Source organism: Labrus mixtus, chromosome 15 (genome assembly GCF_963584025.1).
Source record: "Labrus mixtus chromosome 15, fLabMix1.1, whole genome shotgun sequence".
Classification (NCBI taxonomy): Eukaryota; Metazoa; Chordata; class Actinopteri; order Labriformes; family Labridae; genus Labrus; species Labrus mixtus.
The window spans coordinates 1,974,217-2,027,806 of NC_083626.1; the positions used below are offsets into that span (position 1 = coordinate 1,974,217).

The 53,590-nt window shown below is 39.1% G+C and overlaps 1 protein-coding gene and 1 long non-coding RNA gene across 3 annotated transcripts; both read left to right on the forward strand.

Moving 5' to 3' along the window:
• The first annotated feature begins 2,814 nt into the window (after positions 1-2,814).
• Positions 2,815-4,895, forward strand: LOC132989707 (uncharacterized). Its single transcript, XR_009675936.1, has 3 exons — positions 2,815-3,147; positions 3,724-3,942; positions 4,587-4,895. It is a non-coding gene; the product is annotated as an uncharacterized LOC132989707 (long non-coding RNA).
• A 4,987-nt stretch (positions 4,896-9,882) lies between these two features.
• espn (espin) lies at positions 9,883-52,753 on the forward strand. 2 transcript variants are annotated; one of them, XM_061058603.1, is made up of 14 exons: positions 9,883-10,745; positions 13,476-13,669; positions 22,224-22,410; positions 22,813-22,995; positions 24,615-24,746; positions 25,856-26,111; positions 26,661-26,941; positions 31,221-31,382; positions 33,966-34,200; positions 38,633-38,778; positions 39,357-39,734; positions 48,492-48,570; positions 50,179-50,200; positions 51,795-52,753. In XM_061058603.1, the coding sequence occupies exons 1-14, from the start codon at positions 10,446-10,448 to the stop codon at positions 51,940-51,942; spliced, it is 2,703 nt and encodes a 900-aa protein (XP_060914586.1). In that variant the 5' UTR covers positions 9,883-10,445; the 3' UTR covers positions 51,943-52,753. The 2 variants fall into 2 exon arrangements, with proteins under 2 accessions (XP_060914586.1, XP_060914587.1); XM_061058604.1 differs by having other exon boundaries at positions 9,884-10,745; positions 31,224-31,382.
• Positions 52,754-53,590: the final 837 nt, after the last annotated feature.

The window sequence follows — 53,590 nt, forward strand, 5'->3', positions numbered from 1 at the left end:
AGCAATTTGGGGTTAAGTGTCTTGCCCAAGTACACATCGGACATGTGGCTGCAGGAACTGGGGATCGAACCCCTCGACCTTCCAGTTGAGAGATGACGACTCTACCAACTGAGCCACAGCCGCTTGAGATGGGTGTTAATTGTTTGTGTTCGGCCCATTCTTCATCTCAAAATACTATGTTACTGATGGGCAGTAATGAAATGTGTCATGAAGACTTATACTTCCTTATTTCCCAAATCCTCAAGATAAGATGAAAGAATATAAAAAAATCTAAGCAAAGGAAACAAAGGCTTATTCCTTATACTAACACAAATGATCTCTGGTCTGCGCTTGTTTCTCATTACTGTCTGTGTTTGGAGACATACACAAAGAGATGTACAGTGTAACTGGTTCTTAAAGGAAAGAGGACTTGAGTACACAATCATCCATTCAGGCTATTCTCTTGTTGGTTTTGTGCTGAAACTATAATGCAACATTTTGAGGTTTTCTTTCCTGTAAAATTTCTTCTCCAGCTGCACATTAATTACAGATCCACAGACAAACTAATTTTACAGCAAATTTCTAAAAAAAAAACAAACATGTAACTAAGTCTTCATGTGCACCCAGCTGAAAAAGCTCAGCCATGTTCAACCCATTTCCAAAACCATTTTGTTGCAGTTTTGCTTGAATTTGACACAAGCAACACAGACAATGAAGGGAACTCATATAATAATAATAATACATTTTATTTAAAGGCGCCTTTCAAAACTCTCAAGGTCACCTTACAAAGCAGAGATAAAAACAACAAAGTAACAACACAACGATAAAATGAACGTTAAAAACTTAAAAAAAAAACCTTTACAATACTATGAGGATACACTCATTTATCTGACAGCTTTTCTAAAGCCTCCTCCTTGACTTTTCATTCCTTTGATCATTAAGAAGTCTGATGCAGGTGACTGATTCCTATGTTTGATCCATGTGTTTTGGCAGGTGATCACTGTCCATGGTGCTGAAGAGGTATAGATATTCTGAAAGCCATTTAAGGTGTTAGACTTTGGCTTCAGAGTGATCTTGCCTAAAGAACCATGCAGGGTGAAATGATAGTTTTCTACCACAAAAAGAGGCTAAAGATGAAAAAACATCAGGTGCATACTTGCATTTTATTTTGTTTAGACACCAAAAAGACACAACAAAATAGCTGTGAGATGTGTTTATGAAAAGGAGAGCAGAAAGACAGATATGTCTTCATTAAAATGACTGTAGTCATGAGCTAGTTATCTGTTCTTTGGTTATATGCAGCAAGGGCAACAGAGTGCTCATGAATGTTTTAACATGCATTCACATACTGGCTGAGGTACAGCTGCACAGTCTAATGCTGGCTTGTACAAACGCTTTGCATGAGTGTTACCTCTAAGAACAGAGATAATTGTTTTTATTTTCATTCTTATGGTAAACGTTGGTTGTATTGTTGTGATGTGTAGTTTCCAAAGTTGTTTCTGCATTTTGGCACTGTTAAGTCTGTAAACTTTTTTTTTAAAAAAGCATCTTCCAGTAGAGCTCCCAGCAGGGCAGATGAACTGGTTTGCATTAGAGTGTACAGGTTTACCCAACAAAGTATACAGGGAGGGAATATTCCTAATTAGTCTAGAGTGTCTGCACTTTTATGATGCTGAGATATTTTATGTTTTGATTGAGTATCCTGATATCTTCAGCTATAAACAATGAAATACACAACAAGTTACAAGTATAAATGATCTTTGTTTGCCTTGACGGGTCTAGGGAAATCAGAAGGGTGACTTCATAGACAGAAATTGGTCATTTAAACATGTAAATAAATTGAAAAATAGTTAAATGCTTTAGCTTAATATAAAGCTATGTTTTTGCAGAGCGTTGTTTGTTACTATTTTATTCTGTAATAGCACTGATGTGACGTTGTCACTCCCCTCTGGGGAAGCAAAACGAAGACCTATCAACATTTGCCTAGAAGCTTCCCACGCCTAAAACAACGCTGTTTTCAAAAAGCATCTGCCACCAGTGACCAGAATACAAACTTTTTTTTTTCCTCAAGCACGAAGTCCATTTGACGTCACTGATTTTATCCCCGAGTCTGCAGCATCATCTCTATTGCCCACGTGATAAATGAGACGCTACCACAAGAGATTTCTAGAGGGTTATATTCTATTCTCTTAATGAAACACCACTAATCAAAAATCCTTCATAATGCATAAATGTTACACTTTAATATAAATCCAAGCCTCTGTCTTAAAATGAAACTTGATCTCCCTGCAGGTTATTTGTTTCTTTTGATCAAACTCCATTGGTGGCTTTTGAAATAAGCAATCGGTAAAAGAACGAAGTATATATCATTGCTCAACATGTTTATGGTTTTATATATATAAAAAGCATTAGATTAAGCCAGGGTTGTGGAGTTTTCATGCAAACATTATAAATGTTTTTAAGTCTTAGACAGTTTTCAGCATTGTCACTGTTCCCCTTTGTGAATGAAATCCATAACAGTGCAAAGCATCGAGTCAGGCGTCGTTTTCTGAGTCAGAAAAACCTTTTTGCGTAATTGTACACTGCATAAATCAGAGGCGAGATGGCTCAGACAGGATTTGAATATCGTAACCAAGCCAAAAGCCAAGCTATACGACAGAGAACACATCTGGTGGTGCTATTTGTTTTGCTCTTTAAAGTTGACAAAGGTAAACTTATAGCGTCGCATGGGCGTCTCCACCAATAGCTGCTCTGACAGACTCCACGGTCATGCTCTTCAAAGAACTCCTCAAAAAGCAAGACTCTAACTCTCAATGGTTGTTTATGAGACGATAAGTGGGTTATATAATAGAAAAAAATGCTCTGAACTTTAAACTCAAATTCTTTTTATTTCTTAATATTTTTCTAACCGATATTATAGTGGGGATTGGAGCTGCCCTGGCTGCACGAGCGCAATTGGACAGCCGATGACAGGAGGCTTGTTGGCGGCGTTTTCGAATATTGGATTTCTGATTGAGGGGGATCCATTGTGCTGCCATATCAGGGGCACGAGAACAGCACGAGCCGGCCGAACAAAGGCAGCAGATGGCTTTCCTGCTCCTCGATGAATTATGTTGAAGTTACAGAGACACAGGGACCATTAAGAGTTCTCCGGGGGGGAATTAAAAGGTGGGGGGTGGTTTATTTAATCATGAAAATACTTTTAAGTCTAAATATTGTTTATTTCAGCAATGTCCATAAGAAAGAAACAGAGGCTATTTCCAACGTAGTCTACACCTTATAAGGTAGTATTTTTATGTTCCAAAATATCACACATTTTATTATTTTAATTTCTAATAACGATGGAAGAGAATAAGAATAAAGGGTTTTGCCCAAACATAATCGTGACTCAAGTTGTAGGCCAATTCATTGTTGCTATTTATAAGTCAATCATGGATATGCCTTTCTGTCTGAACTTTTTTTGGAACATTCTCCCTTGAAAAGGGTATATTTAAAATCATTTTGAATGGTACATTGGACTTTTAACAACACTCATATAACATAACAATGCATCTAATTGTCCTTCGATTGGTTTAATTGTCCTTATCAGAGAGACAGCGCTTGTGTTTACCTGGAAAAGTATAGGGAGTGAAAAAAACGATTTCCTTACAGAATTTTAAATCATTGTACTTTAATATGTTTAAGCCTATATACATATATAATACTATATAATATTTATTTTACTTTTTTCTTGCTGTGGCATAGTCCTGCACAGTCCTGCACAGGAGAGCAGAACCAGTCAATTGGGGGCGTGGCCTAAACGAGGTGTCCGCCCACAATGAGAACGCGTCTCTGTCATTGAGCACTACACCTCGTGTTGGAAAAGGGCGCTTAATACAACTGCAGTCATCAACCAGCAACCACTTAAGAGTACTGCAGCATGGGCTTTAAAGACGGGCACAGTGGCCACAAAGTCGGATCCTGGTATGTAAATGTTTTTCCTTAAAAAAACTGTTATTTTAATACCTGCTTCAGAAAGTGCCTCATAGCTGTAGTTTATAATCTAATCGTTAAACGTGATTCCTGCAATCAGAGCTACTTATCTAAACCTAGACCAATGTTCTGTTTTTATATAATAATGTTAAACACTTTATACGTGAGATATGTCAGCATGCTATGTCTTTGCTTAAGAATATTCATATTTATTAAACAACTTTGTAATGACATTGCAATATCTGTTGTAACTGTAACACGTGACCTGTCAGTGTTTTGATTATTTCAGATTTAATGATAGGCCTACCTAGAAGTAACCTAGTGTAAATCTATAATCTAATTTATTGTAATGGGCACAGCTCTAATGTCTCCTCCATATGATGTAGCCTTAAGTTATTTGGTGAAGGTTAAAAAATACCCTTATTGTAAATGACATTTTAAGAAAAAACATGGAGAAACATCACTCCGACATACTTACCATGAATAAATAACATCAGAGTGTTGAATCGTTTAGCCTTGTCACTGCTTCAACTCTGTAGTTATAACGCTGTCATGTCAGATTAGTTGTCCTGTGTCTGTCTGTCGCTAATGAGCCTGAGTGTGAGAAAGTCTGACCGCAGAAATTCTCACTGCAGATCACGCGTGATTGTGTCGCTGTGGGAGAGTCAACACTCCAGCATGGTGAGTTCACGGGGACAGAAGACATCGAACTGAAGTCTTAAAAGATGTAAGCAAGGAAGGAATAAGATGAAGCTGAGAATAAGATATGTATCTCCTCATTTATTATAATGTTGTATTGTAATGGCAATAATTTTTTAACAATGCCCATTTTTAGGTCCAGATGTTGATGTGGGCTCCTTACTTCAGTAAAGAAACATGTGCAAACATTATTGATGATATTGTAAGTACAGTATATACAGTATACGGCCTTTAGTGGCCTCTTACATAAAAAATATGACTGTTTATTGATGTTGTGATTTTAAAGGTTTGGGTTTTTTTTTAATGGAGGAAGGGTCTAAATCAGGTCAGAATTCAGCTACTGTAAATAATATCATTGTAAATCAAATTTAATAGAAATCAGTTACAGGAGGTTATATGCCTTCAGTAAAGGCAGTGCATTTAATTATATAGGCCTAGTTTGATATATTAAAAAAATATATTTTGCATCATAGGCTGCTGGATACCTATAGACACATTTCAACACTTTGTAATAGGTTTATGTAACAGAAAAATACTAATATGTTCAAACAAGTGCAAAATTATGAACGACCATACATCCAAATCCAAAATGAAACAACTCTCTCACACATAGACAAAGGGCATTTTATTCTTAAGCATTAGGGGATTAAGCATGAGAGACCACGGGGATGTAAGTTCATAGTTAAAGGCCTGATAAATTCTTCACTTAGTTCATGAATGGGTCCCGGGTTATATGGAATCTGTTAATAGATCCATTGAGGGTGCATCTGAATTGCAGCTTGATATTCTGCATCATATCTTTTATCCATTGTGTGATGGAGGGGTTACATCCTTCCATTTGAATAGAATTGAACTGACTAGCTATTAGAAAGGAAAACACAGAGACCTTCTCAAAGTAAGGAAAACATTGTAAGGCTAGGGCTGAGAATACACTAAAGGTACCATAACCACCTGAAAGCTACAATGTTCCTGTAATGTAAAGACCCTTCATGAGGATTCAAATTTGATATATATAAAAAACATCTTTATCATTTCAAATGTTTAAATAGGAAACGATCACATTCAGGATAGTAACATACAACATAAAATAACATAAAATAACATACAGTACATTTATGGATATCTATCAATTCTCATGTCTCCTTTAGTGGGCGATTCACGTGATGTTTTCATTTCATATTTTAATTCTACAGATAAATGAGAGATTTTACCAATTCAAAAGTCTACATGCAGGAGGACAAAGAAAGAAAGAAAGAAAGAAAGAAAGAGAGAAAGAAAGAAAGAAAGAAAGAAAGAAAGAAAGAAAATAAATGAATGAATAAAACTCTTAAATCGGAGGATGGGGACGGATAAATAAAGTCACTTGCTCTCTTTGTGTGTTCTGGTCTTCTTTCAGCTGCCTAATAAAATTAATTTTGTCTGGGCTCTTTTTAAATTGTTGTTTGATTTTTTCTTATTATTTTGATATAAAACGTGTGTATGTATTTCAGTCTTTATATGATAACATATAGGCTACTACACATTGTAGCTGATTAATCACGGTTAATAATAAAGTTGTATTTTAGATCAGAAAGGTAAAATAAGCTGGTTTAGGTGTGTCTATAGTCACTATAGAGGCATCCTCTTTGCACGCGCCCTGGCCAGCGAAGCGAAAGTAATTAGTTAATGGCACGCGCCAACCAGTTGGACCGTTGCAGATGTACAAGCTGTTCTGGTCTGATCCTATAAGTATAGGTCTATGCTTTAAATTTGTCATAACCTGGTTTTAAATGTGTTTCTTTCTAAAATGGAATGTCTGACTTGGTAAAATTAGATTTTAAAAAAGGGAATGCGTATTATGTATTTTTAAATTATTATAATTAAAGCCCACTAGAAAATAAAACGGAACATTTGCAAACCCATACAATTTTCAAGTGATCCTTACCAACACCCATGCAGCTCACTGAGCTATTTAAAGCTTCTGGTTTAGCCATTAAATGATAAATGGATCATCTGTGTCCAATATTGGACATGGACCAGAGTGAACAGTATTAATACTTAAATGCTTTAAATGCTTTTATTGTTCAAATTTGTCAAGCCATTTTTTTTCATAACATGTCTCTGGATTCGACTGGTTTTATGTGTTTCTGGGCTTTCTAACGATGCAAACAGACTGTGTGTTTGGCTATAAACAGCTTGAACTTGAGCAGAAATTGTCCCTGTTTGAATGTTCCCGCGCATCAGCAGATGTGACCGCACAATAGAAGGGGCCGATGCCTGAATAATTGAGTCTAATTTGAATAACTGTCGCACGCCTGACGCGTGCAAGAAATATCCCAGCTTTCCCAGGCTCTGTAGGAAAACCGTTGGCAGCCCCTTTCCACTTGGGTGGGGATTTAGCTTCTAATTGCTTGAAGTTGTGGGAACGTCTTTAAAGAAGCCTGGGAAAATACTCTACATCACCTACACATGATTAAATCCTGTGTTGGAAATTTAATTGAAGAGCCGCAGGGCTGCAGCTGCAACAAAGACATGTTCTTTATATGTCTGCACCACACTCACCAAACATCGTTAACTAATAAATAAATGAATGAATAAAATACTTACAAAATGAAGATGGGTCTCCACTCCACAATTCCCATTTAAATACAAAAACGTGCAATCAAAATGCCACCTGTTGTGTCTTTAAGGTCTAATGTTATATGAACAAGCTCACAATATGAATTACCTCAAAAATAATATAGGCCTATTGATTGTTGACTCAGTTGAATGCTGCAGGGAGTTTGTCCGTTCGCACAATATTACAATTTCCTATATAAATAATTATCAAACTTAATATATCTGGGATTCGGAATAATTATTATAATTTATATATTTCTTTTTGGCCTACCTGCTGGTAGACCCATGATAATTGTCGTGTAAGTTACATTATGGGCCTATGTGTTCACGTCAAGCTATAATAACAATGATGAGGTAGGCTACCCCCCTAAGTTGTCTGGGGAGTTATTATTGTCCATTTCCTTTGGGGAATTAGGCCATTAGTCAGGCCGCTCATGGGAATTCCCCCCTCTCCTTGGCGCGTGCAGTGTCTATGACAGTTGGACCAGTGCAACAGATGGTCCGGAGAGGCACGCGCCGAGCACGAGACATGCCCATATCACGATCCATCCACCTAAGCCCCCAACCCCACCTCCTCCAACATCCCACTCGTCGAAACAACCCCCCCATCTGACAGAGGCCACTGAAGGGGAAAGTCCGTCAACTTAATCTGACAGTGAAGAATCAGAGAGCGCAGCTGTAAATGTTCTTATTATGAAGTTAGCTTAAAGTAATATATTACACAATGTCAAACATATATTTAGTTATAAACAAGACATTACTCGATATGGCTTCAATATAAGTTGCCCTACAGTTCCAATGAATCAGCCTTCTAATCAGTTAAATTGCTTTGTAACAAGGTATTGCCTTAACCTTTTTTTAAACCACAAAATATTCGTTTTACGATATGTTTCATGTTCTAAAGTGCTGGAGTCAGCTGTCGTGATTTAGATAAATCAACGTGCTGCCAATTGATGACTTGACACCTTTGCAGGTGGAGCTTCCTTGATGAATGTGGAGCTTTCCTGCCACCGTTTGGTGATTTCAAGTATTACAGTTAATCCCAATGGCAACTTCATCAAAACATCTGCTCTTCTTGTGTGTGTGTGTGTGTGTGTGTGTGTGTGGTGATTTACACAGCATGAATTTTAAATGTAGACCTGATAATGGAAATACAATCTGCAGTCAAACGTCAAATAATGAGACTTGCAGGCTTTTGTTGATACCTACCTAATCACTGATGTGTATGCTTGCACTTTCATGTTATTTAAACCTCTATTGGTGTGTGGACATCGTTTATAATTACATATCAACAACACAGTGCATTCCTTTGTTACCACCTTCATTCAGAATTTTACTCAAGTAAAAAAAAACTTTGAAAAGAAGAAGTCATCATTAGGTCCATTAAATGTGTCCCATTCAGCGTAGTATCATTTAGAGTCTTTATCACAATATTTTCATGGATATAAGTGTAAACACTAGCTTAATTTTGATGTTGCTTTTTGAGGTGGAACTATTTTAAAGAGCCTATCATGTTTTGAGTCTACAGCACATCATCACATACTGGGCCCTCTACTTTTACAATGTGTCTTATGTACTACTACTACTACTACCATTAACAACTGGTTAGAACGATAACTTCTGTCTCAGGAGTGGTATGGAAGTGTAAAGTGATATTACTTCAAAAAGAATACTCAATTGTGGAAATTAAGTAACTGCAGGATAGGCTACTGAAGAATGCATTTAAAGTAATTACCCATGAGTAATTTGTTCTCTCTCACTCTCTTGGCGGGATTTAAGAAATTTGCTCTCTTCTATTGCAAACACAATTTCACAATTTCACCTTATCTTTTACAAAAAAGTAAACTCAAGATCACTTCAAGGTCCTGTGAGGAAATACCAGGTTGTGTTGGTTCGGGCAACCCCAGCAGTCCATCTTATCACTGTACTGATTTTTGTTCTTTACATTAGGTGAATAGTGTTTTTAGAAAAAAATCTATTTTCTTTTTGACAATCAAATAAATCCCAACTCTATATTATTGCTGGGGAAAACGTAACATGCTGCTTCTGTGACCTACGATTTAATAACGTATCTGAAACCTACACCCTAGCAATGGGTCCAAATATTTAAACTCATTACAAACAAATAATACAATCTTGTCAGTTAGCCTATGTTAGGTCTCGTTTGCTCCTACATATAAATGCATCAGCATTAAATTCCGTGCGTTTATAACCAGCTACAGGAGCTCTAGGATAAAAGCATACTACCTACTGCATCATGGCGCTGTGGAAACATTTAAGAATTGACCATGAAGTTGAATTATCATTACAATGACATATGCAGACAGTAGTATGGCTTCCAAAAGGCCACCAGATGGACCTCTTCTGTGTGCAAAGTGTGGGTGTCCGTTGATGTTGGTTTCACTGCAGTTATGTAAAATTAATGGCGCTCAGGCTGCATGCAAAACCAGACTGGGCGTGTGTTCAAAAAGTCCATATCTGAATTACAATTGGGCTATCATGACCGACAATCATCAAGCACGTTTCATTACTTTCTCTTCAGAAGAGTTTTAAGTAACCACTTCGTACTGTCCCTTTAACTTCTGAGCCGATTTCCAGAGAGAAACAACCTGTAGCCTAAGCTCAGCGATCCTCCCCCTGCTGGATTATTTAACAGGCGCTGAGTCCCATGTCGCCATCTGCTATAGGTAGAAAACACTGCGCATTATTCTCCCAGGCACATGATACGCGTTAGCAAACGAGATAAACACAGAATTAAAACAAAATAAGTTTTCTAGGCCACAAAATCAATCCCAAACTTGTGCAACAGGTGCTGAGCATCCTGTGGGCGCCAGAGAGAGAAGAAACTGATAGGTTTACTGGGACAGATCGTCGAAAGATAAGACTGCAGCAGGTTAGTTATCGATCACAGATATGATAATGGGCTAATTATACGACTTATGAGACGTATGATAATGGAGTATTAGTTCAACCTGTAAAAGGGTGTCATATAGGCATAGTAAAATGAATGTGTTTGGAAACGGGTGGTGCTTTTGACCATTCGGCTGTGTTGGGAAGATGTGGAGCGATAACTGAGCTGTCCGATAACATTACCCGGGTGACTGAGATGATTTACAATGCTGAGCTTGTCCGCTCGGTGAAGTGATCGGGCTCTACTCAGTCAACCGAAGGCAGGGCTGGTCCAATCTGCAGCAGTGATGGTGGTGGAGGGGGACAGGACGCTGCTCGCGGCGAGGCAAGGGGACGTGCAAACTCTCAGAGTGCAACTAACGGCGAACGCGCTAACCATCGACATTAAAGACGTGCTGGGGGCTTCCCCGGTCCACCACGCAGCCCGGGCTGGGAAACTTGCATGTTTGCGTTTCCTGGTGGAAGAGGCAGGACTGCCGGGAAACTGCCTGGCGAACAACGGGGCAAGCCCGGCGCATGACGCAGCCGCCACCGGCAACCTGGCTTGCCTGCAGTGGCTGCTGACCCAGGGCGGATGTCGGCCAGAGGTGAGTTACCTGGGCTATTGTTAGCTTCGTTTAAGTGATGCAGACAGCAGCAGCCTAATTCTCTGCTTCCTCTGACCTGGATGTCATCGCTCTTCCTTGTAGCATGCTTCAGTAGGCTTTGTTTTTTAATTATTTATTTTTTGCATTAAAGTGACAACTTCACATGTCTCAAATAACCTATTCTACACGGTTTAAAGAGTGTTAAAGAGGGCAGTTCAAATCAATATAGCCTGGTCCCCAGAGTTCCAAAACTGTGAAAGCAGAATCACCCTGTCTTGTTCTGAAAAGTGAAAAGTAAATGGTTTGGTGTTACAACAGAGGTAACTTAATCTGGCTGCTACATGTCAAAATAAAAGCTCCTTTGAGCATTTTTTTTTGTTGGTGTCTGTGGACAGAGCAGTAGTCTCCTCACCTTGCTGCACTGAAATAAAGGAATAGTCTTCTCTCTGATCATCTCACATAGTTCTGTGGGATGCCAGAAAGAGGCATCCTAATTTTTGAAACTGTTTCATAACCAGTTTAAAACTCAAATCAATAACAGATTTAGCATCGAGTCATTGAGATGTCAGAACATGGGGTATCTAGATATCGCTCAAAAACACAATGTCCCCCTACCTCGCACTCAGAGCCTGAATGCTTTATTTGTCACCGCAAAATGTTGGCCCTGTGGCAATGAAGTATGCAAAACTGGATTTGCAAATGTAATTTTCTTTATACACCCCATAAAGTTATTCATGAAGGACACAGAAATAGTGACATACACAGGGACAAACTAAGTGACAAACACAGGGACAAACTAAGTGACAAACACAGGGACAAACTAAGTGACTTTGCGCTTGAATATTGTTATTATGAGAGAAGATATTTGCCAAAATGCATGTGGACATCACGTTATGGAACTGAAAGGAATTTTTTCCCATTTCAGTGTTTCTGATATGCAACCTGGATTTTAAAGGAGTCTTAGAGTGAAAACTGCATTAGATCCAGGGTGTTCTCTTAAGAATAAACAAAGTATACATGCATGCACAGTATTGAAAAAGCACTGTAGCTGATCTGTGATTCTAGTGTTTTTCTATGATATTCAGTTTTCTATACAGTACATGCTTAAACTAGTAAGAAAGATGGTACACTACAAAGACAACAAATAATCCTGGTTGTGTTTGCCGTCTTTGAAGGTCTCTTTTTAAATGTTATTTAAAGAGATGACAGACACAGCTCACAGAACTTGAGCTCAGAAACCCATGCAGACATGTGGACACCTTTCACAATCAGGCCCAAGTGGGCCACTTCACATTGATTCCCAAGACCTTCTCGTTTCAAGGCCACAGCGCTTGTTGTTTAGCAGCCATGTTAAGGTTTCATGACTTCACCTTCCCAGAAATGATTCAGACTAACAAAACACAAACAGATGAAGGCTGCTTAATCTGAGTTAATAAGGCACTCGATCTAACCTCGGTAATCTGTGATTCTAAATCTGAAACGTAGTATTAAAAGCTCTGTCATCTACTGTCACCATGTCGCCTTACAGACTGCAGGAGACAAACAAAGGGTATCTGAATGTTGATATCAATTATCCTGATCGCTGGTTCATGCTTGCTTCAACTTTTTTTACAAGATGTTTTAAAAACTGTGGTAGCCAATGAGTAACCACTTAATTCATGACATGCATTTGTCTTTAATTTCAAGAAGCTTTCAGATTCACTTTATTTTCTCAAAGGATTATGTGTCTGTGCAACAGTGGGTTTAATACTGGTCAGAAACAAAGTGATTAGAAGCTCATGGAATACCTGTTCCTCCAATGATCAATGTGGACAGCGTCAGGAACAAAGTATGCATTTAAACTTGAGTTAAGTAAGGACTGTTTCAAAATGACTGACTCAAGCTTTTTTGAGTTTAAAGGAAATCCCAGCCTATGAGTTTTTAGCACATATTATTTTATCAAGTGCACTCAGAAACCAGTGAGCTCAGAGAACAGGATGTTCAGTGTTGAATTCCCTTCTCCTTAATTTCAACAAGGACACTAAAATAAAGTAGCAAATGTCAACAGGAAATCTCACTGATCTGTGATGTTGTTTCTAGAGCCTGACCGATTAATCAGCCAGACGATAATATCAACCGATATGAGCATGTCCAGTGACTATCGTATCGGCTAATTTTATCACAGATATGTGCCAATATTACCGGATTTATTCACCAGTCTAATAGCATTACATTTGAGTATCATTGTATTACACCGGCAGTTCTCTTTCTGGCTGTCAAAATGGAGTGTACTATATGGATAACAGCAAGCTTTATCACTCTCCAGAGTGAAAAGCGGTGATGCACGTACATGTGCTGTTACTTTCCAGTTGAGTGACCATCTTGTCTTCATTATACTGTATAACTTCTCCACAAGTGTTTGATGAATACATTTGGGGGAGGGGACGCAGTAAGGGTATCTATCTATATCTATCAATCTCTAGAGATTGAACATAAATTGAAGAATGGTACATATATAGTGGTATCAGATTTTTTGTCTCCCCAAAATCGATATACGTATCAGCCCCAAAAAACCCATATCGGTAGGGCAAGTTTCAATGCTTGTTTCAAAGTTTTATATTCAAATTACACATAATGAACATGGAACTTTTTCTGTTGGTAATTCAAGTTTAGAACCCCATATGTTGGGGTTATATTATAAATATCATATTTTATTTTGTTTTAAATCTTTTTTTCTTTGGCTGTCCACAGCATAGGGACAGTTCTGGCGCCAACATTCTCCACCTGGCGTCTCGCTTCAGTCACCATGAGATCACTGATTGGCTGCTGAGGAGTGGCGAGGTGGAACCTGGGCTCTCCACCGATACAGGCGCCCTACCTATTCACTACGCTGCTGCCAAGGGAGACCTGCCCTCTCTACGACTATTACTGGGGCACAGTCCAAAGTAAGAGCCAAATGGTTTCGTCTTTACAGCGGTTTGTAAGCTTCCTTTCAACATGTGGAAGATCTTAACTTACTGTGAGTTTAATAGGTTGTAGCTTTCTCCCTAGTGTTGTCTTGTAGCGACAAACTTGTGATCGAATCTGCAGTACGGTTAACGTCATTGTACCTTTCTTTACAGCAAGCTTGTCATTATAGATTTTGTGACTAAAATGTTTGGTCTTTAGTAATACAAAGTAAAATATTATCATCCCTTCATGAGTGGACATTAATTTAATCAATCACTGCTAAAATCTGTCGCAGTGAGTCCTGTTTGTTGTTTTCCTCCTATTCAAAGATATTAAAATCAGAATCAGAATCGGGTTTTATTGCCTAGTACATTTACACATACAAAGAATTTGTCTTGGTGTATTGGTGCAGAAACAGTTAACAAAGGAAAATAAAGCAAAAATAGCAAGAATAGTGCAATTTTTGGCGTTTTTTATTTGTTAAGACAGCTGAAGAGAGACAGGAAATGCTGGGAGGAGAGAGTGGGGGATGACATGCAGCAAAGGTCAGTTTCGAACCCACAGCCGCTGCCATGAGAACTATGACCTCTCTACATGGGGCGCTCCTCATAACCATCAGCGCCCCATGAAAGTGTTGATTATTGGTATTTATATTACATAAAAGGCTGCTTTCATTTTTCCCCCCACAACTCTCATCTTGCTTTTCTTGCTCTTTCTTTGACCTTGTCCCTTTCAGCCTCACCATGAAGACTGGTAAAAAAAAAGATCTTTGTAGAGCCTTTTAACCTGAATATTTTTATTTTTGATTTAGTGTGCTCTTGTCTCTTCTACTGTTTGTAAGTGAGAGTGGTGGCTGTAGATCGTCAGTTCAGATTCAGATTTCAGACTGTTGCCACTTTAGCACTCTGACATTGATAAATGATCAGCAGATTCCGAAGGTTAGCAAGTTAATGCTTACTTGTAGATGCTTGACAAACAAAGAAGAAGAGATATAGAGACACTTTTTATCTGTGTTATTTTGATGGTACTGCAGGTTTATTTATAGTATCAACAGGCAGTGTTGGGGAACAACCTGAACTTTGCTTTTTTGATACCTGTGCAGCAATCTTAATACTTTGTGCTCAAATCTCATTAAGAACAGATCCTGTTACTGGTTTCACAATCCCAAAACACTGTACACTACCCAACAATGACCATGTGCTGCTTATGTAATACATCTACAAGTATTTCCATATTGTTGCCAGAAGTCTGTAGTGCAGCATGAGAGCTATTTCATCAGGCATATAAGTTTGTGTAATCGAGTGTAAATTTAGATGTACTGTTGATGATAGAAGTAGGTTCAAAGTATGGCTGCAAAGGCTGCAATTCACAATCATTCTTATTTATTAATACAACAATTATGTTCCACATTAATAGATTTATTGTTTGCCTTTGAAAACACTAGAAGACAGGGATAAATGGCCATCACTTTATCACTGGAACACATAAAAAACAAAATCAATTTTTTTGTCTGCCAAGCAGTGTGAAACCCCTAAATATACAATTTAAGATAATAAAAGATCAAGAAACAGATAAAAACTTGTATTTTAGAACCTGAACCATCATATGTTTGGCATTTATGCTTCAAAATGGCTTCCTCTGATCATCAAAGTATAGTTGATAAATCAATTGATTACTGCTCTTTGAATCCATACATGTGTTTGTGTGTGGGCTTGTGATTGCCCCCTGGTGAATTTCATCCGTAATCAGTGCAGAGTCAGACCCACCAGTGCCCTGCAGAGATAACACTCCTCCTTAAGGACCACTAGATTGCAATGGGCACTTGTGATGCGTTTGAATGACTGGATTGTCCTTTCTCTGAGAAGGAACAAATGAGCACCAATCCAACACAAGATACCCTTTATTAGTAACCAGGGTCTTTGCAGGTTATGTCTGCTTAATAGGAAGGCAGGGTTAGGGTCACCATGCCCCCACATAAGTCAGCTACCGAGGTTTTTCTAAAGCGAACATCAGAGGGGTTAATTATGACTGCATAGAGTGATGATGACACAGCATTCAAGTGTAGATTTGCCAGGATAATAACCCCAGTCATCAGTTTTCCCTGACTTTGACTCAAAGGGGTGCACTATGTAGATTTGGTAGGTGAAACAATTCTTTGCTATATTTTCTGGACTAAATACACAAACTTTATTCAAATAAAAAAACGGCTTTACTGTTGCGAGCCCACCACCATAACTTTTTGCGTAGCATTTTATCTTCAAACAAATTACCCTGTGAGGACAGAGTTATGAACGTATAACACATTTCTCTACCAAAACTCCATAGTGCACCTTTAATGTGGGGAATTAAAATAATCATTTTTCAGAGTTGAGATTGTTTTGATATGCAAGGCAAATCAAACAGGCTTTTTATCTGTTAACTAGCCTTGGATTTGTTACTACAACAGTCATACTTACATTATGTTAACTGCACAAGAGAGAGCCCCAATAACAGAAGAAAACACTGTGAGAGAATTTGTTGGCTCCATGTCATGTTCATTCTTGTAATAGCCTTTTTTGTAATTGATTAATATGGCTAGATGACTTACTTGCGACACATTAAGGAAATTAACATGTAGGCTCCAGTCAGCTTCTCACCTCAGTAAGTATGGTAATGTATTCTGCCTCTGACAGTTGTAAACAATAAATGCTATTTAAACTATAAGTAACTCTTTTGATGTCAGTAATATTAATGTGAGTTCAGTAAATGAACAGATCCTACTGGGTTGAGTTAGTAGGCAAGACTAATTGGTTAGAAGGTTAGACTCGAGGCATTTTGGTATGTTTTTCAGTGTAGCTTTCTTGGTGACAACGCATTGGGTAATAAAGGAATAAAAAAGGGAAATACTGAGATAATCTGATCAATGCTCTCTGTGCTGGTGTCCATGTCAACTATCAATATGCTCACTTACTGCTGATATAGACGTAGAAATGTAATGAATTTACGACTTAGTTTAACAGCCTTGTCTGTTGAATTTCTTTGACTTTATTGACCTTAGCAGGGCGAGCGGCTTGTCCACACACTAATCTTGTGCTCCCCACCTCCAATATTGTCCGATTGCACCCCAGACAGGTGCATGGCTGCTGAAAGTTTAATGAGCCTCAGGGACATGGTAGCTCCCTGATAGCTGGGCCCCATTCACTATTCCCCACCACCACTGTTGCTGTTTACAACCATCACCACGGTGACGCACAGAAGCGGCAACCAGCGATAAGATAATGAGGAAAACAAATCCGTTTGAATGGACGGGCTGCTTTCTAGTCACCAGCCTCGAGCATTGTTAAGAATGGAACTAAGCAAACGAGAGATAGCATTTTGGTTTATTACAAGCTGCACATTTGTATCAGTGATTGTTTCTAGTTTGTTCTACTTGAAAAACCCAAGATCAACATATAACCCCCTCTGTTACATCATCTCTTTAGTAACTGACAGCCAATCGGCAGAACAACATAACTGAGAGTGTGGCTGACTCCAGGTAATTAGTACACAAGCAAGCCTTTTCCAGTATTTTCTGTTTGTGGCTTTAAACTAAACCAGTGGTATTTTTGGGGGGGAATAAACACAAGATACTTCTGCCCTGAGTATCTAGCGTATCATCATGCGATTCCCAGGGTATGCACATTATGATAAATGTAGTTTAACAGTACTTCCAGTATCAACCGAGATGATGCACTTGTACGATTTAACATTCCCCTCATGGAGGTGCATTTTTATGACTTCAGAAAACAAATGTGTGCTTTTAAATCACACGTTCATAGCTCAAAGGTCCTTATGTTGATGACAAAAATCCAAATCTTATCCCACAGTTTTTAACTGTCTGCAAAATCACTTAGTATTTTTTATTGTAACAGTTTATGGTTAAAGGCCTATTAAAAATAAATTGTTGGTTATATATTTACAAGATACATCTGCATAGCTCGCTCGTTCACCGAGCCATCCTAGTGAACCAAAACCAACAGGCTCATGTGCTGTCTCTCTGCTGATAGCCTCTGTACACAAAGAGGGAATGAGAGAGATCAAGAGAGGGAGAGAGAGAGAGAGAGAGAAAGAGAGGTTACAGACAGGTTATGCAATCACTTAGTACAGATTAAGATTTTTGGCCAAACCATAATTCCTGCACTTGAGAAGGAAAGAACTCTCTATTAGAGTATTCTAGAAGCCATGTGAACTTAAGTTTGAAAAGCAAGAAGGGCTGCTCAAAAACTATTTTACCTATTTGTATACATTTCTTCCTTCTATTGTAAGCATTATTAACACACAATCAACACTGTATGACTAAGATGGTTCATACTGTCCAGTTTTAAATGTAACTCTTCTGAGTATTTCCCCAGGACTTCCCAGCCCTCTCAGCTTCTCCTTTTCTGAACGTCATGTGTGTTCTCATGCTTAGATTGACGATAGCATGAGCCTCTCAAGTCAGCCTAAGGTTTATGTATAGAGCATGTATTTATAGCTCAGTCAGAGTTTTAAATAGTTTATTTTAGCATTGAGTTGATGTGTTGTTAAGTTAGCTGTTAGTCACCGTTAAGTATGGACATGTAGAGGAAGAGGGTAAATATGTGAGTATAGGGCTGTGTTTTTTCACACAGCCAATAGCCTAGCTGCACTTATTTCCTCAGCACTAATCTTCTTGGTGCAAGTTGGATCAAAAACCCTTTATGTTCTTTTTACGACAAGGGCTTTAAGCTGAGAAAATGTGGTGTGACGTCAGATGTGTTCTACTCATGTAGGAGCACAATGAATGTCCCTATCAGCAGGTTTGTTGTCTTTGTTATAACTTGTTGTCCTCTTGTAGTCTTCAGGTTCTGCTGTGAACAACTGAAACTTAAGTAACACTGTTAAATAAAGTGTGTATATTTCCCCACAACATTCTTCATTATTTAGAGAGGGAAGCCATTTAGAAGCCACAGGAACACGACTTTATCAGGCAAGAAGACCATTAGTCTGACATCAATTACTTTGCTTGTAATGAAGATAACCTCAGTCTTTGTTACCATGTACAGTGGGGGAGGGGATAGTGTACCACAAATTACTGAGGCAAATCACTAATTGGAGCTGAAATGTCTCAAATGTCTGAGTTATTTTCTCCTTCAAGTAGCATACAGATTGATAGCATAGCACATATTGTGCTTATTGCTAGCTCTGTGGTCACACAAGGCTTTTTTTTCTTTGGAATCTCAAAAAGCACATATTTAGAAGAGTGTTGGAGCCTTCGCATTTCAGAGTCGTGACAAATGCAGTCTGTGCGTTGTTCAGATTGTACCTGTCTTCCACCAGATGAACTCAACTTTGTCACTCTCACATAGTTTTGGGGTTAGGATTAATGACAAGTGTAAACTTCGTTCCTCCACAGACCCCGGTGAGCAGGTGAACTTAAGCCCACTTTGGTTACAAGCGTGAATAATTAAACTGTCAGTCTGCCTACATCCTGATGACAGAACCACACATTACTTATTACATATCTTATTTTGAAATATTTAAGATGTGCGTGTTTTACTTGTACCATAGTGATTTAGACTTCCATTGATTATTCAAACATTTTCCTGAAAGACAAGCCTGTGTGTCAAACATGGGTGTATGTCTGAGTACATTTGTAATATTTATAGTTTATACCTATAGCATACATTTTACATTGTATTTGTAGTTAGTACACTATAATTGCAGCCAAAGTCATTTTTAAGAATATGAATCAATTTTCTGGCTCAGGCTGGGACAAGCCTGATCATAAGTAGATACAGCCTTGTGTGATAAGATTTCATCCAGAACATGTTGTTGTCAACTTGTTGTTTTAATGCGGATATTGAGTCACCAGAGCAAGCCACGTTCTATTGAGGGAAAGTTTAGCTGGGTCATGTTTGAGTCTACATGATCTGCATGTCCACTTAAGCCCTGCCTCTCATTTGCCTCACCTTCCCTGCTCTTCTCCACCTACCAAGTGTGGCTCAGGCACTTGCAGCCATTCGTTAAGCACAAAGCAAGTCAGGCAAAGCCAACGGAGTGATAATCTTCTTAGAAGACTCATTGCTCATTTGTCAGTGTCCAAATAAAGCACAACCTGATGGGATTTAGTGGGGAAGCAGTTGTTCACTCTCTGACCTCCCTCCCTGTTGGAGAGGATCTGGGGATGGAGGGGTACAGGCATTGGATGAGCCTCTGTATGGGAGGCGGGGTTAAAGGGCCTTTGGAAATATAAGGCAGCGGGATTTGGCTCAGCTTCACTGCTGTCTGCTCTCAAAATAGATGTAAGTTGTCCATGACAAAGATATGATTTGCTGTAACAATTTATTGCCTTTAGACTGAAGCAAAAAATCCAACCAATGAAAAAAATAGTCATACAATAATTTAATGTTGGTGTGTCCAGATCACACCATTTATGAATTGGGCAATTTCATTGATATTTAATTAAATTCATGTTTAGAATTAACCTAGGCAAAAAGTAGATAAGCCATCATGAACGTGGTGACTTCTTGAGCACTGTAATATAAAGTCACAGAATATACTCCTTGCTAGTTTGACCCCATTTTGCCCTCAAAACTAACTTTTTCATCAATAGCACAGGAAGTTTCTGACTTAGGTCCATATTGACATGAATGCATCATGCAGTTAATTCAGATTGTTTTCTGCATATTACACCACATCCCAAAGGTGCTCAATTGGATTTAGAGGCCATTAAAGATCAGACAAGACATGTTCAAGAATCAAAGATTTAAGATGGTATAAGCTTTGTGATATAGTGCTTCATCCTGCAGGATATAGCTATTAAAAGCCGGTTGACTTACAGGGATAGACATGGTCAGCAAGAGTACTCAGAAATTGAGATTCATTAGGCAAGATGACGTCTTCCCATTCTTCTGTTGTCCAATTTAAGTCAGCATATCTAAATGTAAGCTTATGTCTTTGTTCTAAATTGACTCCACACCAGTTATGCAGTCTGCTGTATACCATCTGCTCTAAAGATCCTTTTGTTGTGTTTTTATAGACAGGATTTTTTATTCTCAACTTTACATATGAAACCACTTCTCATCTGACCTTTACAATCAACAAGGCGTTTGCACAGAGAACAACCTCCTCTTAAGTAGTTTCTCTGATCCGGACCATTCTCTCTAAACCCTAGAGACGATTGTGAATGTCAATCCCATTAGTTCATCAGTCTCTGAGATATCACCGCCCATCTGGCACCAACAATTATACCACATTCAAAGTCAATGAAAAGAAAGTTTTTGTGTTAAAGATTTCTAACTAAAATGTGATGTGTTTATGTTAAAAGGCCATCTTTCAGTTCAACTTTCCAGCAGATGTCGGACAACTGGATGCCTTATCTTGGCTGTGCTACTGTCCTTAATCTATGTAATCATTCATTCCTTATATTTTAATTGCCTTGGCATTTTGCCAACAGAAGATGAGCAAGAAACTGGCATAGTGATATGGTTCCACAGAGCAAATACTGACATAGCACGCAGAATTTCCTTTTGCTATCTTGTAACACCTTTAAATTACCCTTTGGAGGTTTTAATAAAGGAGTGTTTGTGATTTTTTACAGAGCCTGGATTAAAGTAAGTTTTAGTGTCAAATGTGGATACTGAATAACCTGAACCTAGACTACTTTCATCAGACTGACTAATGGCAAGGATTATGTTAAGGATCTGTGCTTTCACTGTTGGGGTAAATGTGGCTCGATAAAAAAGTGCAATAACGTCTTCAGCTGAAATGCAGTAGTACTTGAATTTTTGAAACCATCTTTTGTGTCAAGCAGTTTTGGATCTCAAAGTGCAATTTTTACCAGCAACAAAATCTGAAATGATAAATTAAGTTTGACAAGTTTGTGAATTGAAGACACAATGACTTTGTTTTCTGTGACGGGCTCTGTGTAATGGTTTTTCTTTCTGTGAATGGTTCATGTTCAGTTCTTCTATAAAAAAAAAAAAGGCAGCATGTTGTGACATTAATTGCAGTTAACCTCATCCTTTTACTTCTGTCATGTGTCGATTCAGTGAATTCACAATAGTTCAACCAATCTTGGCACGATTTTTTGCAACTTTGCATGTTGTGTGTTGTTCTAACAAGCTCCGGTGTGACTGTTTCTCTTCCAACACCTAATGTCTTTTTGGGATTATTTATCCATATTGAAAACTGTTAGCCTTCCACCTAGCCACATCCAGGTGCCTTGTTTTGAACTTACTGAGCAATCAGAGGCTTTATTCCAAACTTTTACCAACCAAAGGCTCTGTTTTAGATGTAAGCTAGAGCTGATCTCAAAAAGTGTTTGCACATTCGTCTTTGTGCATCAGGATAGCATTGAAATGAGCATGCACCAGTCTGGAGTCACTGGTTAGTATAAGGTCATCAATAAACTCATTTCACTTTCAAGTGGCAACATGCAACCTCCTTAAAGACATTCCTCAACACATGGCACTTGTTGTTTGTACATAAGACCTGTATGGTGTGGCACCTCACCAGATGAGCTACTGTTGTCCACCTCTTTACTTACCTTACTTTTTAATGTATTCCCAGTGTTGTAAACGCCCAAACCAAGAATGGTGCCACACCACTTTACCTGGCCTGCCAGGAGGGACATCTGGAGGTCATCCAATACCTGGTCAAGGATTGTGGGGCAGATCCGAGCATCAGAGCCAATGATGGGATGACCCCCCTGCATGCTGCTGCCCAGATGGGCCACAACACAGTCATTGTCTGGCTGGTATGTATGCAACAGATAGTGCCCAGTTATACCTACATCCACTTCCAAATCCTTATATAGTTGTCACTTGCTATATTTGAATTATGTTTTCAAAAACTCAATTAGATAACTAACTGTAACAATGAAGTTACAGCTTTCAATGATCTATCGTATATAAGTTTAAATTTAACCGAGTAATACCCTGACTTCTAATCTGCATCTACAACATGTTTTATATCTGGAATGACATCAGAGAAAATTGCTGCACCATGATTTAATTCCTTGATGTGAAAAATGACATCGGCTTGAAAACAGGTTTTTGGCACATCAAGGGAGAGTATTCTAGAATTTTTCCCCAATAGCAGTTTAAAATCTTTGTCCTTATGTTATATGTTACTAGTGTTGTCTTCTTCTCTATTTTAGATTAGTTTCACAGATATCAGCCTGACAGACAGGGATGGTGATGGGGCCATGGCCATGCACTTTGCAGCCAGTCGTGGACATGCAAAGGTGCTAAGCTGGCTTCTGCTGCACGGAGGAGAGATCGTCACTGACAACTGGGGAGGGACCCCTCTTCATGACGCTGCGGAGAACGGAGAACTGGAGGTTTGTGTTTGTATCTTTATTTTTTTTACCGTGTCATGAACAATGGGAAATGAACAATGAAATAGGATAAAGTTAAATGAATATCTTGCTGTAGGCATTGTGCTGATATAAACAATCAAATAAGCAGCATTCAAATGAGCAGAGAAGGAGCATGACGAGATAACACGATTCATAATACATAATTAAAGATTTATTATTGGATAGGGCAGTGGGTAGAGTAGGACACCAGGATGAGAGAGTTTGGAATGACATGCAGGAAAGGAGCCACATGTTGGACTTGCTGCTTGGAGAACTAAAGCCTACATGGGGCGCAACCTAACCGCTTCATCATCTGCGCCCCTTTTTGAATTATTTTAGAATAAATAACAATATGAACCAGGAGAGTTTTTTATAGAGTGTCATGGAAAAATTGCAATATGAAGTCTTCCTTAAAAAAAAGTTTGGTGCTGTCAGATTGGTTAACTTTTTATCAGACAGTGGGGTGACATTGCGAAACGTTGAGGTTGTGTGCGTCATTCTGTGGTCATGATAGCTTTTAAATCAATGGGATCAGTGTGGATCGGAGGTAAATATCCCATTCATTTTATCCATAGCGGATTTGATCATTAGCCATAGTGTCACAGTTAGACTTACCATGAGCTACCTGTGTTTGAAACAAATATGCTCCCGTAGGAGACACAAGTTCATATGATATTTACCTCGCTCTATGAAAAAACATGGTTAATTCACGATATCAGGGAAAATAACTACACTACCCACGATCGTAGAGTGTCCCAGCAACATCTCTGATTGGTGGAGCTCGCTGTTACCATGGCAATGTTTCCCGCCCCTCAGCGCAGAATGCGACACTGCTCTCTTTTAAATCCCCATATTCGTAAGCAGGGCATGCAGATGTTAATTCTTGGTGTTAGCTTGTCTAAACATATTTCACACTTAACCACCTGTTTTGAATGAATGAACAGTCCCTTGGTGAGTTTTACCACCACTCTAACCCGCTGCTTTGACTATCTTTATGTTGTATCTGGTCATTTCTGTTTTAGCACAGGCTTAATTATCAAACAGAGATCACTGAAATTAAAATGCAATAACTCCCTCAAAGTAATTTGCCCCAATCCGTGTTTTTCAGAGTGTTAGCCTAAGGTTTCTCCTGTAATAAGATGGTTAAGTGTGGAAAATGGCGGCACAAAGCTTGCTCAATCTGAGAACAACAAGCTTAGTCTGGCTTCCACCTGGTACTTGATGGAGAGTTTTCAAATCAAATGCTTTAAATTGTTGTTGTTTCTTGTAATCACTAAGAGCAATATACTTTTTTCCCTTCATTTCACCAGTCTGAAACCATTGAAGTAATCTTTATCTGCCCTAAGCTTAACATTCTGCTTTTGAACTGATATTCAATAAGCCTTAGAATAATGATTTATTAAGCAAGACAACATCAACAAGTCGACAAATGAGATGAAAAAAAGGAAATTGGCAGAGTATTACTTTCAACATATTTTCTTGGTTTCTGCAAAGAAAAAAAGTTGTTTTTCAACTTTAGTATTAAAGAGTTAAATATCCCTTTCTGAAGCATATTCATATCTGACTTCTCCACTTTCTGTGTCCTTGTTCTCGCTCACCAGTGCTGTCAGATTCTTGTGGTCAATGGTGTGGATCTGGGCATCAGGGATCAGGACGGTTTCACGGCAGCAGACCTGGCTGAATACAACGGCCACACCCAGTGTGCCAAGTATCTGCGCACTGTGGAAAACATGGTAAGAGACGTACTGTGACTAATGTGTCCTTCAATCAAGGTGCAAAAGTGTAAGTGAAATGATCTACAATACATCAGGCATACGATCAAGTTTGGGGACACATGTACAACATTTAACATTTTCATCATTAATAAGTCTAACAGGAGCTTCATTCCTATTTGACCATTTCACAAATCCGCCTTAAATGGAAAAGACGTCGTGCCCATTTAAACAAGCTGTTTGCCTGATTAAGTTCTAGTACCAAAATGTCATCAAGAAATGTTTGTGCGGGAGTTTACATTTAAGTTTTTGATGGTCACATCACACTCCTATGCATCTGTAAAAAGGACTTATGTATTGTAAGTCAACAGTTAGACTTTTAATGTTCTAATTACAATAAGCGATCATAATCTCCATTTAGTGTGACTCCTTCTGCCAAAATGCATTCTTAAACAACCCAAGACTGTGGATATTACAGCAAGAAAAAAACAAACAAACAGCTGACTTTGGCCCAACATACTCCTTGATTGACATCAGTCGCTTATAACCAGAGCTGTTAACACTCTGTCACACAGAGGCCTTCATTGCTTCAACCCGGTGAATCCCCAGTAGGCCATGGGAATAATAACACCTCGACACTGTACTCTCTTTGGTGTTTGGGAACATATTTCCCCCATCTTGCACTCCTCCCACGAGGGACATCCCGCCGAGTGAGAGCTATGCTGTGGGAAAAGCAGACAGCCCCAGAGACCTTTTAGATCAGCTGTGAGATGTTTCATTAGTGTGCCATAATTAAACCTCTAATGGTGTTCTCCCCATGTAAGTCATCAGGGACTGAGAGGTGTTGGGATTTCACTATTGGCAAATGAACAAGTGGATTATTTAAGTATAATTAATTGATATGTCTTGTGTAATTAAATGGTGTCCTTTGATATCTAAATGTAATTAACCATATGTTTTGAAACCATATATTTCAAGTCTGAGCAGTTAATTAAGAATGAATTAGTTGATTTGGTTTTATTCATTTTCTTTCATGACTTTAGATTTCACATCTAAATATCAGACAGTTCAACAAAATGTAGATTTGTCATACAGTATACGTCTTATTGATTTACTGCCTCTTCTAACAGAGTGTGGAGCACCGTGTTTTGTCTCGGGACCCATCGACGGACCTTGAATACAAGCAGCCAGACTCGGGCCTCTCGTCCCCTAACACCACCATGCCCCCTGCCAGCCAGGGGGCACACTTTGACATCAGCTCACCGTCCAGCTCCCTCTCAAACTATGACTCAGCCAACTCCAGCCAGTCCAGCACTGGAGAGAAAAGGAGCAGCTTAACGGCGTCACGAGGCCCGCCAGCCAAGCTGAACACGGTTGCGCACACAGGTCTGCGATGCTTGCACTAAAATAAATGTAACGTTTTAAACTTCAGGGATGGATTTGGTTTGTTTTGGTGAACCAACAAGGTGTTAAAATATTTTTCAGTTATTTTTAATTTCAATGAATTGAACAGGATTTTATGTTTTAAAATTATAATGAAAAAGTTTCATGATCTCAACAGTTGAACATATTTTGTATTATTAAATGAGCCATAACTTATTTTTATATGTCAAGTGAAATATCTCAGTAGTGCAATTCAGTTACTTCCTGCAGCAGCTTGTTTTTCTCTCTCTCCTGACATTGCTGCATGGTATACTGGTACTGCACCCTAGTGGTCTTTGTGTACACAATTATGGAAAGGTGGCTTGTGAAGCTTAGATTACAGTGTGTCATTCATGTTTAAAATATGTGTTAAGTACAACCAAAAAAAAAAGATTTTTTAAAAGTTTAATTGCTTTTTTTGTTAATTTGAATCAGCAGTGGTTTTTATTTGGGTTCCTGTGAGGAACTGAGTTTTCATCATGCGTGTCTGAATGGACTGTATCTTTGTCACAGGTGCATCAGAATCTGCCATTTCGGACATGCAGGCTTATATGGACATGCTAAACCCAGATATTGGCTCTGACATTCCTAAGAAGAACGAGATACCAGCCAGTGCTTCCAAACCTCCGCCACCACCTAAATATCCACCCCCACCTCCCCCACAGTCTCCCCCAGTGCCCCCTCCACCCCCCTGCTACCCAGCACCGCAGCCCCCAAAGGAGCCATCGTCAGCGGAGTTTTTGAAGGTGAAGAGCAACTTGCGGCATGTTGAGAGCAACACTGACAAGAAAGAGGTAAGCAAAGACACGGTATATTATAGACAAGCACATGGCAGTTTGTTATATAAAGTAGGTTAGGTGATGTTCACTATGCCAAATTAAATTCTCATAACTTTTAATATCACATAAAATGAAAACGTCCTGTTTGCTAAGCCTGTGACACAATGAATGATATGGAACAATTCTAAAGAGGCAGAAGTAAATTGGAGATTTTCTGCTTTTTTTCCCCTTGTGTCTAATCAGTTGGGCTATTTCTCTTGAGTAACAATGAGCCTTGTCTGGATTCCCACAATGATGTTATTGTGTTAGCATGGCTAACGATTCTCATTACTGTGGCAGGTCTTCTGGGTTGGTGCACACAAAGGTTGTTGTGATGGGTTTGATCTTAATTCCAGTAATTAATCTGGCTTCAGATCACTCAAAAGTATTTTTACAGAACTGACTAGAAGCAGTAATTAAAACTGGCATCAACATATGTTTCAATGCTGCTTCTTCTGGTGGTTCAGTACTGCGGTGGAGTACATTTAAACTGGTAGTGAAATTAATATTCCTATTTTATTATTACAGACTTCCTTGCAGAACATTTACATTTATGCAAATAACTGAACTCACTTTCATGTCTTGAAGACACCATGATTGTGTAACTTATTATTTTTATGTGATCAATCTTTCAAACATTTATTTATTGAGTTTTGATTAATACATTGTTCTTATACTATGGAGAGTTTTAGGCACTTTTTTTGGATAGAGATACAAAAAATGTCCGATGTGTTCTCTTTAAACCAGTTAACATGGCTCGTCATGGTACAGTCATGTTAGACCTGAAGCTGAAAAGCATCACAGTTTGTGTTTAGGGCTTACATGTAAATGTAAGTGTGTGTGTGTGTGTGTGTGTGTGTGTGTGTGTGTGTGTGTGTGTGTAGTTGGGTGGGTGGGTGGGTGGGTGAGAGGACTTCTTATATAGGGAAAGAGTTTTTAATTAGTGCCAGCCCCGCTTCTCTCCGCCCCTCACCCTGAGTTGGTACCCAGGTGACCGGCACAGGGCGCGCCCTCATTAATAATTGAACAAAAGCTGGTGCTTGGAACACATGAACACTCAAGCATAAACACACACAATCAGGATCAGCGCCGTCTACCACATACATTAGGAAAAACAGTCTACCTTGGGCGCCATAGAAACAAGAACTAGTAGCCTCATCCAAGTGTACAGCTGATCAGGTGGACAAACCTGCACAAACTTTAGGCATATTACCGCTCAGCGTAAAGAGAGCCTGTTTAAACACTCCTAATATTGACTCATACAAAGACACAGAAGAAAGCAGTTGAGTGCAGTGGTAAAGGAAGTACGTTTCAAATTCTCTTGTTTGCATGTTGGTTTAAGACCAATGTAGGCTTTCTTTGCTGCCTCTTCTCTTTCCTCATTTTACTGTATTTGCTTTGACTGGAGTCAAATGTCTCGTGTGAAGCAGCCGTACATAAAAAATGGCACGTTTTCTATTCTTTAAAACCTACAGTCATGGCTCCAGAAAACATGGACTTTGAGCTCTCACCAGTGATTAGTAGACCTGCTGTTTTTTTTGCTGCTAATTCAGGGCATTGCAGGCTAAAATATGCTAATACTTCTAAAGCCTGAGAGATTTGAGAGCCTTCAGCCAGGAGTGGGGCAGCACCTGGGTCTTTGTGTTTTGCATAAGAGAGGTACTGGACAGGGTTGGGGAGTGGTTGGTTTGTGGGCTGGTGGTGACATCATTGCCACTGCTGTGGCAGGTCTGATTGGTTATTGATGAGGCCTGTGGGTAAAGTGAGAGGGCAGGTAGAGTGACAGGCGTAGCACTGAGCCGAAAGGAGGTAACGCTCTGGATTTGGTGACAGCTATTCTCTGTGGTCCAGACTGGAGGAGAGTTGCAGGAGAGGATTCTCTGCACTAAGGTTAGTTTGGTATAGGAGAAAGAATTGTTATTATTTTTTTGCAACAAAAAAAAACAAATGAGGGTAAAAAGTACAGCAATGATGTTAGCTCTCTTTCAAAATTTGCTAATTTTCTTGGTCTGGGGCTGTTTGAGCTGCTGTGTTGGACATTGAGTGTGTAGCATTTATGCTCATGTTTAACATGTGTACCTTTTGCCTGCTGTTATTATATGCTGTTTTAAAGTGTGCATGCAACATTTTCTTTGTCCTAAAAGAACAGCTAGACAGGCTTTTGTAATGTATACACAAAGATCAGACTGTTTAAACACCTATATAACAAAGTCCTTATGCTGACAGACAGATCTGTACAATGGCAAGAGAGGCTGTCTGTCTATATGTGTATGTCTGTGTCAGAGATGGGAGGGGGGCGACATCAAATGCTTTGTACATTTGCCATTGTTGGACCTCCTCCTCCCTGGAGGATGACAATCAAACCATCTGTGACGCTCCCCCAGCTCACATTACCCTCCCACCTGATGAGTGCTCTGGGACCATTTCTTTGACAGCAGACATGAGTCAACAAAACTAAACAGGCTTATAAGAACCCAGAACATGACACCACTAAGAGCAAGAGGTTGGGGGTCAGCTGTCAATGATTTCTGCTTATGTTCACATTGGTCATCTGCTTGATGTCTAAGGGCTCTTGACTGGATTTCATAAGAGGTCGTTGCAGCAGTAGGAAATGTAAATGAACCAAAGACTTATGCTGGTTCATTGATTTGAAAGGCAAAGTAGCAAAGCACTCTGCTAAGATGGCTGAGATGTGCTTCAAAGTGAGTGGTTTTGAGGTCATTTAAAAAAAAAAAAATTAAACACAGGAAAGGGGCTCCTTTTTCTCACATTTTAACACCCTCTTTTCATGCATGTAGTATATTAAAAGTATTACCTATGTTAAAAAAAATCTATTGCAAAGTTTTTAAAGCAGAGCAAAATGCAAATGAGAGGCTTTTTGCATTAGTAAAATGTCTTCACAGATTGAACTCAAGAAGAAGCATCATGTAAGTCGCTATTGCTGCTCAAACTGCAAGCTCGGCTTATCCACTGTTGAGACTGGTTCCTCTGAAATAAATATTCTGATCAACAAGTATCTTAAAAGTAATGTACAGTAGGGACTCTTAAGAGTGATAAACGAGAGATATTCTTCTTCTTCTATCCTTTTGTAGATGATTTGTAGAGAGAGAGAGAGAGAGAGAGAGAGAGAGAGAGAGAGAGAGCTTAACTGAAGGGAGCAGGTTAGCGGCCTCTGACCCTGATCTATGAGCAGAATGGTCTCTCTTACATTTGAGCAAAAGTTGCATGCTGTGAACGGTCAGGTTCCTTGGCCCCTGTCCTTAAATGAAAGATAAATGCTATTTTTTTTTCCTGCAAATGAAAAAAAGCGTTGTTCGCTATTCAAATAAGGTCGCTTTGGTCACGAGAAAGCTAATCTGGCAACAAAATCTACTAAGTATGTGTTAAAGTCTATTGTCCAACAAATGAAACATTCATTGTAGAAGCAAGGTTGAGCCATATTAAAACTATTGTCTGCAATTCAATGCTCAGTCAGTACAATCAATGATTCTATTGTTTGTCAACCATATACTGGAAGAGTGATTCTGACTATATACTGTATACACTGTAGGAATATTGGATATACCTGTATACCTTCATGTCTTTATTTCACACATTACAAGATGAGTGGCACTTTTTTTTTAACTACCTGTATTTTAGCAGTTTCATATTTTCCATTATGAATTCTCAAAAATGAATTTACAACCCTTTAATTAGTAGCTCTTTTGACTTTGGCCTGCAAATGATTTTTTATTTCATATTAATATGGCAATAGTGTTCTTGATTGATTTCTCTGTAAAATGAGAACATCTTAGGATCTTAAGCTGATGTCTCCAAATTTCTTATTTTGTCTTACCAACTGTCAAAACTTCACATCAGGTTGAGTATTACATTAAATCCTCATATTTAAGATGGTGCCAGTGACCGTTTCTAACAAAGCATCAACTTAATCATTTCAAGCGTAGACTCAAAAAAAGAAAACTATTTATGACTATTCATACATGCAGATTGAAGCAAATACCAATCTTACACCAAGGCTGTCTTATTTTTTTTTTTGCGCCTTTATTGTAGAGATAGGACAGTGGTTAGAGTAAAAAAGTCAGGGAGAAAGAGAGTGGGGGAACGACATGTGGGAAATGAGCAACAGGTGGGATTCGAACCCAGGCCGGCCTCCGTAAATGGGGCGCGCGCACTAACCACAATGCTACCGGCGCTCCAACAACCAAAGCTGTTTAATCTAGTTCCATCCCTTTCTCTTCTTTCTTTTGCTCTCAAGCAGCTGACTCCTGGAGATAGCCACGACAAACTGCGGCGTGTGGATTCAAACAGGAAGTCGAGGAGCTTCAGCAAGCAGCCCAGCACTGGGGACTACTACAAGAGCCTGGGCAGTGACACAGCGGAGACCCGAGGGTACAAAGTCATGGCGCCCAATGAGGAGGTAAATCAGAGCTCTGCTGATTATTCTTCAATGTATTAAATGAGGCTCAATGATACATAACGTGTGTATTCACTGTGTTATAATAACAATCTATATTTAGGAAGATGACCACAACAATGAGTAAAAACCTTACGTACCATGAACCAAGCAATATGGACGTTTGGACTGATAGGGAAATGGCCCCTTTTTTTGGAAGTTGTAATGTTTATATCATTCATTGCTGCAGAAACACAGCTATCAAAAGCCTCGTTTTTTTCCTTTAGAGGTTTAATGTGGTGAAGTGTATTTAAATGAAAGACGTAAGACAATGTCTTTACTGCCGAGCTACCTCAGGAGCTTAGGTGTCATGTCCTTATTATCTGGTGCAGCTTTAATCATCCATGCAGCAGATGATGTCTTTGAAAGTTTTTTTTTAATTACAAAAATTTTATGAGAAATGATGACACTGTTCTATGTAATTCAGAAGTGTTTGAGAAATGGCAAAACACTGGTCTATAAGTAGAGTGAAAATATACTGTGCTGTTTTTTTTTTTTTTAGTCTGTTTAGGGTTTTGAGTTGGCAACTCAGCCCCCCCCATAAAAGGATCATGTCATGCTGAGGTCTGGCTCAGTGATGGCTTGTTGGCCTCTAGTTAACACACTGACTGTGTGTTTGACTGCATCATGCCACTCAGCGTGTTACATAATCTTGTGTCCTCTTGAGCGTTTGTATTCCACCTGATACAAACTTCCACGTCATTTAAATCGCCCTTGTGTCAACTGTGTAAGAGCCTTGAAATAACTAATACTCAGGACAAACACACAAAACTAAAACCTGATGTGACTTAAAGGAAGGAAGTTGGAGTGTTGTGCATCTTAGATCGTCTTATCAGTACGCCCGCATGATTTGTTTCTATTTTTATCCAAGAATTCTTGCGATTTAAATTTTTTAGAAAGGACAATTAAACGTTATTTACCTACAAACATGTCATTACAGTCAACAAGAGAATGTGTGAAAAATAAAGGGTTAATTGGTTAATTTATCCCTGGTATTTGGGGACTATGGGGAAAACAACATTGATGCAATGAAAGCTCACGCATATCAAATGAAATGACATCAAGGAAAACTTGTGTCCCTTACTGCATGATACAAAGACAACTGGTTAGACCATTGATTTTTTTTTTTCATCATACCTTCACAGGAAGCTGAATGAATAGAGTGTGTTATTCTTTCATTAACGTCCCTGGGGAGGTGTTCTTGTAATCTTATGGGTATCAGGAGCGGGGATATTCTGTGTGAGCCAATTAAAGCCTCAGTGGGGCCCCTCCTGGTCTCAGAGGGACCATAGCAGATGGACTGGCTAATCAACGGGAGAAATGGCCCGTGCTCCCAAGACCCATCTGGACACAGCCCTCCCCCAACTCTCTTAGGGGGGGGTGTTGAAAGTAAGAGGGGGAACAATGCGGAGCACGCGCCTGAGGATTGGTAAAGGGGCGGGGTCACATTAGATGTCATGGTCCATTAATTTGCTTCCAGCAGAGATGCGGCACGCTTTCAGAGCGTGTCAGACACATGCGTGCAGGGGTGGGTGAGGGGGGGCAGGGTCTTGGGGTTAAAGCACTATCACTTGCAGTGACAGATGGCTTCTTTCCTCTGTTTACCCTCAGAATTCCCCCCTAGAGATTAGGTCATATTAGCTGTTATAAGTGACAGGGTATTATGTCTTTATGAGTTGATTAAAGGCGACAGGAAGCAGAGGGAGGACACATCTAAAGAGCTGCACACATCTGTCACTTATGACCGGCTCTGTGGAAGAATGTAAAGCTCTTCCAGTCCAGCAGGAGCTTATTAAACTGGCATGCCAATGCAAGCAGAAGACTCACAGTCACAGTCACAGTCTCTTTTTTTTTAATTTGTTGTTTCACAAAGGTTTTTATTATTTATTTATATACACACATAAATGAAGAGCTGACAAATAGAATAAAAAGATTAGAATAACTTACTGTAAGTGGTTTTAAATTTTATTTTATATTAAAGTCTTTATATATTATTTTTCACACTTAAATGTAATATAAATCAAGTATATCCTCTGAAAATAACTCTGTGAGTCATGACTGTCTACAATGGGTGTAACACCCGAGTCCCAATGTCTGTGATGTTTTCAGAGTTTTCAGAGTCCTATCTTCACTTTGTTATCGCCCGGACGACCGGCTGACTCCTCCCCTCGAGTATAAAAGTTGTTTAATTGAGGGACTAGAGAAAAGAAGAATAACATACTGTACTCACTGATTAACTGTGTTTCTAGATCACGCTCATTTCAGGTAAATTTACATGCAGTGTGAAGATACGAGCATAATAAAGATCGCTAGCATTAGCATGCTAACACAACAATGCACCGCAAGTTGTTTTGGTTTCATGCTGGTGCTCAAGGGCGACATCTGCTGGATCAAAAAATCTCATATAAATCCTTCAACATTTAATAATGAGTAATTATAATAATGATTTTAGTGAATGAATAAAATGTCAATAATTTTGCTATAAGAGGTGAAAATAGCAAGCTAGTGATTAAATATGGCCGACTCATCCTGCTCTGTCCCTCCCAGGGCTCTGTGTTATTGGAAGAACCTAATGACAGCTCCGCCCAAAACTCTGAGAATGGCACCACAGAGGAATCAGTCGGGCCCCCACCTCCTCCACCTCCGCCCCCTCTCCCTCCAAACAATCCTACGCCAACACCCCCTCCACCTCCTCCATTGCCCCCGGAGATGCCACCCAGCCAGAATCACTCTTCAAGGTGCAACTCCCTCAACCAGCGACGCCCATCTTCTTCTTCAGGAAGTAAGAATCCCCAGACTTTACTTTTCCTCTCTCTATTCTTTTGCCATTTTGTTCCCCCCCTTCATTTCCTACTTTTTCCTGGCAGTAAATTCTTATGAGAAGAAATGCAATAAACCTTTGCAGGTTTTTGTAGGGAATCTTCTGATTAAACATTTTATTGTACAATTACCCTGAATGTAGAGCCCCAGATATTAATAGACACAAGTTATCTCACTGAGTCAAGTCAATGTGTTGAGTCTGACTCCAGCATCCTAAATAAGCTATTATAAATTAATGATGGAGGGTTACCATTACCATGAGAACTGGTTTAGTGTTCAGCCATTTCCTTAAGTGCCCCAGGTTGCCCTGGATGCTGCTATCTTACACTGTACACATTGTTCTCGTCCCAGGGAAATTTTTAATTAAGTTTCTCCATCATATACAATTCAAGTCCTAAAATGTCCCCAGCATTTGATTTCCACTCTTTATTTGATTAGTGGTTACTTATGATTCCTGTTCATTTTTCTGATTAACAAACCTACACTGTTCTTCTTCTAATCTTTGCTACATTTCTTTGGTCTCTTTGAACTTCTCCCTCTCCTCTCCTCCTGTTTCTGTTTCTATTTGTTCTTTGCCTGACATGGTCTGTCCTCACTGCTGCTACCACAAGGCGGGGAAATGTCTGCACCCAGACATATGAAAAGTAAGTACAGTTTGCCAGCTAGTCTTTAAGGCAAACAATGAATGAACAAGAAAAGATTATTTGTTTGAGGAAGAAATAGAAAAAGTTTTTAATAGTCAACCAGTGAATTTTTATTTAGCACAATACAATGAAGCATAACCACGGATGTACTTTTCACCTGGTCTCTTTTTTTTAAAATATAAAACTCAGCCTCATTTAAGAAAAATGGAAAGAAATGCTGATTATACTTCATTTTTCCAACATCATTATATAATGGGGTAGATTCTCATTTAGAGCACAATTTCTGGAGAGACATCAAAAAACAAAGGTTCAGTTACAGAAGCATTCATTGTCAGTGGGGTGTTTTTTCAAAGCTGACAAGCAGTTCATATGGCAACATGAGGTTTAATATATAGCTGTAATTTACAGTCACACTGCTTAAGCTGTAATCTATTTATTGCATATTTCAGGGCCCTATTTTCATGAAATATCCAGTTGTCGTATGAGTTCATGCTGCACCTGCTGACTCATGGTAGGACAGCAATAAAATGCTAAAAGTTAAACAGGAGTGTTTTCTCACTAATGGTATGAACAGCTCAAGATGAATGTCTGGCTCACTCACAGTGCTGCTCCATCTATTGAAATTGTTGTTTCAAGATTTTTTGATTTATTTTGGGGTTTTTTTGTGCCTTTTATTGGAGAGACAGGACAGTGGATATAGTCAGAAAACAGGAAGAGAGAGAGAGTAGGGAATGACATACGGGAAAGGAGCCACTGGTCTGATTTAAACCTACCTGTTTGAGGACTACATCCTCTTTACATAGGGCGCACAGACTAAACCACTTTTCACCCTGCGCTAAAAAAATTGTTGTTTTAATTGATGAACAGCGGGAAGAAGATAAAATGTATTACATTGAACATGACACAAAGGAGGTTATATATGTATTCTTTCACTGTGTCAATCTGGAACTAAACAAGCAGTAAGGTGGTATTAAACTAAAGCCTTAAAAACATCTTGTAGTTCAAGATAAGTTTACAGTGAGAATGCACATTTTGAGTACATCAAGTGATTGAAAATGCTGCCACAATATTGAAGAGTTCCCTAATCAATCGCTCAACTTTCCTAATCCCACTTGGGGCCATTGTTCTATATTGATTAATGGGATTGAGGGATCCCTACCTTGTTATAGAAAAGGGCATACACTGGATGTATAGTCGCATCCTGGCCTAAAATGCTTTGACGTGTGACAGATTGGCCATTTACAAATCTTCATTTCTAACCCAGAGCAGGCAAACTTTTGTGCTCTAAATTCTACCTAGAGAGGCTATTTGTCAAATGTTCTCTACCTGTTGCAGCTCCACCCTCCTTTGCCCTCAATCTGGCACGCCTGTCAAGTCCACACCCTTTGCCTAAACATAATGTAACTAACACCAAACACACAACCGTCCACTCAGGTGCACAATTACAAAAGGTGTATGGAAACAGACAACTTCAGTCTAGTCTAATTCAGTTGTTAGCTTCCATCAAGCGCAATTTCTTAGTCTTCAATTCAATCTGATTGTGGCTATTGGATATTAACTGTATTTAGAAGCATATATGGGGACATATGTTGTGGAACTCTGCAATGAAGATTTCTTAGAGAAACGGTGCAAGGTAAGCTGTGCAAAAATATGTTGTGACTCATTTGGTGACATTTTTGACAAGAACTTGTTTTTTAAAGAGTTTTGGTAGCATTCATCGTCCCTTGCAATAGAACTTTTCTTAACAATGGAGCCTTTTAAGTGTAAATTCACATGTTGTCTGAAAAGTGTGTCAAGGTTCAGCAGCTGTTTGAATTTAGCCACAATGTCTTCAAAAGCCATAGTTTGATTTTGGACAACTGCACATTCATTTGGTTTCTAATTCATCCGGTGTGAGGTGCGACTGTATGCATGTCATGAGTTTGTTTAGGATTGAACTGTGTCTCTAGCTTGTTACAGTGATTGGTCTGGTAGGAAGGGCGGACTAACAAGCTGTTGGTTGACGATTGATTATGTGTGTGTGTGCTGTGCATGAGTGTGCACTCGGGAGGCTAACTTCATCCATATCCATGAGTGTGTGTGCGTGTGCATGCGTTAGTTAATTCCTTGACGGCTTGCCAGTGGCTCGCTGTCACTTCAAGTTACTGGTGATCCTTTAGATTTCCCCCGACTGTGATGATGGGTCTTTAATAGAAAGCCGGGCTCTCCTCCCAGAGAGAGAGAGAGAGAGAGAGAGAGAGAGAGAGAGAGAGAGAGAGAGAGAGAGAGAGAGAGAGAGAGAGAGAGAGAGAGAGAGAGAGAGAGAGAGAGAGAGAGAGAGAGAGAGAGAGAGAGAGAGAGAGAGAGAGAGACGGCGCTAGAGCAAGGGAGAGTGAGGAGGGGTGGGAGGCTAGTGAGGGTTTGTGTCCAGCTAAACCGTTGCTGTAGCCTCACGGGAAACCTTTTCTACAGGAGGATTTTGTCCCCTTTTGCCAAGTAGAAAATGAGAGATCATTAAGGGACTAAGGATATTCGATTTATTGGAGGCACTCATTCTCTGGAACAGGTGAGGTACTTGGCTCTTTGTATTTGGGCCTAAGTAATTTAATTAGAAATGTTGGAGAAATTGTTAAAGTTGTTGCTTAAATAGAAATGTGTACATAATGATGCTTTATCTGAGCAAGTCTTTTGCTTCATTCATTGAAACTAAAGCAATAGTTGCATACTTTTTATTGATTTTATTCAGTCCGGTTGTTTACTTATCGGTCTGTTAAACATTGGTATTTCCTCTTTTGGTCCTATTTCATAGTTTTAGCTCTTTTGTATAATTTGTTGTCCGTCGCGTCACTGTGTTTATGTTTTTTATGTACAAGTTGCTCCAAACCAATTGTCCCAAGAGGGATTAATAAAGTTGTTTAAATTGAATTGAATTGAATATCTTCATGATTCCCTAATGACACTGAAGTTTTCTGTTAGAATATATACAAATTAGATTTGTTTGTATAATTGCCTGATAAGCTTACAATGATATGGCCTCTTGTGTAAGCGAATACAAATTTTAAATTTCTGTCATGTTGTCTGTCCTTAACAGGTCAAGACAACATTTCTTTGTAATAGCATGTATAATAGAGGTCATAGTTGAAGTCTGAAGTTGTTGCATTGTTCACTGTAAGTAGATTAGTCTCAAAGCTGAATGTATACTTTTTGCCATAGAGCTACTTTGAAAAAGTTACAAGTTTAGCAGTAGCTTAGCTGTGGATACATCAGGTGACATTCTGAAAAGGATTGTGTGCCTCCTCTCTTTGGGTTCACTGTAGTGAAATAATTTTTGAATTGCTCAAATTGCTCCTCCCCCATCTATTCCCGGCTGTTGCTCAATGTGTGACTGAAAGGCATTTAGTTACTGAAAAGCAATTGTTTCCAAATGGTGTCATCCTTTTGAGAGACTAGATTTATGCAAACTCTGATCCACAAGATATATACTGTATATAGAGAAAGGAGCCAGTAATAAACAAATCTAAAAAGATGTTCAAGCTTATCAATGAGAGAAAGTGGCCCAGTACTTTGTAATGATCTCCCATCACTGCTCAACATTCTCCAGGGCAGCATTGTTACCTGCCCGATCGCGTGAAATATTTATCAGTGAAATGCCACCCAACCCTTCTCCTGCTCCCTCTTCTTCAATGTCTCTCTCACTCTCCCTGATTCTCTTTCCCTCTATTCCGTCTCTTTTTTCTACCGGGTTTCACTTTTCTGCTCTATTGTCCACAGGCACAAAATCTTTCAACATGATGTCCCCCACTGGAGACAACTCAGAGCTGTTGGCAGAGATCAAAGCAGGGAAGAGCCTCAAGCCCACACCTCACAGTAAAGGCTACACCACGGTGTATTCAAGCAGCGGACCCACAGGCAACAATGTATGTCCATGTCCACAGCCTTCCTCCACCTCTGATACTTTTATGTTACAGCCACTTTAAAAATTTGGATTCAGAATTTCTCTTTGAAGAACTTCAACATATTGTCCATTTCATGTGGGTTTGAATGCCCTCAAATTAAATCAACAAAATGTTTTTATTAAATTTAAAAGGAGCAATTAGACATCAGGGAAATCCTTCGGGTGCATCTCCAGACTCTTGCTGACACAGTAATTCCTGCTATATGACCTTATCTATCAGAATTTGATTGGATGCAAACAAGTTCACTGATGATTTAGGATTTGTACCCCAGAGTTTCTTAATTGCAAAGCTTTAATACGTTTGGAAACTGTTCTCGATTTTGGCATCAATTGGTTTTTAAATCCTAGATTCTGAGTTCTGTCTTTTTTTGTATTCTCTCTGAAGAGTGCCACATTTCATTGCTCATTCTAAACTGTGATGTGTACAAGTTATTAGATTGTTCATCACTCTACAGACTGCTGCCTTCTCTGTGTCTAAAGAAAGTGTTTAAAAAATCTCTTGTGTGTCTTGTCCTGTTTTTTTTTTTTTTATTCCTCTAGGGCAACACCATATCTCCACCAGAGACGCGCACATGTAGTCCACCACCCAAGCCGTCATCCCCCCCACCATCCAATAAGTCAGTCAGTCCCCCACCACTAACCCCTAGTCCGAGCCCAAGTCCAACTAACTCAGGATCTGCCAGGACCATGTCAACCTCTGCAAGCTATGAACAGCTGACCTCCAACTCAGTGATCAATGGAAACAGTGGTGGCTGCATGGCCGGAGCAGAGTCAGGGCGGAAGATGAGCATTGCAGATGTGGAGGCACTCGTGCCGACTCATGATGAACAGGGAAAAGCAATCCCTGAATGGAAGAGGCAGGTGATGGTACGAAAGCTTCAGGTCAAGATGCAAGAAGAGGAGGAGCACAAACGCAAGGTAGGAAAGATGAAGGTAGCAAGGCTGTGTAAAGGTCTAGAAGCTTTGCTGTGTCGTAGCTATCCCATTTGTGGTCATGTAAACTTAAATGCCCTCCGGCCTTAATTACATAATAACTGGAGTTAATTAAAAGCACAAAGGGGATAGCTTGAGTTGGATTTCAGCATGGATTGCTGTGCTTTTTAAACATGAGGTTGTATTAATGTATTTTTAGGATGATGTTAGTAAATGTAAGTTCCCTCCTTTAACTTGTCAGTGAAACAGTTAGCCGAGGGTGAAACATGCAATCTAGACATCTAAGATATCTTTTAAAAATATTTCAACATTATTGCCATCCCATGCCTTAAATTTATCATCAGAGCAAATCCCCCTGCAAAGTTGTTCACAACTACTTCTGCCAGCATTTGTTTGAAATGCTTTTGAATAGGATACATTGATTGAACTCTTGGTTTCTGATGAATGGTCACTGCAGTGCGTGGTAAGATTGTGTATTTAGTTATATATATTTAGTTGCATAGGTAATAAAGAGTACTCCATACTGTAGCAATCCAAACACAATCCAAAGTCTTACCTGATCACATAAACTGACTGATCATTAACACATTGGCAATCAAAGATTGCAATCTTAAACTCTCAAATTAACACATTTCCCTCCACTAACCCTGATGCTGTCATTTAGCGTTTTGTTTTTTCTTGATGCTCTGGTATCACAACAATGTCTAACTGGCTTTGGGGCCTGAGAGTAATTAATTTGGAAGGCTAAATATGAAGTAAGTAAATAGCACTCACCATCAAAAAACTTGTTAAAGGATAACTCATGTGTTATTCCATGTCATTAAATTGGATCGAGATAGCTCTACATGATGAATCTATGTTTCCACCAATTTTTTACATTGCTGCTTAATTCATTTCTATGCATGTTTTTTTTTTCATATGAATACACTTAAATGATAGCAAAGGACTATTTGGGTGCAGTGAATTGAATACTTGGCTACAATTTCCATCACAACATTAACACACTTGACTATTGGTTTCACAGTGTGGGCTGGTGTTTGGTGATGGAGTTTTGCAGCTCCAAGTTTGTACATGCTGATTCAGTGGTGTGATGCCAGGCCCATTCACACTACCGTCAACCAGTTATTTAAAAAAATGGCTACATGTAGAAACCACTGAAGTAACAAAACAATAACAATAAACTGTTTGTGAAGTGAGGACAACAACATTCAAGAAGGTTGTTTCAGGCAGATACGTTAAAAGGGAGACTCCACACCAAGTCCTTTAATCAGAAAAACATAATTGGGTTTCCTATAACTCTTGGGTATGGACTGAAAGTGTGTCGGTCTGTTGAACTGGAGACAGTACCAAACAATGATCTTTCAATGAATTGTAGTACAGTGAAACCGTACATACAACAATGGGATAGAAAAACTTCAAAGAGGGATAAAGCAAAACTAGATTTTAAAATTCTACAGTATCAAGTGCTATACTTGTCAATAATCTGTTCATACCCTATTCGTATAATTCATTTAAAGTTGTTACATTTTTTGGAAAAAGGACAAAGCCTCTTCTGTGCTCTTAGGTTCAAAATTAAGTAGAAAGTTTTGTGCTTGTAATGAGGCTGTGCCATTGCACCACTAAATCCATGTAAATCCTGTTTGTCAAGATGGATTTGTACTGAAGCTTATGTACACACCAGGAACTTCAAGCTGAAGGAATTCCTCCTTCCTTCCCTTCTTTCTTGTCTTTTGGTCTCCTTTAACATCTGATTTAGTTTACGGCAAGCGGGCACTACCAGCCCCAAGAATGGCACTACTCCCACATCCACAATGCCATTTTGGGCCCATTTGGGGAACTGATGACAGAGGATGACCTAAACCGTATTGAGAAGCAGATTGAGAACCTGCAGGTCATGCACAAGGTCTCAGAAGTTGAGAAGGAGCTAGAAGAACTGGAGCGGGAGCTTCACCAGCTCCTACCAGTTTCAGCTGCTCTTAACCAAGGGCATTTCTCAGTTAATCCCAAACAGGTACATGGCCAAGCTGAAGATCTTCCAGCCTGGTGCAGCAAGATTTCTACCCTGCTCAAGAGTATGGCTATTCTTCTTGCCACATTAGGCGGAAAAGAGATAGATATCTTGGATTTAATTCATCCTGGGTACTCTCAAGAAAAGGCAAAGAATGCGAGCACAGATCAGTCTGAACCAGCAGGATCAGTTGGCACTGGATTTATTGGAAGGTCTCAGTCATTCTCAACAAGAGAGGATGTGGAGAAGGAGATGAAACAGTTTGGAGTCTCAGTAAAGAACCTCAAGGCCAATTATGAAATCCAGGGCCAGGCACAGTCTACAGATGACAAAGCAAACAGGGTGTACAAACGGAAGAGGTCACTGCCTGTAGTAAGTGAGTCTTGTTATCATCCAGAGACAATTTGTGAAGATGATGTCAATTGTTTCTCTGCTGAAGACCCTCATTCTCATACCAATGGAGATATGTCTTTGGTGGAGGATTCAGTTTTACCACTTGTCCAAGAGCCGGTTATTGTCCAATCATATGCTCCTCAGTTATATACACCCTCCGAGGCAATGGCTCCAACCAACATTGAACAGTTCAACCAGATTCTTTCTGCAGACCCTATTTTAAATAATGACCAACTAACAAGAAGTTTGGAGGTGCAGACAGATCTGAGTTATGTCCAGGAGTGTGTTGAAATCAGGAAAGAGAGAATTGTCTTCCTGTTCCTCGAGCACTGGCGGAAGTACACCATCTCTGAATGTTATCGGACTAAGTACACTGGCCCAAGAGGAAATGATTTGAATGTTGGCTGGGAGGACTACAATCAATCTAGTGCACAGATAGGTGGGGAGATGCAGAGTGAAGATAACAAACTCCTTCTTTTCATGAAGTCAAAGCAGGTAGTGGGGAATCTGATTGGTCACTGGAGGACAATCATGAGTCAAGTGCCCACACGCCAGATCAGCAGGCTGAGTCGTGCCCAGATGATCTACTGGCCAGAGCACTTTTTGCCACACATCAACGGATCGCCCATAAGCTACGAAAGCCTAACCCTTGACCTCTTTATGCTTGGATACTTCCAGTTGCTGGAAATGAGTATGACACGCTGCGAGCGAAAATTCCGACACCTCTTATGCTATGAGATGTTTGACCGCCTGGGTAGTCATAAATGGGAGGTCATTAGACAGTTTCACAAGGAGGTCATGGAGGAAATCGAGAGAGGAAAGCGCGACTGGGCAGATGGTTTTGAAGACATAAAAATAAAGTATTTTGGAGACAGTGATGGTGGTGGAGGTGTGATGACGGCCTCTCTACGTTCCATGTCTCCTGACATGTCTGTTATGCCACTGCAAGAGTCACTCCCTCCCGCACCTTCTCATCCCCCTCCTCCACCCCCACCCACCCATCCTGCACCCCCACCTCCAAATGCACAGTCAACCAAAAAGGAATTATCACCACCACTTTCCCTGCCACCCTCACAATCAGATGTTTCTCCATCATCATCACTGGCTGCATCTCATGATAATGTATATGTCAATGGCCAGTCAGTTGACCAGAGCACCTTGAAGGAGTCAGTGAAGGACAATGCTCAGGGGAGTGTTGATGCCTGTTTGCAATTGTCATCAGTTGAGGAAGTGGTTTCTAATAGGAAAAGTTCAGAGCAGGCCAATGCACAGAGCTTGACAACTTATAATGTTGAATACAAAGATGAATCAGCAAAATCTGAGATACTGCAGGAGTCCCCAGAAAGCTCAGGACAAGATCCAGTGAAAGTTGTGCCAGCTGTTACTGATAAAGTCCTAGATGAACATAATTCAGAAAAAGGTCCACATAGAGATGAACATAATGAAGAATCAATTAAAACAATATATGAGCTTAAAGAGTTCAGCAATGAGGAGATCATTAGATACATTGACAGAAGCTTTGCTTTTTGGAAAGAAAAGGAAGCTGAGCTTTTTGATCTCTAAAAGCAAAGGATTTAGGATTTGCCAAAGTCCAAGTTCTCCTGTTTGACCAGAGAGGAAATGTATTTAGAGCAAGACTAGGGAAACTAACCTGAAATGTGAAGTATGCTGAGAAAGGGAAATGATCTGTTGTATGTTAGCTTTTAGGCTTTATCACTAAAGGCTGGAATGCAGTAGCATTCACTTAACATAACCTTTTGTGAATGACTTAATAGAACAAAGAAAGAAAGTATGTGACTTTAAAAGACACACTTGTTAAAACATTTAAATGTGTTTAACAAAGATTTTTGAATAAAGTATGACTGATTGCCATTGTACACTATTCCTTGGAAAACAAGTTTTGAAGACAATTGTTTGCCATAAAAGTCAGCTTGTATGTTGGTTTTGATTATCTTTTTAATGAGAAACATAGACAAGTTTATTTACATAGCGCACGTACTTCGCAAAAACTTTACAGTTTGTTGATACTTAAAATGTCTGATTCCATTTTATTTTGACACAGCCTTATCACTAACTTCATGAAAGTCAAGGGATTTACTCCAAAATAGAAAAAAATATAAATTTCAGCTATCTTTATTTGAAATCAAAGTTAAAGAAACTAGGTCGTCTGGAGGAGCTTGAGGTTATGTTATATAAATATATATACAGTATAACATTATACAATGTGTGCTGTTCAGTATAGATTATAATGAACCAAAGTTATGGTAAATGCAAGGCCTGAGAACTTGAGGTGTGCCCCTTTAGTCGACTAAACTAAATGATGACTAATGTCATCTCCTTGGCCAGTCGGCACCCGAATTCCTATTTGGTTAAACTAATAATTAATATTTTATAAGTTGGCCCATGATACCGGTTAAATGTTATGCTCATTTCCAACACAGCCAACCACCACTTGCTGGGCCTGTAGTCATGGACATGCTGTAGCTCCAGTTAGTAGGCCTGCTCTCCGTGCTCTGCTACCCGGATGTAAACAAGCACAGACAACAGATAGCATTTTGTAGGAGAAATGTGGTTTGGTAGTATCTAGAAAATTGAAATAAAAATGTATGTAGGCTGTGTAGCACAGGATGTTAACCTGCAGAGGGGACTGAAAGCTGGCAGTGCTAGCACTGCTAGCATTAGCAACACTCTGTACACCAAATTACATGTTATACCTGCAGCATAGATTTTGGTCAATTTAGACTGTTTCCAAGTGTTTCCTTACTGTTAAGACTAGTTGGTTAGTCTGAATTAGAATTTTCATTGAACTAACCTTGTAATTAGTCGCCTAGCAACATCCCTACTGAGAACATAACTGAGTAATTGCAACTTAATCATTTCAAACCTCTGTCAGCAAATGGAAGCTTTCAATTGACAAAGCTAAATTTACTTAAAGGGGACATATTATGAAAGATCCACTTGTACAGTGTTCTTGAACATTTATTTGGGTAACCTGAGAGTCTACTGACCCACAACATGTGAAATAAATCCATCCAGTCCTTTGTTTGTGGTCTGCATAAGTCTTACAACACAGAGAAAAATGCTCTGTTTCTAATTTGCTCAACTTGTGATGTCACTGTGGGATTCTGTTAAAAAAAAAAAAAAAATGCCCTCCCTTCCACTGATATCTCCACCCATGGACTCCACCCCCAGCCTAGAACAAAACTTTTGCACAGGTCAGCCATTTTTATTCTCGCTAGAGAGGATTGATGTCTACAGGGAAAACTGAGGGGGGGCTCATTGCATTTAAAGAGACACACACACCAAAACGGATCGCTCTGAGAGAGCTGGTTTATACAGGGTCACAAACCTCTTCTGGTGCTTGATTCATGTTTTATTTTGACCAAAGCACAGCACAGATGTTTCATTTAGACCACAGGGGACTGTTTGAAAAGGTGGAGGAGGGGAATAATATGTCCTCTTTAAAAAATTATTACAATTAATATTTTTTCAGGATGTTGTTACCGTTTTGCTGTTCTTTTATAAATTTGAGGGTTTTTAAGGGATTTGCTTAAACTTTCTTATCAAATGTTATTGTGTTTTTACATTGCTGTTTGAAATAAAGTTGGTTGACATTTTTGTGATGGAAAGATTTCAGTAGTTCTCTCTAAACCTTTATACTTTTACTATATAGGTTGAATTATTCAACAGAAACACGTGACTCAGTATATTTACTTGTATTATCTGAATATTGGAAATAAGATCTGGCTAATTTCATCTATTTTGAATAATCCCACTTCTGTATGTACGGCTAAAATAACCAGCCTGAAACACAAAGCTTTTGATTCTGCAGTCATCTACTGCAATGCTTGTAGCAGTGAAGGACCACACTATTCTCATAGTGTCTCCCTTACAGCATCAAGATTACCTTCAAATAACCCTCTTAGCACCACCTGCTGTCATGCTATCTGTGGCTTACAGGAGTCGTAAGGAGGTTACAGTGACTCTTGATCAACTCACAGACCAAAAGGGAAGCCATTTAGCTGTTAAACCTAAAGGTATACTGTATATATAGATTTGGATTCATGTACAGTATTTGTGAGCAACTATGTTTCAATACCAACTTAGGTTGGCATTTTAATTTTGAAATGATACTTTAACAGAATGTGCAAAACTGTACGGAGATCTATGTATTACATGGGTAGTAAGACTTATCTGCATGTTTCAGACTCTGCAAAATGTATGACCCATGGTGACCAACAGTCAGAAAATAAAAGCAGCTTTTCTTTGTTAGACTAAAAAAGGCCAGGCCTGAACCCTACACAGCTTGCTACTACCAGAAAATACATATTCTATCATAACAACTGAAGTGTCTTCATTACCTGTATTTAGAGATTCAGGTCAACCTGCCCTTTTTAATAATGAACAGATGATGTTGGCTGAATACTTTAATGAAAATGTAAAATCCCAGAACAGTGTACAGGCACAATCAAAAGTCAGAAAAGTTTTAATTTAGTCAATAGGAATTGAGGACATTTGTATTAGAGCTTCACCGATTAATCGGCCAGGTATCGCCTAATTGTTCCGCAGATGCGCAGATTCATAGGTTGGGTAGCAGAACTCTCAGGCTCCATTCAGTGCTCTGGTTACCTTTCAAAGACAGTGTGTGGTTGGAGGATTTTAACAGTGTTTATTCTCACGCGAGTTACTCAATGTGGCTAAATGTGAATCAAATGTAGTGCATTTCATTAGCAAGCTAAAAGGTCTGAGAAGTCACTATCAAACTATTGCCATTCAGACGAGTTGGTGTGCCTGAATGGATGCAATCACTCAACATTTAATGATTTGCAAAAAAAACTTTTGACAAGGTATTAATGTATTTAATGCTTACAAGCTGTGTTTAGAATATGACAGAGTTAATTAAAACCTTTAGACAAAATGTGAAATGTAGTTTTAATCACTGAACCTAAAGGTTCTCATGGATGGCATGCCTCTGGTCCAAATTACCCATTTTTAGGAAACAAACACAAGTGCATCTGTGACTTGTATACTAGCAGTTTTTAACATGTTAATTGCAATCTACATGTTGCCACATGACTATATAAACAGTGCTCAAGTGAAACTCAGTTCTCTATTACATGACATTTGCTTAAGTTTTTTTTCTCACCCGTATTTCCTAGAAATTCACTGTGTTCACAATCTTACCTGGATTCACATGTTACTTCAGCAAGTGAAAAACCTTCATTAGAGGGATTCAGTCAGTAAAGATGAGAAGTCCAAGATGGCTGCCATCTATCTTTGCCCTTGCTCCACCTCCAATTACAGCCCTGAAGGGAAGGAAAGGATCCAATTACCATTTGTGTGCACTGTGTTAGGGATCAGTCTGTAAAACACTACCCTGTCCTGTCTGATGGCTTTCCATTATTATAAGTAAACTGGAGAAGTGTACCTATTGTGAACTTTGTTTGCTCTGATAAGTGCATCCATCAATTTACACTGTACGCTACAGTGCTTACTCTCAGAAGTGTTCCACAGAGGTATTCCAACATTAATGCTTTTAACAGTTGTTCTTTGATGAATTTGTTTTCCTGAATATATCACTACACCTTTTGCTGGCTTTGTGCTTTTAAAGGTCTTTCTATATAAAAAATGTTTAAATTTATATTTATAAGACCTAAAAACTCAACAGTTAACTGCAGTTTCAGTAAGCAGGTTTATTCTGTTATCTGGATAACTTTGATGAGTAAGACCGAGGAAATGTCAGAAACTTCAACACACATTGATGTAAGTATATAATGAGTGGTTTATGACTGTTTTACAAATGTGCAGTATTACTGATAAAATACATGATTTATGTGATTTTACATCCTTTTTTATTCTTATTTTACACTTCACCAACTGACAGCAAGATGGTTTGGATATGTCCCATAAAATGTTTATGTACCCCCTAATAGATTGAAGGCTATTGAACCTGTGACAGGATTTTGATAATTTGAGAACTATATGTGTATGATGCTGTATTAAAACAACAAAACGTGTGTATTTCACTATTACAGGAGGGTAACAGGGCAGTATGTTTAAAGGTGCTGCTAATAAAGTATTTAGTGAACTCACATCTGTGATGAAAACAGAATCTCAACAAGTTTTTGAATCCTTACCGTCACCAAATATACATAAAGATACAACTCTTGTTTAAGAAAATCTAAAATCTCACTGAAAATTAAGTTGAGGGTCATCTCTTCACCAAGGGATGAGGTCATGCATAGCAGGATAGGAGGACCTGTTTTACAAGGCAAATCCTTTACTAACCGGTGCGGGCCTCTATCTCTGTCTGTCCCCTGATCCCCTGTGTCACTCTACAGGCTGAGGAGGAGGCTGCACGCCTGGCATCCATGCCAGCCTGGAGGAGAGACATGATGAAGAAGAAAATGGATGAAGAGAGGTGAGTAAAAGAGCTTTTTGGTATACATGTCTCTGTTTATGTGTTTATCAAATTTCTTGTATTATTTATCCTGTTTATCCAGCGATGATGAATTGAGTTTTTGTTGATGAAATAGCTTCACATATAGTGAATAGTTGGCGTAATGCATGCATTTGATTTGCTCTTCCAATTGGGGCGTTTAATGATTTTGCAGTTTAGGAAAACCTCTACACTGGTGTACTGTACCTTTTTTGTGGTATTTTGATGCTACTGTTGATGCAGTTCACTGGATTTCACTTATGTTTCCTGACAACCTTGGCCCAGGCAACCTTAGGGTCCTGACCCCATGTGGGGTCACATGCAATTCAAATGGGGTCACCTGAAATCTGTATTTATTGAGCAATACAAAATATATCGTATATTAAAATCAAACACAGGCTAATGTGGGCCATAGCCAATGCCAAAAAACAAGAAACTAGCAGAGTCTCTGTCTGTCTGTCATCCTTTATGCAGAAATGTCATCCCAGCCTTTCTTTCTTTGTCTACAATCATATACACTAAAAGCCTAAATGTGGTCTAAAATGAGTGTTTACTTGCAACACAGTAGAAAAACTATTCATGATTGAAACCAATACTTTAAGCAAAAAGCTGTATGTGTTTTCTATGTCTGGGATTGCCAGAGTTTTTGTGAAGTCAAACTGTGGTCACAAGCCAAATAAGGTTAGAAACCACTGACTTATGTAATGATAGTCACTGAAAAAAACTCTGCTTTGCAACTTAACTGTAGAGCTTTTCCTATTTCTGATTGTGGAATAAGCATATGTGACGGCATGTTCAAGGCAGTACATGATAATACATATTTTTCAAACTGGAGAGTAATGCATCTCATTTAGTAACTGGATTTGCAATTAAAATGGATTATTGCTCACCCACTTTTTAAGTAAGATGTTTTTGGCAGACAGGATGCTGAATATGTCTTATTATCATTATTTTGTGTTTATCTGTGTGAAAAGAAAAACACATCTTCTAACATACTCTACTAGAGTGGGCGGCAGTAGCTCAGTCTGTAGGAACTTGGGTTGGGAATCGGAGGGTCGCCAGCTCAAGTCCCGGCACGGACCAAGTCCGGAAATTGGTCTGGTAGCTGGAGAGGTGCCAGTCCACTTCCTGAGCACTGCCGAGATGCCCCTGAGCAAGGCACCTAACCCCCCCCACCAGCTCAGGAGCGCCCACTGTGGGCAGCCCCCTCACTCTGAGACCTCTCCATTAGTGCACGTCCATAGGATCCTGTTTGTGCATGTGTGTGTATTTCGGCCTTTGTTTGTGTAGCATGTTTACTAGACAGAGTGTAAAAAACGAATTTCCCCTCGCGGGATCAATAAAGTATAAATCATTATTATTATTATTATTGTTAGAGGCTCCATGTCTTGTATTAAAATGATTGTTTTTGGTGTATCTATTTGATTGATCAGCTACAGTCATCTCCACAGAATTTTGATAACATGTCATTTATTAAAACGTGTCATTTGCAAACATTATTATATAATGAATATGACATTACCTTGTATAATAACTGCTGTCTCTGTTGAAGATATTTACGCCTTTTCTCCTTGTGCTTATGTCCTCCTGATGTGACAGGGAACAAAAAAGGTAAGAAAGAAAAATGTACTCCGCGTTGTAATGCTAAAACAAAATCGAGCCTCTTATATGTAGGCTATTAAAGGATAAAACATGTCTGTAGAATTTGTGTTTGCATTGCTTTTCTCATTGACTAAGTCAACCCAACTCAGGAATTAGGTGTGTGTGATAGGTTTATGTCACAAAAAATACATGAAAAAAAATAAGAGCTTAAAATATAGAAATCTTGGGGCGCTGGTGGCGCAGTGTTTGAAATCTATGGAGGCTATGGTCCACCAAGCGGGTGCCACAACCTGTGGCTTCTTTCCCAAATGTCATTCCCCCGTCTCTCTCTCTCTCTCTCTCCCTGATTTCCAGCTCTATCCACTGTCCTGTCTCTACACTAAAGGCACAAAAAGCCCAAAATTAAATCTTTAAAAATATATATATAGAAATCTTAAAAGTTGCATGAACAGGTGTTTTGCAGAGAATTGCACCTCATGGGAGACACAAATTCTACCCTTCCTCTATAGACACTAGTCAAACGCGGCTTGCAGCTCATATTTAAGCTAATGAAAATGCATCTTCTATCGAGTCTATGGCACAATGAACATTTATAAAGTATAAACAGCTCTTCCCTAAGAAATAAGATTTATACCGTTTTAAAGCTTTACCGTGAGGTGCATGCAATTCCCCGTAGGCATGCATTTCTCCACATAACACCTGTATTTGGCTTCATAAAAAGCTAACAGGTGTTGGCTGTCCTAGTCCTCATTCTAACATCTGCTGCATACATAACCACTCACTCACCTGTCAGGTTGGGCTCTATCTGTTTAAACATATCTCTTTCTGATTTAGTCATTACACCTGTAGTCTAATACCCTCTAATAAAACTAGCTTCTTTCCTCAAAACATCTTAGCAGGCCTTCTTTCAGCAGCCTAGTAGCCTAATTCACAAATATATATATAACAAAGAGTAGCCTACAGTCTAAACCTAGACCTGCTCTTTGTGTGCCTGGCTCCTTGGCAGAGCTTATTGGGACACTTTTAACAGAATTTGTTTCACCTGTTCCTTCCCTGCTAAGACAAGTCAAAATGTCTCCAATGAAACCGCATATTAATTAACTTAAAAGCTCAAATATAGTTTATTGCTAACATAAGTAGAGCATTGAGTTCAGAAAGGGACAGAACAAAGAAAACTAAAATACTAGGCTGTATTGTATTTATTTACCGTTGTGCCTATTCCTGCTGGTTCCAGTGAAGAGTCCTTGGTCGTACACCATCGAATGCTTTTTTTGACAAATGTGTTCTTCAATCTTTGAGGAATATTTTCTGCACTGCTTCATCATGACTAAACTTGTAGTGGTAGGCTATAACCCTGTATGTACAAATAAAGGAAGATATAATTCACCCATCCTGCATGACAAGATCAATGAAACTACAGCTGACTGTTTAGTAACCAAAATAAATATATATATATATATCATATAAACTGGTGTAGTTTGAGATTGAATGACTGTTTCATTAAAATGCCTTTAAAATAATTTTATTTGAAGAAAAGCTTTTAAGGCTTCCTATACAATTCTAATTTCCTTTTTTTCCCACTTTTCTTCTTGGATGAATGCAGAAAAGCGGAGCAGCAAGCCAAACAGGCAAAAGAGATGGAGGAGAAGACAGAGCATGAGCGACTACGGACCCTGGGCTATGACGAGACCAAGCTGGCCCCATGGCAGCGACAGATCATTCTGAAGAAAGGGGATATAGCCAAACAGTGACCTGGACCACCTTCCCATTCCTCTGGCCCGCAGCACTCCCAACATTCACCCGCTCCACGGCCTTTGCTGAACACCTAGCCCTCCCTGCTCCGCCACCTTGCACCCTACACTTGGCAGTGGGGAAGCATTGGTCTCCTCTAAACCCTGTGCTCACTGTCCAGCCTCCAGAAACACAGGACCATTCTGGGGTCCCTCCTGTCTACAATACCTTTGAAAACCCCTTATACTGAAAGTGGTATGGAACAGGCTCTTCGTCTTCTGTGCTAACAATAGCCATAATATGCACTGATTGTCCTTGTTTAAGACACTTGCTATAAATGCATGTGTGCTTAAGTAAATACAGTTTCTTCCTATTATCTACCCATTATTTTCCTGCAAATCAGTAGAAGCTACTTCACATAAAAATGTAATTCAAAACATAGGTTAAAAAAAGGTGTAAAGGGGCTACTTGTGAGCATTTTGGCCATGGTGAAAAAGCCATTTCTTTCCCCCTCATTACATATCATCATAATGTAATGAATGGAAATGTAGCTCCGTAACAGCTGAGTCATCAGAAGATGGCATGGGCATATTTCACGAATGCATTCTGTATGTAGACAATATTCAACTGCAATCATGTTATATAGTTTTGTATCGAGCTCATAGAAGCACTTTCTTATTGGATTCATTTTACTGCCAGAACTGTAATCTTAACACTGCTCAAACTAATCTGTGACTTTAGATAAGCTTGTTGTCTTCTTCTCTTTTCAATATTGGTATATATCTATAAAAGAAAAAAGAATGTAAAGATTGTGTAGCTGTGCAAATTAAACTTTATTAATTATTACTCCAAAAAAAACTGCAGTGTACAAAACTAATTTTTTTCTATATGTGACCTAAATGTTAAGCTTGTGATCATGAATGTGAAATGTTGTGTGCATGTGTTGCGTAATGTGTATCAAGAATGTTGTGGCATACTATTAAGCACATCTTTCTAGAACTCTGTTTGAGCATGGCCTTTTTGGAATATGGAAAATATATATATATATATAACTTAATCCAGAAATCTCTGCTGCCCACTGAATATTCCAATAAGAGGTGAACAGACATTCATTTGTCCTGTGTCCTATTCCAGCCTTTGTCAATCTAACCTGTTGATTACCAGAACAGCCTACAGAATGAAGAGACTGAAACATCTGTAACACCAGAAAAGCACTGTTCCTTAGATAATGCCAACTGTGTATTAGAAATCTGCAGCCACTTGTGTCTAGAGTCCAGTGTCAATACTGATGCCAGTGTGTTTGGCTCAAATATGGAATTATAAATAAGATAAACAAGACTTGTGTCTCGCTGTATAATTCACTATACACACTCAAGAGAGACTACATTTCATGATATAGCTGACACAAATACCAGGTTGATTGTTAACAACCAAACATCAAATTTAATTTATTATTTCTTTGGCAGCATTTGCTTCCAAAATTCAAGGTTTTCTAAATTCTTTACACATTTGTTGGGCATAGTTTTGTCAGTTTTGGGGGATAGATATGGTAATACAGGAAAGTATTCCAACACAACCCAGACATCTGTTCTATATCCTACATTTATGTTGGTTGTATATTTCATATGAAGGGTATGGAGTATACACATTATGTCGAAGTGAAAAACG

Excerpts from the sequence above, each read along its gene's own strand:
- espn (XM_061058603.1), top strand. The coding sequence starts at position 10,446 with ATGGTGGTGGAGGGGGACAGGACGCTGCTCGCGGCGAGGCAAGGGGAC. Across the intron at positions 31,383-33,965 it reads TCATGGCGCCCAATGAGGAG|GGCTCTGTGTTATTGGAAGA; the intron begins GTAAATCAGAGC and ends TGTCCCTCCCAG. Across the intron at positions 34,201-38,632 it reads CCCATCTTCTTCTTCAGGAA|GCACAAAATCTTTCAACATG; the intron begins GTAAGAATCCCC and ends TATTGTCCACAG.